Genomic DNA, 60,948 nt, shown 5'->3' on the forward strand with positions numbered 1-60,948 from the left:
TGCTGTGGTCAGAATCATATGTATAATTCTTCCACTATAATTAAGTTCCTCTAATGCCATGAAGAAACCCATTGAGCAGATTCACACTTCCTTTGGGCAAGCAAGTTGATTGGTGAAAAGTGTCACAGAGAACAGACTTTCCCAGAACAGATGACATTCTATTAACTACAGATATTTTTAGGTACTTATAGATTTTCTGAAATACCTTGTGATTTCAGCTGTAGAGAATAAGCCTACTGAGGAATGCTTGCCAGCTTCCTTCCTTTGAAAATCTGATCATCTCTCCCCATAGACTTTTACAGTGGCCTGAACAATATATACATTATTATTCCCAAATCCCTCTTGGTTTAACTTCACATTTTTATCAACATATAATTTATTGTTACCAAACTTAAGAATGTAAATAATTACATTTCAAAGTGAACTGCTTACTTACCTGACCATGTTTTTTTACAGTCAAGAAGCAAATTTCCCAAATGTTCTCACAAATCGGTGACTTTCTTTGGCTATAACTTGGCAATAATTTATAACTTAATCTATCTTAGTTTTAGTAAACTGCATCATTTTAAAAAATCCAGCCACCTTAACACTGTACTTAACAAAATTGCTGAAACATTAGGTACATTTAGTGTGGCAAAAAAAAAAATGCATTTCACATACTGATCAAATATATAAGGTAGTCTATCTCCATAAACTATTAACAGAACTTTAATTTTTATTTTAATTTTTTTAATTAGCTTTCAAAAAAACTCCCATTTATTTTTATGTTGCTTAAAAAGTGATACCAGAAATTCTAATAGTCAAACGTTGCTAGAAACATAGTAACATTCAAGAGTCAAGGGTAAAAAGTCCCTGGATATGAATACCAACATCACACTGAAATTCCTCTAGACCACGCTGCAACTCAAACCCCTGAATACTTATGCACCTATTTTTGTATGTGTGCGTTTCAATAAAACTTTATTTACAAAAACAAACAGCAGGCTGGATTTGTCTAGTAGGTCATGGTTTGTGGACCCCTGGGCTAGTCCAAAGTGACTGCTCCAGCTTCATTTCCCTCCATTCTTCTCCCCTCTGCTCTCTGGTTCTAACATTGCCATGCCCTCTCCTCCCATAGTGTTTTGCTCAAGCTGGCTCTCCTCTGCTTGCAATGCTTCTAATCTCTCACCCCTCACCTTCTTTACCAACTTATTCTTTTTTTATTGTTTTTCAATTACAGTTGCCCCCCTTTTTCTCCAATTACTTGCCCTACCCAATCCTCACTCCCACTGTCTTTCTCCACGGATCCTTAATAAATATTCTCTGACTTGACCTTTCCACTTCTCTCCTTGGATAGATTTATTCCTAGGCACTTTATTTTTCTTGTTGCTATAAAAAATGAGATTTTTTTTCCTAATTTCTGTTTCTGATATTTTGTTGTTGGTATACAAAAATGTCTTAGATTTCTGAATATTAACTGTGTATCCCGCTGCTTTGCCAAATTCACTTATTAGATCGAGTAGCTTTTTGCTGGAGTCTATAGGGTTTTCTATGTACACTATCATGCCATCTGCAAACAATGACAGTTTTACTTCCTCTTTTCCTGTTTGGGTGACTTTTATTTCTTTTTCTTATCTGATCACTGTGACTAGAATTTCCAATACTTATTGAATAGAAGTGGTGAAAGCAGACACCCTTGTTTTGTTCCTAATCTTGGTGGGAAAGCTTTTAGTTTTTGCCCATTGAGTATGAGGTTTGCTGTACATTTCTCATTGAGGGTTGCTCCCTCTACTCTCTCTTTGCTGAGTGTTTTTATCATAAATGGGTGCCATACCGTACCAAGTGCTTTTTCCCTACCTATTGATATGATCGTGTGAATTTTTTGTCTTTCTTTTTTTATGTGATGTATTATGTTTTTTGATTTTCAAATATTGTACCATGCTTGCATCCCCAGGATGAATTCCACTTGGTCATGGTGGATGATCTTTTTCATGTATTGCTCCATGCAGTTTGCCAATATTTTGTTAGGACTTTAGCATCTATGTTCATATTGGCCTGTAGTTTTCTTTCTTTGTTGTATTTTTATTTGGTTTGGGGATTAGAATGATGCTGGCCTCATAAAAAAAAGTTTGGGAGTCTTTTCTCTTCTTGTATTTCTTGGAATGGTTTGAGAATGATGGAGGTTAGATCTTCCTTAAATATTTCATAAAATTCTCATGTGAAACTTTCCAGTCCAGAGCTTTTGTATGCCAAGAGTTTTTTGATTCCTACTTCAATTTCACCAGCTGTCATCAGCCTGTTCAGTCTTTCTGCTTCTTCTTGATTCAGTTTTGGAAGATTATGTGTTTCTAGAAATTTGTCCATTTCACCCAGGTTGTCAAGTTTCTTAGCATATAGTTGTTCATAGTAATTTTCATACAATCCTTTGTTTCTTTGGTATCAGCCATAATTTCTCCTCTTTCATTTCTGATATTATTTATTTAGGTCCTCTCTTTTTTTTACTTGATGAGTCTGGTAAAAGGTTTGTCAATTTTATTTATCTTTTCAAAGAACCAGCTACTGGATTTATTGATCTTTTGAATTTTTGTTTTGTTTTGTTTTGTTTTGTTTTTGCCTCTATGTCATTAATTCTGCTCTGATCTTGATTATTTCCTTCCTTCTACTTGCTCTGGGCTTTGTTTGTTGTTATTCCTCCAGTTTTGTACATATAGTGACAGGCTGTTTATCTGAAATATTTCTATCTTTTGTAAGTAGGCCTGTATTGTTATGAACTTCCCTCTCAGGATTGCCTTGGCTGTGTCCCATAGGTCTTTGGGCTGTTGTGTGTGCATTTTCATTTGTTTACAGAAATTTTATTTCTTCCTTGATCTCATTATTAACCTGTTCATTGTTTAATAACATGCTATTCAGTCTCCATGAATTTAAACTGGTTTTGAGTTTTTCTTCCTCGAGGTTAGTTTCTAGTTTCAAGCCATTGTGATTTGAGAAAATGCTTGATATGATTTCAGTTTTTTTGAATTTGTTGAGGCTGTTTTATGTCCTATCATGTTGTCTATACTTGAAAATGATCAATGTGCATTTGAAAAGAATGTGTATTTTGCTCCTCTGGGATGAAATGTTCTATATATATGTCAGTTTAGTCCATTTGATCTAGTGCATCATTCAGTGCCACAATATCCTTATTGATATTTTGTTTGGAAGATTTATCCATTGTTCACAGTGGGATGTTAAAATCCCCTACTATAAGTATGCTGCTATATATACATCTTTCTTGAAGTCCTCCAAGATTTTCCTTACATATTTGGGTGTTCTTGTGTTGGCTGCATATATGTTTATAATGTTTATGTCTTCCTGATGGGTTCTTCTCTTGAGTAGTATGAAATGTCCTTCTGTGTCCCTTTTTATGGTCTTGTTTTGAAATCTACTTGGTCTAATATAAGTATTGCTGCCTTGGCATTTTTTCCTGTCAATTTGCTTGGAAAAATTTTTCCAACCCTTCACTTTCAGTCTGGGTAGGTCTTTTGTTCTGAGATGGGTCTCTTGTTGGCAGCATATGTGTGGGCCATGCTTTCTCATCCTTTCAGCTAACCCATGTCTTCGGATTGGAGCATTTAATCCATTAACATTTAAGGTTATTATTGATACATACTTATTCACTGCTATTTTTCTCTTTTGTACCTTTGTTTCTCTCTCTTTCACTCTTTTTCTTCACCTACCTAAAACAGACCCTTTAGCATATCTCGCAGTGCTGGTTTGGTGGAGGTGTATTCTTTTAGTCTTCTTCTGTCTGGAAAGTCCTTCCATTTTAAATGAGAGACTTGTTGGGTAGTATATTCTTGGTTGCAGGCCTTTGCTTTTAATTACTTGGAATATTTCTTGCCATTCCCTTCTTGCTTATAGTGTTTCTGTTGAGAATTCAGCTACTAGCCATATTGGAGTTCCCTTTGATGTCACTGTTTCTCCACTGCTCTTTTTAAGATTCTCTCTTTGTCTTTGAATTTTTCCATTTTAATTATGATGTGTCTTGGAGTGGGCCTCATTGGGTTCCTCTTGAATGGGACCCTCTGTGCTTCCTGGACTTGTATGACTTTTTCTTTCCTCCAGTTAGGGAAGTCATTCCATCATTACCTTTCCAAACAGGTTTTCTATCCCTTGCTCCTCTTCTTCTCCTTCTGGTATCCCTGTTACACAGATATTATTATGTTTCATGTTGTCCTGCATTTCCCTAAAGCCCTCTTCCTTCTTTTTGGGTCCTTTTTCCTTTCCTTGTTATTTCTGGGAGCTTTTTTCTACCTTATCCTCCAGCTCACTGATTCGATCCTCTACTTCATCTAGCCTGCTTTTGATTCCTTTTACTGTGCTCTTCTATTCAGAAATTGTATTTTTTTTATTTCTTCCTGGCTCTTGTTGATAGTTTCTATGTCGTTTCTCATGCTGATATAGTTTTCAGTAAGTTCCTTGTAGCTTCCCTGGGTTTTTTCAGTAATTTTCACTGAGCTCATTGAGCTTCCTTATAACCATTGCTTTGAACTCAATACCTGACAGTTTGCTTGCCTCTATTCCATTTAGCAGTCTTTCTGTGGATAGCTCCTTTCCTTTTGATTGGGCGTTGTTTTTCTGTCTTCCCATTTTTTTAGGAGACTTTTAGTTTGCTTCTCCTTCTTAAATTGATTGTTTTTGTGGTATGACTCCTTGTCTTTGTGGTATGAACTTCTACGGTATGAGACCTGTATGATTCAGTGGTGCACTCTCCTTGATCTCCTGAACTTGGTGCTCTTGTCATGCCTATTGTGCCATTTATATTGGCTCTTTGGATGTAATTGAGTTTTGGTTGCTGTTGGGTCATTCTTTGGTGGGCCATTCCCTCCAGCTGGTTCACTGAGGTCACTCTACCTTCCACGTCTTGTATGCTGTTGTGCAGGTGCTGCCAGAACAAAACCACAAATTTCAGGAAACAAAACCACACCCACAAAAATAACTCCTCCCACCAATCCCCTTATTAACAGCAAATGAATCAACATAAATAAGAGTATAAAGAGATTCAAACTTTATAAGAAAGGGGAATGAATATGAAATGACTTACTGAAAGAAAAATGATTTTGTGAAGGTAGAGGGAGGAGCACTGATAAGACTAAGGAATCAGAGCAATGCAAAGAGGAAAACTAAAATTTATATCATAAGTAAAAAAGGGAATTAAGAATGCAGACTGGAGTAAGAGAAGGGAGGCATACAGTATTAGTTTTAAACAGAAATTAAAATATGATAAAATAAAATAAAGTTAGAAAAAGAAAAAGAAAAAATAAATGAATGATAAAAAATATAGGAACCAAATTGGAGAGAAAGACCCACCACAGCACTATCAACAACAAATAAGCTAAAATTAATATAGGTGGTATGGGAATAAGAGGGGAAAAAGAAAGGAAGAAACACTTAAGAAGTGTCTAGAGGAAAGGGAAGTGATTCTGAGATGATGGAGACGGAATACTAAGAGTGAGGAATGAAAACCAGGCCAAGAAATGGAAAATTAAAATTTGAGACTAAAAGAAAAAGGAAAAAAAAGGCAGGATGAAAGAGAAAAAACAGGATAAGACTGGGAAAAATTAAAATTTGAGACAAAAGAAAAAGAGTAGGAAAACCTACTCTTTTATTTTTTTTGCTGGATGACATCTAACCAACTGAGCCACATGTGTCATGGTTGGTTCTATTTTTTTCTGATTAATTTGTGCCTATATCCAACTGAATTAAAAGTTTTAGTTTTATGAGGAATTTAATACACAGGTGCTGTATTGAGATGGCAATGTTAGAACCCTCCCACAACCAACGAGCAAAGATTGCTAAAGGTAAAGAGAGAACACGGGTATTTTAAGAGTGGGAAAAAGAATATGAGATGACCATTGACAAGGAAATTGGTATTGAGAGGTTGGATGGGGGAAAAAAGGTAAGAGTGCAGAACAGAAACAAGTTGTAGCAAGAGAGAAAACAAAATTTAAAACAAAAAATAATAAGAGGAGAAGAAGGTAAAATGGGGTAAGAGAAAGGAGGGGCAAAATATGTGAATTGAAATAAACTATAGTATAAAAATCTAGTGACTTAATATGAACAAACTTGAAAAACAAGAAGTGAATGTTAAAAAGCTATGCAGGAAAGAAAATATCACAAATCATGGGGAAGACCATGGTGGATTTCATCTCAGTAACATCTAGTATTTACCACTGTTTTTTTTTGTTCTGGATCCACCTCAGGTGATGTCAGATGGTAACCCTGTCTGAACTTAGGCAGCCTGTTCGAAACTACCAGAGATCTACTGTCTGTGGCTGGCTCCTTTATTCACCTATTTGACAAATGTTCATTAAACTGCAATATGCTCAGAACTAGTCTAGGTGCTGTGAACAAAAATGATGAAAAGCACACACTCAGGGAGCTTACATTTTAGTATGAGAGAAAGAAAGGAAAACAAATAAGTGACTTCATAATGTGATGTGTCACCATATGTGTCATGGTAATAAATAAAGCAGAGGATGATAGAGTGAGGGGTTGTTTTAAATCAAATGATCAGGCAATACATCTTTCATTAAAGAGCAGTTAATCAGAATACAACTTCAATATTACTTTTTTATTAAAATTTATTAAATTACACTAAAAATACAATGTAATAAAAGGGAAGAGAGGCAAGTGGTTCTAGAAGAAGAAACTGACAAACACGGACAAATACAGAAAGTGCCCAGGTAAGACTAACTTCTAAAAATCATCCAATATTTTTTGGCAGTTTGAGGTCATTAACAATTTTTGTGTGATGTTGAGACAAAAAATTAAATTGCGGTTCAGTAAGATGTATGTTGGAGGTGAGGATGAAAAAGCAACATAAAGTGTTGCTCCTAACAGTTGTGAGGCAGGATATAGATAGAGGTAATCTTTAGAAAGTATATTATGGAGTAAATATACATGTTGAGATAGGGAGACTTCAAAGGCAGGCAGTGAAAGACAAATACCATATGATCTCACCTACAAATGAAACCTAATCAACAAAACAAACAAATGAGCAAAATAGAACCAGATATATGGAAATAAAGAACAATCTGACAATGATCAGAGGTGTGGGAGAGGGGGTAAGTGGGGGAAATAAGGGGAATGAGCAAGTGAAGAAACATAAATAGAGGACTCATGGACACCAAAAATGGGATGGAGACTGACTGAGGGTGGGGCAGGGCAGGGGAGAGGAACAGGGCAAAAGGTGGGACAGCTATAACTTAACTACAATAATAAAATAAAATAAAAATAAAAAACAAAAAGAAATCTTCCTATAAGGAGAGGCAGTATTCATCAAAAAAGGGTGAGTTCATCCCTGAGGATGCTGGAGCAGTCTATCTGATGGGTTGCCCTGAAACTACAGTTCAATGGATCTGCTGCCAGATGTACTTAGCTAACCCTTAGGGATCCTCAGGCACTATTCCCACTGCATGAAAAAAAGACCCTGGAGGATGCTTGGAACAGAGCAAGGAGGGCCTAAAGAGCAGCACAGCGGGCATCTCAGGATTCCCTTTCATACAGAACCCCAGACTTGTGGGGTGGCCAGCTAGGACAGGAATCTATTCTGAACAAAAAAAACGCTGAACTCAGGCATCTGAATCCAAGAGAGCAGAAGCATCTACAAAACGCATTGCAGCCTGAGAGCCCCTTCAAAGCCCCTCCTGAAGTAGTAAGTAAACCAGACAATGATATGCATCTTGAGAGGTGAAGAGGTGGATGTGTCCCACATTCCCGAGATTCTGTCCATATCTCTGAATTTGATGATATGCCTTATCTTTGGCTTTCCAGGTTGACTTTCTTAGTTGACATTTATGAGCTCTCTTTTCTAGGCTCTTCACTTTTTCAGAGGCTAAAACCTGTGATTGGGAGACAGGAGAGAAACGAGACCGAGTTTTAAGATTGTCAGTCAATAAATTAATAAGCCAAGGGATCCAAAATAATAAGTTCTAGAAAAATACAATAAAAAATAAAATAAAATTTAAAAAATAATAAAATAAAATAATAAATTCTATATCCATGACTCTCAGAACAAAAAGCAACTGCAAACAAAAGACTACTTTTTTACATCTGGTAGGAAAAAAGACATTTAAAAAAGACATCATGTTTAATGTAACTTGTAACTGAAATCCTATTAAATTCAACCCCCAAAATAGAAAATACTTGCTATCATAATTATCTTACATTGATAGTACAAAGAAAAAGCATATTCACACAAAATATTATCTATCATAATAAGAACAGCACAGAGGTACAAAATTTTAATGAAATTTTATCTAGGATTGAAACAAAGGAATAGAGGATTCACATTTACAAATAAGAAACTTAAGAGTATAAATCTGCCCACTTTTTTTCAAATTTAATAACCAAATTTAACATATTCTCAATCAAAATGTAATTTTATAACAACATAGAAATTTTAAGGTTAATCTAAAAAATAAACACATAAAAGTGGGTTTAAAATTAAAGAGAATGAGAGGAATGTAAATATAAAAATATATAAAAGCCCTTATAAAAATTAAAACTTTTTAATTTGACATAAGCACAAAATTAATCAGAAAGAAATATAAACAGTAGATTGACCAAAAATAAAATATATGTATATAAAAATTCACTGTGTGACCATAAAAAGCATAATAGTCACTTGGTGAGATATATAGAAGCCAGTGTTTAATTATTTGAAATAAACTTATTTACATACCTCTCAGGAACAGCAAAATCAATTACATGTAAATCAATTGTGTCACAAAAACAAAAAGTCAACCATTAAAAATTAAAAGTAATATATAAGTGAATATTAATCCAAATTTTGAGTAAAGAATGATATTCTGTCAATACCTCTTGTATGGATAATGGAATGCTTTGAGAGTTTGATGATGGCTAAACAGATTCTCTCCCCAGAATGATGGAAATATAGACAAAATTTTTCCATGTAAATTTAGGAAGTTTACAGACTTCCATAGAGCCATTCATAAATTATTAGAGTTCTATTTAAGCTTAGAAGGCATAGAAAGCACATAAAAGAAAAATCATGTAAGTATGATTTTTAAAGGTAAAACATACATATATCCAAAATTATATATAAGCAGCTTGTAAACAAAACAAAAGTGGGGAAAATGTCATAAAACCATATGATAACATTTAGTGACTGTTGAAAAAAAGTTTAGCCCTGGCTGGTGTGGCTCAGTCGACTGAGTGCCAGCCTGTGAACCAGGGGGTCATGGGCTAAATTCCCAGTCAGAGCACATGCCTGCATTGCAGGCGAGGTCCCCAGTTGGGGGTGTTTGAGAGGCAACCACACATTGATGTTTCTCTCCCTCTCTTTCTCAATCTGTTCGCTTTTCTCTAAAAATAAATAAATAAAATCTTTTTTGAAAAAAGAAAATAAAGTTTATAAAAACTACAGGGGAGAGTAATGGCAGGTAAATGGAGACAAATGTATTGGAACAATTTTAAAAAACAAAATATATATCAAAGAGTTTCCCAATAAATTGCACTGTGTTAGAAAAAGTACAGGATAAAAGAATTCTACTGATTCCTAAATATTTAACAGAGAAAGGTATTTTTCGCAAACAAAGGTAACAAAAAGAATTCTCAGATGTTGAAGGATTCCAAAAGTAAAATGTTCATATACACTTTTCCCCCATACACTTTTTGATTCCAATACATGAAAATAATCTACAATAATTCAAGAATGAACAAAATCCAGAATGTAAGAATTTAAAAAAAGTATTAAAGGCCAAGAAATTGCTTAAGTAAAATGAGCTAAATGTGTATGATAAATGCCTGCTATATTTTCAACCTATACCCCAAAAAATCTGGAAGTAGTTGAAAGTTTGTAGGTAATTCTTTTCCTTATATCTCTTATTAATAAAATTGGCTATTTATAATTTAGCTTCAAGTATGTATTTATGATTACTTTTATAATCAGAACAGGGAGCAAATGATATTCCTAAAGGGAACTAACTGATTTGGGAGGCTCTTTTATGGAAAAAGTGCTAGTCTTAAATGCAAAAATTGTTTTCAATATGGTTCTTATCTAGACAAATCATTCAACCTCTGTATCCTTATGTCCATAATACCTGTTTGGGGAAGATTAAATGAGACAGGTTTTGTCAGAAACGATTTGCCTACTACAGGCACTGTTTAAAAGAAAAGCATGTTCAGGGTTGTCACTGTAGCTATTTATTGTCTTCCTGAAGGTACCCATTAGTGGAAAAAGTTTCTCTTCCCTTTAACTTTACCTCTTGAAAATTTGGGTTCTTTATAAGACACATGTTTTCTGCTTTATGTTTGTGTTTCTCTCTCTCTCTCTCACACACACACACACACACACACACACACACACACACACATACACAATCTACCCAGGATGTCAAAAAAGCCAGTAAATCACTTTTATTCTGCCAACATTGTTATCATGGAAATTATTTTGTCTTTTCTGTTGTTCTTTTTTTAATGAATTTTTTGGAATGATGTTGGTTAATAAAATTATATAGGTTTCAAATGTACAATTCTATAATACATCATCTGTATGTTGTATTGTGTGTTCACTACCCAAAGTCAGGTCTCCTTCAATCACCATTTATCCCCCATTTACTCTCTTTTACCTTCCCCTAGCTCCTATTCCCTCTAGTAATCACCATACTGTTATTTGTGTCTGCAAGTTTCTCTGTTTATATGTTTGTTTGTTTGGTTTTGGTTTTTGTTTTTAGAAAGGTTTTGGTTTTTGGTTTTTGGGGGAGTTGGTTTGTTTTTTTTTTTTTTGCTTAATCCCTTTTCTTTTTTCTGTTGCTCTTATCTGAACTTTTCTTACGGGTTCCAAGTAGGTTGAAGATATATTGTGTTAAAATGACTGAGTTGTTATGGATGAATCTTATACCTCTAACACAAATGTTGATCCTCAGCTGAGCAAACAAAAGCCTATTTTTGTTTCCCTTTAATTCTCAGGTATATTCTTCAGAAGAAGACATCACATGAGATGGATACCACCCTGAATATAATCAATAGTTCAAGGTTTTGTGTGTCTGAGTTCATCCTGATGGGGCTCCCAGGCATTCACGAGTGGCAGCACTGGCTCTCCCTGCCCCTGGCTCTGCTCTACCTCTTTGCTCTTGGTGTCAATCTCCTCATCATGATCACCATCCAACATGAGCCTTCTTTGCACCAGCCCATGTACTATTTCCTTGGTATTCTGGCTGCAGTGGACATTGGCCTGGCCACCACCATCATGCCCAAGATCCTGGCCATCTTCTGGTTTGACGCTAAAATCATCAGCTTCCCTGAGTGTTTTGCTCAGATTTGTGCTATCAACTCTTTCATGGGCATGGAGTCAGGCATTTTTCTCTGCATGGCTGTGGATAGATATGTAGCTATTTGTCATCCCCTACAGTACCCCTCCATAGTCACTGAGGTTTTTGTGATCAAAGTCACAATATTTATGATACAGAGATATGTTCTGTTGACCATTCCACTGCCTGTACTGGCTGCCCAGTGACACTACTGCTCCAAAAATGAGATTGATCATTGCCTGTGCTCTAATTTGGGCGTCACCAGTCTTGCCTGTGATGACATTACTATTAATAGTTTTTACCAGTTGGTCTTGGCCTGGATTATGGTTGGGAGTGACATGGGTTTGGTCTTTACTTCTTATGCTTTGATTATTCGCTCAGAGATGATGTTGAACTCTGCTGAAGCAACATCTAAGGCCCTGAATACCTGCAGCTCCCACCTCATCCTCATTCTTTTTTTCTACACAGCCATTGTTGTAGTGTCTGTCAGCCATCTGGCTAGAGGAAGGTTTGTCTTTATCCCTGTTCTCCTCAATGTGCTGCACAGTGTCATCCCCCCAGCCTTAAACCCTATGGTATATGCTCTTAGGACCTGGGAGCTGAGAGTGGGCTTCCAGAGGCTGCAGGGTTTGGATGAGAATGTATCCAGGAAGTGAGCCAGCTTTAAATGATAGAATTCTATAACTGGTATTACAGAAAAAGCACAGGCTTTGGAACACAAGAGGCTGGAGGTAAAATTTCACATCTCCTAATTGCTAGGATCATTGAGTCAAATCAATTCATCTATGTTGTAGAGCATACTTGCAAGACACTGTTGTAAATTCAACTAATTACCATAATAGCCTTATGAAACTACAATTGTTACTTATATATTTTACACAAGAGGCAGGAAAGTTGAGAGACTTGCCCTAAGCCAAGTGGGAAGGAAGTTGCAGAGTGAGGTTAGAACCCAACTAAGCAGGCTCCAGGGTCCCTGCCCTTAACCCTTTCTCTCTATTCCAACTCACTACTAATTTTTTTAAATGTAAATTAAGATGACAATAAAAAGGAATTATATCTAAGTGAAATTATATATTACTTCTCTATTAATACAAGAAAATTTCATTTAAAATTGCCAGCAATTTTCCTGTTTAATGATAAATACAGCAGATTTAAAATCCTCAGAAAGAACCACTGTAGAGGAGTCTCTTGGTTATATAAATCAAGAATTAGACAGGAATTGTTTTGTCGTTTTACAAACTCTTGCCAGTTTATGGGGAAATTTGTATTAAACACTAAGAAGAGTATTTCAACTACTCTTTTTACATTCAACATTACTTGTATTTCTCTAATAACTTAATAAAATTCCGATGAGATCCTATGGTTCGTTGGCAGTATAAAGGACATCAAAATTCTCTGACGTGGAACTTTCCCTGTAAGAGAAATGACATAAGTGCATAGGAAAAAGGGAAGTAGGTAAAAAAAATTTTATTTATTTCAATGCCAAAATATAATTAGCAAGGGTAAAATGTTGGCTCCAGGATATGTGAATTAGTTTACAAGGCTCTCCTGACCCAAACACGTGACATTATGGCAAAGTTTGGGAAGAAAAGCCTAACTGTGCCGATAAGCTTGGAAGCCCAACAGTGAGGGCCATTAAAATTTAAGGAAATGAATCATCTTTCCTTTGGCAGAGTAAGCTAAATAGCAGAGGCCCTATTACATCTATTGATAAGGCAGAACTGGACTGTGTGCTTTCACCTTTTTTGGCAGGCATCCCAAGAACCAAGAACAGAAACATTGACAGGTGATAAAGAGTAGTGCATTAATGGGTGGGTCAAGTTGCTTGTTTCCCTTTCCATATGCTGTTTGGATAAAGTCCCTGAGATTCTTTGACATTTCAAGGAGAAAAAAAATAAGTCTTAAAAGAAAGATACTAGATTTTTTCCTAATCTGGCTATCGAAGAGATTGGATTTCCAATTCTGCTAATAGCAGAGGATAAATCAGATAAAACCTCCCAGTGAGACAAGTAAAAATGATGGACAAAAAAGCTCTATTTTTTGCATTTTTTAATTTTTAAATATAATTTATTGATTATGCTATTACAGTTGTCCCCATTTTTTCTCCCCTTTATCTCCCTCCACCCTGCATCTTCCATCCCTCCAGCATCCCTCCCCCTTAGTTCATGTCCATGGGTCATACATATAAGTTCTTTGGCTTCTCCATTTTTTATACTATTCTCAACTTCCTCCTGTCTATTTTGTACCTACCAACTTTGGCTTTAAATTTGTATAGAATGACTGAGAAAATAACAAATAAGTAAAAAATTATGTGGCTAAAATCTGAGTACAAAAAAAAAATCTCAGGCTTTCAGCTCCAACATGTAAAGAGCTTAGAAGTTACTCCTATCCTTACATTAAGAAAAGGCATAAAACACTGAAAATAAACCACTTTTCTTAGACCCATCAGAGAACTGAGGTCACAAGGCTAACTGACAGCCTGGAGTCAGAAAAATATCATTCCTCTGAATAAGATATGGCTCTAATAATGTAAAAATAAGGTTTCTCCTCCCACTACAAAGCTCAGCAACACTAGCGTATTCAATAATAATAAGTCCACCAATAACATGATACAAAACAAATGGGGAGCCATTCATGAAGCAGAAGAAAATTGGGGAAACTCCAAAGGTGAAAGGTAGCTCTGATGGAATTAGGGAAGACTAGAAGCCCAAAAGTAGAGGGGAAAGGACTGTCATAAAATAATGTAGATTCAGACTTAGGAATGTCTATTACTAAGAAGCAGAGGACTATTAGAAAAACAAGGTGGTGATTAATAGGTAGTTAGGCATGTCTAGCCTCCTGAACACACACTTTTGGACCAAGAAGTGGGCTAAAAGTCAAGTAGTATTGGTGGTTATTCCCAGAATATTGGATATTGGTACAGAAAACAGGGCAGTGACCAACATGGATATAAACAACCATGACCCATGGGGCATGGCAAACAAGCTTCAACCATAAATCAAACTATTAGCACACCTCACATCTCCCCTACAACAGGTTGCATCAAAAAAAATACAGCAGCTTTCCAATATTACCTACCAGAAAAGAAATCGATTAACCAATGACCAAAATGGCTTGATCTAAGACAGGTTTCTTTCTGAGTATAGGCCCCTGGGCTCTTTTTTCTTATAATATTTGTTTAAGAAAACTTATAATTGTAAATTCTTTCTCTGTCCCGTTCTAGTGTATATGAATCATCTTCTAACCTTTTGCCAGTTATACAACCCAGGAAATGTCTTTCTCAAGGACCTGGAAGCTATCTTCTGAAATTCAAACATTGAAGGAGATACCCCATCTCTCAGTCTCTGTGGAGAGTAGGATCCTAACTTCCTTGGGCGCCAATTAGCAAACACAGATGGCCTCATCAGAAACAAACACGCACAACCTCAGGGATAACTCAATGTGCTTGACACATCTCATTGATCAACCTCTCGCTAAACTCTTTCAGGACTTTTCCACTAGCTTACCCCCAGGCTTAAACCCATTGCATCTGACACCTTATCTCATCCCAGTCTGGACTTTTAATTTAGCAGAACTGAGTATCCAGACTTGGTCTGTGTTCTTTTCCCCATTTTAGGCAATAATATCAGAATAAAATCAACTTCCATTTGCTCATCCAGTTTAGTATATTTTCATTAATTCTAAATACAACCATCTATTTGAGCAAAACCAAGACAAAGAGTGACACTGAAGTTAATAAGCACAACTCACACCCAAGGAGACGGAATAAATTATAAAAGCTCTTCTCAGGGTAATCTTCTCTATGCCAGCTCTCTACCTCAGGATCTCAAAGTCACTCAGCCTCTCAAATCTAGAGGTGACAATTAGTATTATTATTAGCCTTAGATAACTTCACTATCACTTTAGATCTCTTACTGACCATATCCTTATAAATAGGTGCTTTGTAAGTTATTTCTTCTCAAATTAGAATAATTTGACAAGGATGTAGAAAAAGGGAACTCTCATGCACTGTTGGTGGAAATGTAAATTGGTGCAGCCACTATGAAAAACAATATGAAGGCTCCTAAAAAAAATTCAAAATATAACTACCATATGACCAACTGATTCCACTTCTGAGTATTTATCCAAAGAAAACAAAACACTAATTTGAAAAAATATATGTACCCCCATGTTCATTGCAGTATTATTTAAAATGGCCAAGAAATGGAAACAACCTAAATGTCTATCAAAAGGTGAATGAATTTTTAAAAAGTGAGATTATATAGTTTATATAATAAAAGTGAGATTATATTTGTATAATAATGGAATACTATTCAACCATAAAAAAGAATAAAATCTATATAGTTTATATAATAATAAACTATATAGTTTATATAATAAAAGTGAGATTATATTTATATAATAATGGAATACTATTCAACCATAAAAAAGAATAAAATCTTGCCATTTGTGACAATATGGGTGGACCTTGAGGGCATTGTGCCAAGTAAAATAAGTCAGACACATGAAAACAAATACCATATGATCTTACTTATATGTGGAATTTTTTAAAAACATGTTTCTGATAAAACATGTTTATCAGAAAACAGATTGGTGGTTGTCTGAGGCAAGGGCAGGAGTGGAAATAAGTAAAGGGAGTCAAAAGGTACAGATTTCCAGTTATAAAATAAATAAGTCATGAGATGTACAGCACAGTGGCTATAACTAAGAATACAGTTCATCCTTAGACAACACGGTATTTGAAATGTGCAGGTCCACTTTTGTGTGGCTTTGTTTCAATAAATATATAGTATGTTCTTTGTATTCAACCAACTTGCAGATGCAGAGGGTTGACTATACACATTGTTTTATTCCATTTTCCATAAGGCACTTGAGCAGCCACAGAGTTTTGGTATTGGACCAGGAATGGGGAGGTCCTAAAACCAGTCCCCCATGGATACTAAAGAACGATTGTAGTTAAATTTGAGGGGAGTCAAAAGTTACACACAGACTTTCAACTTCACAGGAGTTAGCATCCTTAACCCCCACATTGTTCAATGCTCAACTGTGCTGTTTTGCATATTTGAAAGTTGCTGAGAGAGGGTAACACTTAATAGTTGTCATCACATACAAAAAATAATTTATAACTGAATGGTGGTGGATGTTAACTAGACTTACTGTGGTGATCATTTTGCAATATGTACAAATATTAAATCATTATGTTGTACACCTGAAACTAATATAACATTACATGCCACTTATACCTCAATAAAAAAAAAACTTTTTAAGTTATTCTAATTTGAATGGGCCATCTGCTATTGGTCCTCTAGCTATTACAAAGTTCATTCGATTATGCAGTATAGAAGTCATTAGCAAGAGCAATTTCAACATCCTTATAAAACAGATTTTTAGATGATCATAGATTAAAAAGTGAGGAATTAAAGATAACGTTGAAAGATAACTCTTACAAGAGGATGGGTCAATGAAAAGCAGAGACTGAGGATATAGGAATGAAACTGGGAAGAGCTGTGGCAAGACTTAGGCAGAAGTATATGGAGTACAGATATGTTTTTTTATTATTTTTTTATTGTTTAAGTACAGTTTTCTCCATTTTCCCCCCACCGCTCTCCCCTACCCCACCCATCCCCACCTCCCACCCTTTACCCTACCTCCTTTTGGCTTTGCCCATGTGTCCTTTATACATGTTCCTTGATGAACCTTCCCCCTTTTCCCCCTGTTATCCCCTCCCCGCTCTCTCTGGTTACTGTCAGTTTATTCATGTCAATGTTTCTGGTTATATTTTACTTGCTTGTTTGTTTTGTTGATTAGATTCCACTTATAGGTGAAATAAAATGCTAATTGACTTTCACCGCCTGGCTTATTTAACTTAGCATAATACTCTCCAGTTCCATCCATGCTGTCAAGAAGGGTAAATCTCCTTCTTTCTTTCTGCTGCATAGTATTCCATCGTGTAAATGTACTATAGTTTTTTGATCCTCTCATTTACTGATGGGCACTTGGGTTGCTTCCAACACTTGGCTATTGTAAGAAAGTTTTTGAAGTTGATGGTCCTTGGAATCCTGATATATTGAGGAGAATTATAACATGGAGAAGAAGACTATTGACATAAGAAAAAAGTAGATAGTTCTTCCGTATTGCTTAGTTTGAACATAAGCATATTCCAACACCAGTGATATATTATGAAACAATTTGAGCACAACTGAATTTCACATTTGATTTTGTGCACTTTTGTCCAGTATAAACATTGGTTGAATGCAGAAAATTGCATCAGGCTCAAAACAAGTTGCATAGCAGTACACAAAAACACACACACACTTGAGACACCGATCAGCTAGCTTCCTTCACTTCACAACTTTCTGATTTCAGATAAAGCTCCTTCTACCACTGCACCATAATTCGTAAGCTGCAACCCCTCTGCATTTCCCCAGCAAACTACGTATCTTCTTCAAAGTGTTATATGCATTGCAGTATTTGTGTTTTTCTTAACCACTTAACATTGTAAAACTCTGCTACTATTTACACTAGTTTTCTATCTTTTTTATGTGTCACTGACAAAGTTGTTGAATTCTGTGCTTCTAACTCTATTTTTCCATTAATCCTGTGGTTTTACATATGGGATGTTGCATCGTACGGTGACTTTTAAGAATTCATGTGTCGCATTATACCAGAACTGATTATACTTGCTAGAGTGAGTAGGGAGAAAATCAAGCTTAAATAGAAGGGAGAATACACCTTCACCCAGTGTTTCAACCTGACAGAGCTGCCCAGCTGGTGGGCTGCCCCTGGGACTAGTTGTGATTAGAGCTGTTCCCAGAAGTGACTAAGACAAGCCTCCAAAGTCACTGGGGGCCTTTTCTGCTGGAGTGAAACAACCTGCCCTAGAGGTAATTGGAGGAGAGAGAAGTGACATGGGATGAGCCCCCTGTCAGACCTCAACCACTACCAAAAGCAGTGGAGGAGAGGCAGGAAGATATCTAGATCAAGATCAAGAACTAAAGGCCAAGCACAGGGAGCAAGAGCCAGGAGAAGAGAAGCATCCCAGAAGGAAGCACCAGCCTCATGGCCCCTCCCGCAGTAGTGAGTAAACCAGCCAACATGGCGGACACTGGGGAGAATCAGTGGAGGCAGTCCACCTTCTTGGACCCTGTCCCCACCTATGAATCTGGCTCACAATCTGTGTATTTCTCAACCTGCCTTTTCTTCACTTTCCATCAGGCTCTCTTCACCTGTGCAGGGGTTAAGAGCTGTACCTGGGAATGAAGCCAAAGAGATGAGGCTGAGTTCTGATATGGCCACGTTGGAAAAGATGGGGTTCTCCAGCAAAGGAACCCTCTTGACTCTCACAGTGACAGGCACACAGGAAGCTCTCAGTAAAAATTTGGTGACTAAGTGACCAAACTAAGTGATTTCCGCATAATAAATTAGAGAGCAAAGTTTCCAAAATAAGAGGACCTAATGAATCATAAAGTTGAATTCTTTCACAATTTAGAACTTTTATAGTGTATAAACTACATTGTTAATGTGTTTTATTTGTAAAACATAAAAGCCAACATTCTTCATGTAAAATTTAAGAGACTTTTATTAAATCAACCAACAGAGAAATTAGATGGGATGCTATCATTGTTTTACATTGTTCTGATAAAAATAAAACCTAAATTAGAGATATAATATTTGGAAAAGAGAGCTCCAAATTGTGATTTTTAAATTTCTGAGGTCATACTAGAAAATCAGAAAAAAAATGAACTGATAAATAATTATAACTGACAATAAAATACTGAAGTGAATCCAAAGCAAAATAACAGAAATCAGCAGGCTTCCTAGGTATTAGAAACCTCTAATTAGAAATTTTACCTAGAAAAAATTCCACTCAAAAAATTTCAAATATAGAAAAAAAATAGTGTGGAATGTTGACACATATAAATTATGTTCTTTAGCAATAGATGTAAAAGAAAATTTAAGTAATTGAAGACATGCATCATTTTGCAGAATAAGAAGGAAAAGCATTTTTAAGATGCTATTTTTATAAATTATTTTTTATATTTCATAAGACCCCAATTAAATTTAGATATTTTGGAAATTAATGAAATAAGATGATCTTGGCAGTCTAAACATTAACAAAAGCTTTAAAATTTAAAGTGTAAAATATTAAGTGGATAAAGATCTCTTATGTGTTAGTTAAACCTCTTGCAAATCTAGAAATGTTTCACTCACTATAGTACTCTAATCACAATGCACAGACAGAAAAATAAAACAACAAATTAGAGTTAGAGCATATAAGAATTTACAGCATATAAAAGGAAGCATCAACAGTCAATAGAAAAAGAAACTAAAACTATTATTTTACTATTTAAAAAAAGCAATGAAAATACATTCTCCCCTCTATAGGCCAAAGATAAATGAGTTATATTTTTGTAATTAACCATTAAAAAACAGGAAAAAAGTAATGAGAAATGAATATTAATCAAAACTTCACATTGAAAATGATTTTCTAATTCATTCAGGGTATATTGCCCATTTTCTTTTTCTGATAAAATAACTTGAAAATGTTCTACAGCCATGCAAGATATTTTTAATCCTTGCCTGAGGATATACTTATTGATCTTTTAGAAAGAGGAAGGGAGAGAGCAAGAAAAAAAAAATCAGTGTGAGAGAGGAACATCGATCAATTGCCTCCCATATACATCCCATCTGGGGATCAAACCACAACTAGGTATGTGTCCTCCCTGGGGGTAGAACCCGCAACCTTTTGGTGTATGCAGACAAAGCTTCAACAAACTGAGCCACCCAGCCAGGGAAGCATGCAAGATTTGAATCAAAGTAACGACTTCACAAATGGAGAAGGACTGTTATGAAAAGATATATGGTGAACATTGATTTCACCTAAGTATAAATATCTAAATATGTAAATGTCAAAATCTCTATGGCAATTATGGTAATTAAATCTAGTACATGTTAAAATTCCTTCTTAAAAAATGCAGTATTATGTATTTTTAAAATAATATCCTTAAGGAAGTCTTACTAAATTCTAAATGAAAAATCAATAAAATGAAAAAATATAGGTCTTAATATGTTTTCAACTTAATTTTGGTAATCAAAAGGGAGTGAAAGCTTAGACCTTAAAAGGACCACTTGTATTAAACCATCAGAAATAGTTTAACAGAAAATGCACAGTAACTAAACACAGAATACTAAGATTTTTAGCTCCAGTTCATTTATCATTTAAAACTCTAAGCTCAGATCAATCATTCAACTTCTAAGAATCTCAATTTCCTCAAATTTGAAAAAGACCTTTTAAACATGTTTTTGTGAAAACATTGAGATCCTATACAAAACAATGGCATTATGATAATTCTTGGTCTTCTGTTCTTCCTTAGAAGACCTCCAAAAAAGAATATATCTATTTTCCGTCTTTAATATTTACCTCCTGAGGATCAGTCTGCTCATGGTGATTGATCATGTCTCCTATTTTGTGTCCATGTCCCCTTACTTTTTGTATAAAAAGAGATTGAGTCACATGAAGCCAGTAAATGATTCTTCTCTCTCTTTGTTTCTGCTGTAATCTCTCTTTTAAGGCCTCTTTTGGCCACGATAGTGCTCTTTTCAGAACATTTTCCAGACAAAAGAGACATGGGGAATGTTATGATCAAATGGACTATAAGTGAATCTTATATCTTTAAATTAAATCTGAATCTCAGCTGAACACTTAACCAAGCTTCCTTCTTGCTTCCCTTTATCTACAGACATACACTAAGGATTAAGATGCCCCAAGATATGGATATCTCCCCGAGTATAACTAATAGCTCAAGACTTCATGGGTCTAAGTTCATCTTGATGGGACTCCCAGGCATTCACGAGTGGCAGCACTGGCTCTCCCTGCCCCTGGCTCTGATCTACCTCTTAGCTCTTGGTGCCAATCTCCTCATCGTGATCACCATCCACCATGAGCTTAACCTGCACCAGCCCATGTACCAATTCCTTAGTATGTTGGCTATAGTGGACATTGGCTTGGCTACCACCATCATGCCCAGGATTCTGGCCATCTTCTGGTTTGACGCCAAGGCTATCAGCCTTCCCGAGTGTTTTGCTCAAATCTATGCTGTTCACTGTTTCATTAGCATGGAGTCTGGAATTTTCCTTTGTATGGCTGTGGATAGATATGTAGCCATCTGCCACCCACTTCAATACTCCTCCATAGTTACTGAAGCTTGTGTAGTCAAAGCCATGGGATTCATGGTGCTTAGGAATGTCCTGTTGACCATCCCAGTGCCTGTACTGGCTGCCCAGAGACATTATTGCTCCAAGAATGAAATTGACCACTGCATGTGCTCTAACCCCGGGGTCACTGGCTTGGCTTGTGATGACACCACCATTAATAGGTTTTATCAGTTGGCTTTAGCCTGGATCATGGGTGGAAGTGACATGGCTCTCGTCCTTATTTCCTATGTTCTGATTTTTCGCTCTGTGATAAGGTTGAACTCTGCTGAGGCGATAGTCAAGGCTCTGAGCACCTGCAGTTCCCATCTCATCCTCATCTTCTTCTTCTACACAACCATTGTTGTAGTGTCTATAGCCCACCTGGCAGCAAAAGCAGTTCCCATCGTTCCTGTTCTTCTCAATATGCTTAATATTGCCATCCCCCCAGCCCTTAACCCCATGGTATATGCTCTTAGGGCCCAGGATCTCAGAGTGGGCTTCCAGAGGGTGCTTAGATTAAATGAGAATGTGTTCCAGAAGTGACACAAACTCAAAGAATGAGATATGTGGTGCTGCCAAAAAGCACAGGTTTTAAAACCAAATAGACCCCAGTTGGGATTTGATTTTCCTCTTTCATTAAGAAATATAATTTACTAGCTAACACACAAACAAAAATTTACACTCTCTAGAAATAAAAATAATGTAAATGAAAATAAATATGAAAAGTCATTCCTGCCTAAGTGGAACTATATACATTGTTTTTATGAGAGCAATGTATCAATGCATTTAAAAGTTTCAAGCATGGAAATAACTCAAACAGCCCTCAGCTGATGAATGGTTGAACAAAATGAGGGAGATCCATATACTGGGATATGATTCAGTGATAAAAAGGAATGAAGGACTAACATATGCTGTAACATGGGTGAACCTTAAAAACATTACGCTAATTTTTAAAAAGCCAGACAAGAAAGGTCATGTATAATTCCATCTATAGCAAGTGTGCATAATAGACAAATCTATAGAAACAGAGAGTAGACTAGTAGTGTTTGTCAGTGACTAGGGATGTTGAGCATGAGGGAACGATCACGACTGCTCACAGGTAACATTCATTTTGTGGTAATGAAAATATTCTGGAATTAGATCATTGTAATAATTGCATGACTCTATGAATATACTAAAAAGCATTGAATTGTACATTTTAAAAGGTTAAATATATAGTATGTAAATTAAGTTAATTTTTTCAATTGCAGTTGCCATTCAACACTGTATTAGTTTCAAGTTCTTAAAACATTGCAAAAGATTTGTTTAACAGTGAAGGCAGCGGATATCCTTTCTCCTAGTAGAATTAGCATAGTAAAAAATTGTGTATGACAAGAATGTAACATAAATTATTTTGTGGCCTGATAAAGGCTAATTTCTCTTATTATATATGTAGCTAATTTGTATTGGAGCCAAGAAGCCTTCTGGAAGAAAGGTAATGAGATCACTTGCCTCATAATCTCTTCATTCTGGAGTTTAATATAATATGACTTTTCCTGATGAGTAGATGAAGATGATTCTAACAGAGTCTAAACTTATCTGCATCAAAAATCATAAATCACTTAGGGAGAAATCTCACCATAGGTAAAGTGTGTGTCCTGCACTCAAAGGCATATATGGACAAGGGAGAATTGCCAGATTTAGCAAATAAAAACCCAAGATGTCAGTTATTTTAATTTCACATAAATAGCAAATTAGTAAAATTATGTGCCATGCAATATTTTATACCTACTTATATTAAAAATAATATTCATTGTTTATCTGGTATTCAAACTTAACTTGACATCCTATATTTCATTTGGAAAACACAGAGAATAGACTGCTTCATATGGCAGAAGTTAGAACTCCTCCAACTCTATGGGAATACTCTGGAAGAGTAGTTAAGGATGTAAGTCCAAGCTAAAGGCCTATAAACTTGGGAGCCCAAGCATGGAACATGTTTGACCAAATATAACATTGAGAAAATGTTATACCTCAAAAATAATTTTAGGCAATACAGTATGATATGACAGTGTAAAGAGGTCATAAATCTTCTTCACGGGAAACAACTGTTTAACTAGAAAAATTTATCAGAAATATTCGTTTCATGGCTCTGGAAACCAACCAGTGGAAAACCACAAATTGAGAGGCATTTATTCATGAACAGCTCTTAAACTTCAGGTAGGAGACATAGGACTCTGTTGTTCTTGCCTCGGCTGATCCCATCCAACCTCCCTCATCCCCAGTTTGGTCAGTGTAATAGTTTTACCAGGGAAATACTGGGTGTAAAATCAGTAGCCTCCCTTCCAGAAGGGGCTGACTTGATTTGGAGGAAAGAGTGGAAAAGCCATACCCAGTACCAAAGGGAAAGTCTTGCAGCTGGCCTAACCAGATGGTATTGTCCTGGTCAATGCAAGTAGAAGACTGTAGACTGACCAGAGGTTTTCAGATAGACATTACAAACAGATAAGCACAGAGTGTTTAATAAGCTCTCCACAGATGGCTGACTGACTGAAAGGTTGTACATACATTTGGAGAGAGCAGAGCCAAAACTCTCCACACATTCTAAGCTGTCCAGGAAACTGACCGCATATGCAGAAGAGATTCAAGGAGTCTGATGGAAAAAATAAAAGCTGAAAACTGCCTTAAGTTTGAAGGTGCTGCCCAAACCATACACAGACCCATTAGTAGAGGACAGAGGCATTCCTGGCTCAAGTTATTTGGAAGCAAAAACCTGATAAATCATTGATAGTCCACTAAGCTATGAAGACACAGTGCAACTCATAAAAATTAAAACTTAAGTTCTGGCCAATGGTTCAGTTGATTGAAGTGTTGTCCTGTACACCAAGCAGTTGTGGGTTCAATTCCCAGTCAGGGCACATACCTAGATTTCAGGTTCATTTGCTGAGCACATGAGAGGCAACCAATTGAACTTTCTCTTTAACATCAATTTTCCTTTCTCTCTCTCCTCCCTTCCTCCCTGTATCCCTCCCTTTCTCTCTAAAATCAATAAATATATCATCTGGTGAGGATTTTAAAAAATAAAAATATCTGAGCAGCACATTAGGTGAGCACTGTGGAAGAGACAGGTTCTATAAACTTCAGGAAAAGTGAAAAACAACAAAACAGCAATAACACTCTTGGTGGGGGGAGTTCTTTAAAATGCTTAGCTTAAAAAAAATTAAGTCTGAGACATGCAAAGGAAATTATGACGTATGGGAAATGGGGAAAAACAGTCATCAAAACTGTCACTCAGTGGGCCCAGATGTTGGGTTTATCAAACAGACTTCAGACCTGCTATGATAAATACGTTCAAAGAATTAAAGGGAACCATGTAAAGAATTAAAGGAAAATACAGAGAATCACAATAAATAAATAGAAACTTAACCAAAGAAAACAGGGCAAACACATGTAAAAAAAGAAACTGTTCCACCCTCTTACACTATATTCAAAAATAAACTGAAAATGGATTGAAGATTTAAATGTAAGACATGAAATCATAAAAATCATAGAATAAAACATAGGCAGTAAACTCTTTGACATCTGTCTTAGTAATATCTTTTTGCTTCTTGAGAAAGAGAAACAAAAGCAAAAATAAATAAATAAGACTACATCAAGCTGAAACCCTTCCATACAGTGAAGGAAATCATCAACAAAATGAAAAAAAAAAACCTACTGAATGGGAGAAGATATTCACATTGTATTTCCAATAAAGGGTAAATACCCAAAATATATAAAGGACTCATAACTCAATAACAAAAACAAACTGATCAAAAATGTGCAGAAGACATGGATAGTCATTTCTCCAAAAAAGACATGCAAATGCCCAACAGATATATGAAAAGATGCTTGACACCACTAATTATCAGACACATGCAAATCAAAACCACAATGAGATACCACCTCACACTTGGCTATAATTTTAAAAATGGCCATAATCAAAAAAAACCAACAAATAACAAGTCATATACTGTGGTAGGATTGTAAATTGGTGCTGCTGCTATGGAAAACAGTAAGAAGATTCCTCAAAAACTAAAAACAGGACCATCATACAACCCAACCATTTCACTTCTGGGTGTTTTGAACTAATTCAAAAAGATATATGATATGAATCCCTATGTTTATTTCAGCATTATTTACGAAAGCAAAGATATGGAAGCAACCTAGGTGTGCCTCAATAGATGAATGGACAAAGAAGATTTTGTATGTATACACAATTAAATATTACTCAGAAATAAAAAAGAATGAAATCTTGCCACTTGTAACAACATGGATGGACATAGAAGGTCCATGCTAAGTTAAATAAGTCTGAGAGAGAAAAACAAATATGGTATGATTTTATGTATATCTGGGATCTTTATTGTATGATTTATGTATATCTGGGATCTTTATGGTATGATTTATATATATTTTGGATCTTAAAAAATGAACAAACATAACAAAGCAAAAACAGACTCGAAGAAAGAAAGAACAAACTGATTGTTCCCAGAAGGCATGGGTGAAAAAGATGAAGGCGAATATAGTCAATAATATTATGATAACTTGCACAGTGAGAGATGGTTACTAAACTTAGTGTGAGGGTCACATTTTAAGGTCTATAAACATAAAATCACTATGTTATTCATGTGAAACTAATATAATATTGTATGCCAACTACTCTCCAATAAAAAATTTTAAGAAGAAACTATACAAAAGAATCAAATGAAATTTCTGGGGTTGAAAGATATAATAACTTAAAAGAAACTCACCAAAGAGGCTAAACAGCAGGTCTGAGATGGGAGAAGAAAGAATCAGTGGACTTGAAAGTAAATTAACAGAAAATATACAATCTGATAGGCAGTCGCTGAAGTAATGCCCTATAGAGGTACCTGGCAGCTTAAAAAATTGCCCTAAACACAATCTCACTTAATCTTCATAAAATCCTGTTAGTTAAATATGCTTCTTAATATTCAAAAATTCTGAGGCCCATGTGTTCATCAGTAGATGAATGGATAAAACCACTATGGGACATTTACACATTGGATCTACTCAGCCGTAAAAAAAGCAGAAAGAAACCTTTACCCTTTGCAACAGTATGGAGAACATTAGGCTAAGTGAAATAAGCCAGTCAGAGAAAGACAAGTACAATATGATATCACTCATATGTGAAATCTAATGAACAAACTGAACTAACAATCAAAATAGAGACAGACTCATAGATGGAGAGCAGATGACAGCTAGTGAGGGCGGTGGGGTGAGGAGGTGGAGGGATTGAGCAGGAAGGAAAAAGGACTCATGGACATGGACAACAGTGTGGGGATTGCTGGGGGAGGGGCATGAAGGAACTAAATGGTAATGGGAAAAATACAATAAAGACTCCTTAAAAATTCTGAGGATCAGACTAATTCAGTGACTGACTGCATTAGTAAGAATATAACTTCAAATTTTCAGTTAGTTAACACAATGAAATGTTATTTTCTATTCAAACTGAAGAAAAAACAATGTTGCATGTTAAATGACTTTATGGATGGCTCTCCTTCAAATGTTTATTTTCCCAGCTTTTTAAAGATATAATTGACATATAACATTGTGCAAGTTTAAGGTGTGCAACGTGTTGATTTTATATACTTACATATTACAATATGATAACCACCATATCATTAGATAGCACCTCCATTATGTCACATAATATTTCTTTTATGTAGTAAGAACACTTAAGATCTACTCTTTTAGCAACTTTCAAGTATCTAATACAGTAGTATAATCGCCATGCTTGCTACACATTAGTTCTCCAGAACTTATTTGTTTATAACTGAAAGTTTTTGCCCTTTGACCAACATCTCCCCATTTTCCCTTCCCCTCAATTCCTGGTAATCACCATTCTACTCTTTGTTTCTATGAGTTTGGCTTTTCTAGATTCCACATATAAGTGTCATACACTATTTCTTTCTCCATCTAACTTATTTCACTCTAACACTTTACTCTTCTGCCTCTTTCTTTCATTTATAAGGACTCTTGTGATTACCTTGGCCCCACCCACATAATTCAGAATAATGTCTGCTGATTAGCAATTTTAATTTTATCTTTAATCTTAATTTCCCTTTGCCATATATTCTAACATATTTACAGGTTTTGGGGATTAAGACATAGATATATTTGGGGGCCATTATTCTGCCTACCATAGAGTTTTAAAAAGACTCAGAACCTTAAGTAGATGGAAAAATGAACTGCTTCTAAACTTCAAACAGTAAAAACTGGTTTTCAAAAGCTTCAAGCAAAGTCTTCCTATAAAATTTTTCACTTAATTAAAGTGCCTAAAGATGAAGATCGTGTTATAAGTGTGCTAACCAGTAAACATCTCAGATGAATCAAACAACTGAGGGCAAAAGTACCTTCCCACTAAAACATTAGAGTCCCAAATTTAACCTTCATTTAGTTCAAAGAGATGTACGTAGAAGTGATAAGAGAAAAAATAGAGAACATTTGAGAATTATATATTTAAAAGATTTTAGGGTGTGTTTACTGGCACATAAGTGAAACCAAATAGATGAGAAGCCCAGTGAGTTTTTAATAAATATATATTGCCAAAGAAACCAAGAACTCAGCTAAGAAAGACTTTGTCTATTCAAGAGCTAACATAACTCTTGGGATCCAACTTTTCCGCACCAGAAAGTGGACTGAGAAAGCTGTGCTGCCCCCAACAAGGACATATTCCACAGGACCCATTTTAGATATGGCCTAAGATAGTAATGGAAAAGAAATAATTTTTCCAGAGAGAAATTTCCATGGGCCACAGAAAGGAATGGACAGAGAGTGCATACTAGAGAGTCTAATCAAGAAACTCCTCCCAGGCCCAGGGCTCGGAGTCTTCCCGATTCCTACCCAGTGCGGACTTCAAAATTGCTGTGAATTGATGACAGTTGTATGTCTCATATTCTTCATCTTTCCAAATAGGAGAAGTTATTATTTCTAAATGTCCCTGTTACATTATTATATATTTGATAAGAGGGTGATAAGTGAACAGATAAATTTCCTATTAAATCACAAGTCTCTAGACCAAGAAGAGCCCCAACCAAATATGATGGAGAAGTTCTTGTATATCACCTGAAATCCTACACTTTGAGCTGTGTGAAATGCCTGGGTGAAAATTTGGGGCCTGTCCTGTGGAGAGGATTTGAATGCGTTCTATACATGGGAAAAAGGTAATGAAGAAATATTACGTGCCCAAAACACAGATGGTGGCAGAGAAATTAGCATTCACTGCAAATTTGTGAAATCTGTGAACATTCCTACATCTCCCACTTTCCCTCACAGTTGAGTTGGGGCCATGCCAAGGCAACATAATCACCAATGAAAATGTGAATGAAAGTGATAAATCACTTCAAGACCAAGGCAATTAATAATTGGAGTGCCTCACCACCTCCTCCCCCCCTTTTTTTTTGTTTGGTAACTCTGAAAAATACATGTTGCTATGACTTCATGAGATGAGAGGATCCAGGATTTCTGAGTCACTAAATGGAGAATAAATTCTGTCAACATAGTCATACACTAAACCTTTAACAAAGAGAAATAAACTTTATTTTGTTAATTTGCTGAAATTAAGAATAGCTTAAGCAGATCTGATATAGACATTTTATTTTGACATGCCCACTAGCCATACAACTGGAAATGTCAAGAAACAGTTGTATGTATGGATATGAGCTCAAGGGAAAAATCTAGGCTAAACATATCAGTTTAGAAGTCACCCTAATTTAGAAAAGGAATTTTAAAGCCATACAATTATCTCTAATTAGGAAAAATTAGAAATAGAGAAGAGAACATAGAATCATAGAGTATTGCTTTATTTTTTTAACAGCCAGATATTTCTGTAATATATTATAATTTTTTATTGTAAATGTATCCCAACAACTTGTCCTTTGTCCATGTGTCCCCTTAAACAACCAGCTCTCTAAGGGCAATGCTTGTGTCTGTGTCACTCAACCCATTTCCTGAATGAGCAAAGAGGTTTTTTTAATATTTTAATGGTGATAGCTCCTTACATATAAAATATAATCAGTATCAACGTTAGTCTTTTTCAACTGTTTAATCCTTTTAAAAGCAATCTTTCATATTCACTACCTAATTTGACTTGTACAGCAAACTTGTTGTCATGATGGCACTGTTGTTGGAGGTGATGATACCCATCATACAATCTTGGAAGGAAAGCAGGAGTAGGCATAGGAGCCTCTCAAAATATTGGAAATCTCATATACATCAAATATAAAACAACTTCTTCAGGCATGAACTTCAAATTAGAATTATGGCTAACACTGAGAGTCCACTAAATGCTAACCAATGTAGCAAGCAATTTACATGTTTAATTTAATCTTTACATAAACCTTAGAGCCTAGGAAAAAGTGGTTTCATTTTATAGGTTAGGACTTAATTTCCAAAAAATGGGAAACTGTTCATGGTCAAAAATCAGAAAGTAAAGAAGTCAGGATTCGAATCCATATGCATTTTATTTCAAAGCCCATGTGCTTTCTGCTGCAACACACTATAGTGCTTAAGTTTGGGCACTTGATCGGTGAATTTTCTTTTCTCCTGCTGGTGAGAGAAAACAGTGAAGGAACTAGGAGCTTTCTCAGTACTTTCCCACAGTAGATAACACGTGAGCCATACTGTCCCTGATTTGCTTTGTCTTTGCTCCATAGATGATGGGATTAAGCATGGGGGGAATTAACACATAGAGATTTGCCAGAAGGATGTGGACATGGTGGGGGATATTCTTGCCAAAGCGATGGGTCAGAAAAGTGAAAAACGATGGGATGAAGAAAAGGAGAATGACTCCAATGTGGGAACCACAAGTATTCAAAGCCTTGTGCCGGGCATCCTGGGAAGGAAGTCTAAACACAGCTTGGAGGATCAAAGTGTAGGAAATACCAATGAGTGCAACATCTACCAAAACTGATGCCATTGGCACTGAGAAACCATACCAGATATTGACAGTGATGTCAGCGCAGGCCAATCGAGCCACCCCAATGTGCTCACAGTATGAGTGGGGGATGATATTGGTCCGACAGTATGGCAGCCTCTTCAGCAGGAATATGATAGGGAAAATGGTCCCAATGCTCCGGCCCCAGATTGCCAGAGTCATTTTTCCGATTGCCATGGGAGTTAAGATAGCTGTGTATCTCAAGGGAGTACAAATGGCCACATAGCGGTCAAATGCCATGGCCAGCAGGATTCCTGACTCAGCCACAAAGGCAACATGGATGAAAAACATCTGAGTAATGCAGGTGTCAAAGGCAATCTCCCCAGCATGGAACCAGAAGATAGCCAGGGCCTTGGGCACAGTGGTGGTGGACAGCAAGATGTCAGTGCCAGCAAGCATGGAGAGGAAGACATACATGGGTTCATGGAGGGTGCGATCATTGAGGACAACAAGGATGAGGGCTCCATTTCCCAAGACCGCAGTGATGTACATGAGGCAGAAGGGGATGGAAAGCCAAGCATGGTAGTTCTCCAGTCCTGGGATGCCGAGAAGGATGAACACAGTGGGGTGGAAGGTGGTGAGGTTAGCACCAAACATGCCTGCTTTTGGAGTCTCTGGGCAGAACCAGCTATAGGTTTCACTAAAAGATGAACGTTAGATAATGGAATCAATCGCTAATTCCTTGACTTAGAGAATATAATGGTATGCCTTGACTTCTTAAATTATCATTGCAAACGTAAATATAAACAAAAGTTCCTGATCACACCTCAGCAATGTCTAGGGTCCATTCGTGCCTCCTCATTCCCACTTCCATGCTCCTACTCAGGTTTTGGTCATCCTTCCCTCGTTCTACTGTAATAGCATCCTAACTAATCCTATCTTTCCATGCCCAGGTTCGTATTCTCAACCCCTCCATATCCAACCCAGCTATGTTGAAATGTCCAAAGCAACAATCTGTGTTTTTTCTTACAACTTTTTTTATAGTGATTTATCTATTACAAAGTAAAGCCTGAGTTTCTCAAACATACAAATACTTCCACAAACCCACTGTTACTCTCTTCTCTAGCTTTGATTGCCTTTAGGAACTCTGGCAAAGCTAAATTAAATTATGATCCATTTCTCATACAGTTTTTAAATATTCATGACTTTTCTAACATTTTCTCTTAATTTGGAATGTACTTTTCTACCTTTGGTATTCATTAAACCTACTGTTCTTCTAATTTGTAGCTTAAACGTTTATCATGTGGAAGCCTTCTCCAGGTTCACACTCTGGGCCTCCAACTTTCTGATTATTAACAAAAAGCAAGTTTTTCACATCTCAGAAATTTAGCCTGGTCTATGAAAATGAATTCTTCAGATTCATCTTGCAAGAATTAAATTTAATACTTTCTTTAAACTGCCTAGTATAGTGCCTGGTATAAAAACACTAAATAAATGCTAATTTTTGTTTTTCAATGAATCAGCACAACTTAATAGAGAGCCTAGAAACTAATGTAAGTATATTTGAAATTAAAGTGTGATCAAGTAACATTTCAGTTTAGTGGGGAAAGGAAGCCAATTCAATTAATGACAATGGGATATTGGACAACGTTGTTTTTGTAAAAGAATAAAATTAGTTCTCACTTCACTCAGTACAGAAATATAAATTCCAGATGAATTACATATGTATATTTTAAAAAACAAAACCACAAAAATATTTAAAATTTAAAAGAAGTTCTTAGGAGAAAACATAGAAAATATTTCTGTGATTGAAAGATACTCTTAAGATAACAATATTTCATGGACAGTAATAATTAAATGATGTGATTACATAAAAATGTAGATAAGAATAAATAAAAATTTTAGGAAACAAAACTTACAAAACATGTAATAAACAAAAAGGTTATCTTTAAATACTAAAAGCTGGTAGAAACGAATGAGGAAAATTAAAGAATGTGCAAAAAAATCAAAATAGACAATTCATGCTACAAAAAAAAATGGCCAATATACATGCCATATGAATACATGCTCACAATTTGAAGAAATAAAAATCAGTGTCATATGGAAATATTGTACTTTTCTTATCAGATTGAAAAACATAAGAAAACAATTAGCCCTCCCCCTTGCTGGTGGCACAGCATGGAACATATAAACATATCTGTAGGAATATTCATTGCTAATTGTTGCAATAATAAAAAAATCATTACTACATCCATATCTGTCAATAGGGCAATAAATATAGTACATATATTAAAATGGAATGTTTTGTTTCCATTTTTAAAAAGAGTATTAACCATAGCATATAATTATATGAAAAAAATTAAAGATTAAAATGCATAGATAGCTTTATTATTGTTCTCTCAATGGGTGTATCAGAACAATTTACATTATCAGTAACAGAAAATTCAACCCCGTTTTGGCTTGTACACAAAGGGAAATATCCTTGCTCCTGAAACTGAAAACTATGTTTCTACTATCAGGTTCATCTAAAGATTCAAGATATCATCAGGGATTCCATTTCTCTGTGACTCTCTGTTCTGCCCACCAGGTGTTGACTCTTCTGGGGCCAGGCCAGGACTAAGGTGAGAAGAGTGAGGCACTTAGCTCAGGTGCAAATTTAAGTGAGTACCAAAACACTTAGTAAACAACATAGATAACATTTTAAGGCAATCTTTTTAAAATTAAAATTTATGCAAAATACCCACAATGAACAAAACATCAACATTTTAAATAAAGCTAGGATTGACAGTACTATATTGAGCCATACTGGAGCCAGAGGCAAAAGAAAAAGAAGCAGCCCTTGTGTATATAGTTTTATGTGTCTTTAAAGGTTAAATTTTTTCATAATTTTATTTTGAAAATATCATTTAGAGTTTCTTTCATTAAAGCCAGTAAATTATAATAAATTCTAATTTTCACATAATATATTTAAACTTAAACTAATGTCATGAGTTTTAATACCTACTCTTCAATGTTATATTTTAAGCCACTTTAATATTCTTCAAAAAAGTTAATCCTAGTCCCAGTCCTGCATAGCAAAAAATGTCTTTATCAGTTCAAGATGTCAAGGTGTACACTCTGGACAGTGGCTACTTACACTACATCACCCAGAAGAAACGAGATCTCATTTGTATCAACAGTTTATTGGGTTTATTCCAAGAAAACCTAACAATCCCAGGAAACAAACATTCATTTTGTTTCCAGAAACTTACCCCAACTCAAAAGAAAGATTTTTCCAACATGTGATAAAAAGCTGTCAGATGCACACTTTGGAAAAATTAGGACAGTATTTATACCTCATCTGCAGAAACCCCTTGGGTAAGGAGAGACCTTCTACCGCACTAGGTCTTTAGGGGGCATCTGGTTTAATTAGAAGCAGACCTCAGCAGGACAAGTCTCCAGAGGTCACTGACTCAGAAACCAAAGAGGGTTGGTAATCTAACTATGTCCTATCTACAGCAGTCCATACATGCTGTTTCTGCTATGACTCCACATCTAGAGTAGATTTGGATTGTTGCTAGTCGATAAGTAGAGTATTAAAACCCTGCATATGTACCTGCTAGACTTCAATGTACATAGAAACCTGTGGAGATATAAAAGAAATAGTAGATCAGAGGCAGCTAAGTGTATATTATGTGTGTATGTGGTGTGTGTCCATATGATTTTTCAATCATAAAATTAGATCATATTTAACTGCAAAGGGTCCAGAGATCAACCACATCACCAACATTTCAAATTAGTCCATTCGTAAGTATATACGTTGAACTCTATGCTAGATGCTGGAACTGTAATGATATATGAGACATACTCTCTGCCCTCACAGAGCTCAAGCTCTGGTGGTTTCATAGACTAATGATAATCTGTAGAATCCATAAAGGTCATTGCTATGGAGACCCAGAGAAAAAGGTGATCACCTCTGACTTGGGGGGATTGGCAAAGGCTTCAAAGAGGGGTTGACATCAGCGCTCTACTCTTTGCTGCTCTGTGGCTCTGATTAGCTATTCTCTCTGAGCCTTGGGTGCCCCCCATGTATAAAACAGAGATAGCAAGGGTACAATTTCATGAGGCTGTATGGCAATTAAATAAGCTAATGTGGCAAGGCTCCTGACGTGGTTCCCAGCATAAGCTCTTAATAAACAATAACTATTGTCATAATTATTATTATCATTAATATTATTATATTACATTACTATATGGTGATGTGTTTTGAGATAATGATGGAAAAGTAAGTTAGGACCAGATTATTAAATTAATGCTCAGCTTACTCTGTAGCCTTATGATATCTAGACTGTGGCTAATAGAACACCAGGTTATTTTAGAAATGGGAGTTAATATGCTATCAAAAAAATTTATACAAATATCTATGATAGAATAAGTATAGGAAACACCACAAACTCTAGCCTTCTTTTGGACAGTTGTGTGTGACTCACAGAGTGTCAGCATTTTTCATGTTTATTTGACCATGAAACTTTTTTTAATAAAACATCCATTATGATAGCTGCTTTTTATTTCTACAGAATGTCCTGTGGTAAACACTTCTATAAGTAATAAAGAATGCTCAAAAGTATTTGACAGAAAGCAGTATGATCAGCTTTTTGTTTTAGAATGCTGAACATCAAGTCAATTTATAGTTTAAATTACAATGTAAAAGATTGAAACCATTGAAATCAACTAAGAAACTAATGCAATGTCTGAGGTGAAAGATAATAAGGGACATAAGTAATTAGAGAGGCAATGTTAATAAAATTAACAATAGCAGCAACTTAGCATTAAATATGTTTAGATACTTATTTTGAGCTAAGGATTGTGTTAAGTGCTCTGTATATGGTTTATTTCCTCAAATAATCTCAACAACCCTATGAGATACTATTGCTATCCTCCATTTTACAGGTGAGGATAAAAACACTAAATTTCACAAGCTTCCCAAGCAGGAAACAATGGGGACAGGACTTGAATCTCAATATGACTCCAAATACTATCCAGATTTAGTGGTACAATCAGTATGAGTAACAACCAATAACGTATTGAGGAGCAGGCCAAAAAGGAAGAAGTTGAGAGACTCCCCAGGGTTTCCAGCTCAGTGAAGTTGATGGAATCCTCATGATCTAGTTTCCAAGGAAAGGAACAGGAACAGGAAGAAATGCTAGAATGAATAGTTCTATATTCTGGAGGAGATTTTCAGTAGACATGGGGGTTTATGCATTTAAACCTCAAAAGAGCTCTAAGATGGAAAGAGAGACATGGGACTCCTTAGTTATAGGTGGTGGTTGAGGAAATGAGTGTACATGACATTTTCTAAAAAAGCATGAAAGAATGATGGTCAAGACTGTAAACTCTAAGAGCCCTGCTCCAATTTTGCTAATCTGGCCAGGAACAACATACCATAATTCCTAATAATGTGGATGTGCGGAGGCCAAGTAGAAGAGAAAATCAAGAATACCCTGTGTTCCTCCCACTCTTGTCTATTCCCTAGAGTAAAACACACTAAAATCAGCAGTGTGTTTGCCTCCACCATACAATACTGCCTTTGTGAAGAATTGCTTTACTAATCACTAGGTTTATGGACAAATTTAGCTGATTATTTCAGTGCATGATAGAGATTCATGTTCTAACTTCAAGGACATCATTGTGCTCTCATTCACTTCTCAAATATTTATGATGTACCAGGTATTTTATAACACACTAACAGTACAAATATGAATGACACACACTATTCTGGTTTCAAAGAGTTTATAGTCAATTGGAGGTACAAATAAATAAACAACCCATTATAACTCATTACATATATTTGAAGATTGCACAAGATGCAGTAGACAAGGATAGGAGACATGGATTTCCTAGAAAAAAATAGGAAAAACTTCTCAGGGAAGGCAATTCTTCAACTGAAATTTGAAGAAAGAACAGGACTTTTTCGCATCGCTAAATGGCATACACACTTGGCTGTTTTTCAAAAACACCTGCTATTGTAGAAATGGACAGAGAGCTACTTGATTCTGTGCAAATAATAAATGCATATTTGGTGATAAAAAAAAACTGGAACCCCTTCAGATGTTAAATATGCAATATTTTAATCCATTTGTGCATAATTTACTTTATGTACTGTTCAGCTCCTTGTGTTTCAGAGTACATCTGGCCTACTGAGTATACTACATATTCATATCAGAGGTATGAACGCCTAGTTGTTATTTGTGAATTGTAGGGGAGGGATATGAGAAGGGAAGAGGATAGAGAACACACAGAAACAGGGAAAAAAGGCAAAGTGGAAGAGCCAAAAGAGAAAAAAAAGAGAGAGCTGGAGGAGGAGGAAGGTGAAGAAGAAGGTAGAGAATGAGGAAGAGAAGGAAAAGCTCTCTCAGTTCAGGAAATCTCTATATTTCACATCAGTTTCCTTGGTAAAGCTGGGAGGGGGGATTCGTGGAGAGCCATCATCCCAGAGGTGAAGCACAACACCATGCCTTGATTCCAAAAAACTGGTGAGCTACACCCTCCCGAATCTGCTTAGTCCTTACACCATAGACAATGGGGTTGAGCATTGGTGGCACCACCACATAAAGATTGGCCAGCAGGATATGCACATGTCGAGGAATGTTATGTCCAAAGCGGTGGGTCAGTAAGGTAAAAAAGGATGGAACATAAAACATGAGGATAACACAGAGATGGGAGCCACAAGTGCTGAGAGCCTTGTGCTGGGCATCCTGGGAGGGTAAGCGAAACACTGCTCGGAGGATCAGTGAGTAAGACACAGTGATGAGGATTACATCCAAGATGACTATGACAATGGGCACTGAGAAGCCATACCAGATATTAACAGTGATGTCAGCACAGGCTAAGCGGGCCACTCCAATATGCTCACAGTAGGAATGGGGGATGATGTTGGTCCGGCAGAAGGGCAGCCGCTTCAGCAAGAAAATCACTGGGAAGATGATGCAGAAGCTTCGGGTCACAATGGCCAGGGAAATTCTTTCCACAACAGGCCATGTTAGCACTGTTGAATAATGCAGAGGAGCACAGATGGCCACAAAGCGGTCAAAGGCCATAGCTAATAGGATGGCTGACTCCCCCACAAACATCACATGGACAAAAAAAACTTGAGTAACACAGGCATCAAAGGCAATGTCATGGTCATGGAGCCAAAAGATGGCGAGGGCTTTGGGTACAGTCGTGGTGGACAGCATGATGTCTGTGATAGCCAGCATGGAAAGAAAAAAATACATGGGCTCATGAAGGTTAATGTTCTTGATGATGACCACTATCAGGATGCTGTTTCCCAGGACTGCAGTGATATACATGAGGCAGAGGGGTATAGACAGCCAGTTGTGATACACCTCCAACCCAGGAATGCCAAGTAGGACAAAAAATGTAGGGTGGAAGATGGTAAGGTTGGTGTGAGTCATGAGGATCTTTAGAGTCCTCTCTATAATGACTTAGAAGTTGATGAGTCTGCTGAAAATTATAGGAACAAAAAAACATCTCTTGATTATGTCCTGAGATCACAAAAGGCAGCATGAATTTCTAAATTGCAGAATTCTCCAGGGGGAAGTCCTTCCAGAGAATGCTCACTTGGGAGTAGGAATGACCTCTGGCCCTTCATGCTTATTTGCACATTGAGCTTCTGCATCAACCATGCTTCCCTCCACCCCCTCAATCACTCTACCCCCAAAGTTTGGCCCCACCCTACATTTCTGACCTCATTCTACCATTTCCACACAAACAGCATTTGCCCCCCTACCTATGTTGTACATTTCCCACCCTCCAAGACTTTGTTCCTTTTGTGTTTATATGAATTTCCCTTCTCTTCCTTTTCTGCTTATTCAAATTTTAATTTTAAAATACCTCCTTAAGACAAACAACTTTGTAATAGCCTGTGTCTGTAACAATATATCTCCCTCTTGAAGACCTATTACTAAATTATATTTTAACTTGATTATATCTAATCACATTAAATTTATCTGGCTATTACCTTGAACATTTCACATGAGATTTGCCGAAAACTTGGCACTTATGGCTCCCTGTGCATGGAAGTGGACCAACAAGTAGAAATCCAGAAGGAGCCTAAGAGATGTGTTCCTTCACACTGATCCAGATTCAGATCTTCTCTAAAGGCAGTGAGGAATGGGGCAGCTGCAGAAATGGAGAAGGACCATATTCATTGCCTGCTCTTCCTGAACTTCTCATGCTCCTCCCAAAACAGTTCTGAAAAGTTTGTATTTATATCTCCTTACTCGTAAAATCCACCAGGAAAACTATTCTGAGTATAGGAAATCAATAAAATCAGGACATTCCCCTCTGATTTCATTAATATAACCCCCCTCTCCTCTTCATTTGTTCTTTAACCCTCAAAAATCTTTATGTTTCCCTGCTGCTATGAAGAATTAACCCTAGAGACCATCTGGCCTTGGCTCTTCCCACCACTCAGGTAAGATCCGTCTGCTTCTGAAGCTCTAGAACATCTGTCAGCTATCAGAACTAGGAAAAGAATGAGTGATTAAGAATCTGGAAGGGGGCATGGAGACAAGGGACCAAGGAGAGAATAAGGAGAGAATTGGGAGTGTAAAGATACCAAATAAATACTAGATGAATCTACTGATAATGGCGTTCAGAGGGCCCCATGGAGGAAAGCATCCAAAGGAATGAAACCCCCAATTTATGAGTCCATTCTTCTTCCTCAATGCTGATGTACTTGCTCAGAGCATCCTGGGCTGGGAGGAGGGAGCAATGGGTCTCCAGGTGGTTATAGAGAAGGGGACAGGGCCAGGTGCAGACAAGTAAGGGACCCAGGTGGACTAATAATTTGGCAACCTTCCAGACAGTATATTTTAAATATTCATTTATCTTCTATTTATAGAAGAAACTGGACTTTACTGGGATAAGCACCAAGAAGAAGGGCCACAGGTAGTATTGTTCTGCCCCAAATTTATATAAACAAAACTCTATCAGAAAACAAATTCATTTTCCTTTTACATAACACTTTTCAATACAAAACACATAATGTAAGTCCTCATAAAAACTCCAACTCTTCTTACAATTCTAATGATATTTTATAACCTCCAAAATGAAGACACCAAAGGCACGATGGGAAAAGGAGCAGCAAGACCTTGATGGCTGTTAATGATGTTCTGGAAAGGAGGTTACTATCTGTGTGAAGAAGGACTTCCACTTCATTCAGTGGCTTCTGAAGGCTCCATCTCAGCTCTGCTGAGGGTTCTCAGCAGAAGGGTTCTAAACTCACTTAGAGTCAAGGATGAGAAGGGAATAAAGTCAGAGATACAGGAGTTAAATCCAGAGTCTCACAGAAAGTACCTCCCACACCTCTGATAGGCTATCCAGATGAGTGAGAAAAAAGAGCTAGAACAGTAGAAAAGGAGCAAGGATCCACACGAAGCAGAAGAGGATACACACAGTTGGTGAGGACACAGTTCTGGAGACAGGCTCCCTGGATGAATTCCCCAGTTCTTCCCTGATTAGTTGCATGATCTTGAGCAAGTTACCTCCTCCTGCATGACCCCCTCTTTTAATTTGTAAATGTGGGTAACAGTAAACTCTACAAGGTAATTAGGAGGACTAAATGTGTCAATTCATATAAATTGCTATTTTTAGAAGAGTAGATTATTACTATTGTTGTTGTTACTATTTATAAACCTGTTTGGCCATCATCCTATTGTATTTTTCCCAATAGACAAAACGCCTCAATGAATATTCAGCAACATTTAAGTATTCCCCTTCATCCAAATATGATCAAAGGAAATTTCTTTCCTAGGGATAAAGAAGAGAAAAAGGGATGGGAGAAGTACCCAAAAAGACAAAAATACCTTAAGAACAGATGTCTCAGATGGACCTAGTGTCCCAGAACCAAGACCTAAGGACTTTGGGTGGTGCACCAGGCAAGTCCACCAGGGATGAACTTAGCCTGGGTCAGAACTACCTGGAAGGCTTCCCTCAGACGCTTTGAAAACACCCATCTGTCTCAGCAGAAACAAGAAGAAAGTATTTCCATTATTTACAGACTCCCCAGGGACACAGTGAAGTGATAGGAGTCATCGCTTCAGCTCTAAAACCAGGGAGAGCTGGGAATCATAGGGAAGATTTTGTCCAAGCTAAGGAGAAATGGAATCACTTCTTCAATTTTCTGTTTTCTCTTTTTCTTCCTAGTGCCTTTTCCTCCTGTGAGTTCCAACCCTATTTTTTGGTATGGTTATTCCTCTTTAGGGTAATGCACTTTATGTCTTTGTACAACCTTAATTTTGGAAGACTCTCCTGGCATCATAACAACACATCAAAGTGTAACCATGACCCACATCTAATACAATTGTGAGATAACTATATAGAAGTGGAGTCAGTTACATTTTGTATAATTGTATTATTTAGACACTTATTTTAACAAGTATTATTTTCGTTTTGCCATTTTCCTTGTGCATGTGCTTGTGATCTCATTTTTCACTACTCTTAGGTTCTACAAATACACAGGCTCTTTACACTGAAGCCATGTCCCTAATTGGTAAAATAGCCTGCCCCCCGTCACCAACCTCAGGCTGTAAGGGTGTCCTCTGTTTGCAGCACAATATATATGGAAGTCTTGGTTGTGAAATGTATCACAAGAAATTTTATGTTATTTCTAATAACATAAAAGTTACCAAAATTTGTAAATGATTAACCCTTTTATTAAATTGGAGCAAATTCAAATTTATATCTCTAATAACCTTACTCTTGCCCACATACATTTAAAGCCAGCATGTAAAATGGCTTCATAATCTAAAACCACTCTGTTCTACACTGCAGAAGCACTGAGATACCCTTAATTCACTGACACACCCTTAATAGAGATTTACTTTTTTAATAAATAATGTCTCAAGAAAAATTTCCACCCACTCATTTGTTTCACCCCCGATAAACATTTTGGGGATTTTGTCAAAATTTGAGTAAGCATATGGTGGTGTGTCATGTGTGAATATCATTTGCATATTTTTATGGTTTTATGGCAAAACGTGAGAGAGAACCCCAGCTTCGAGGCACAACCTCTCCTTCTCTCAATAGCAGTTATACAAAATGCAGGATGGAAGACAGCACAAGAAGGATTTCTCCAGTTTAAACACACCTGAGAGTCAGATTACTGAGAAAAGTTTCCTCAACAGCCCCCACTATGGGACTGGGGAGTTCACAGCACTAAGCACAGAGTCTGTCCCACTGTAGGTACCTAGGAAATATTTAAACAAATAAACCATGGAATTAGTAAATTAACCTTTTACTAGTAGATTTGTTTGTTGCACAAAGGTGGTAATCAAAACTTGAGACATTTTCATGAATAGCCCCCACAGATAGCTCCTGTCCTGGTACAGTCAGATTTTGTCTGCTCTTTGAACTACGCTCAAACATTTTATTAAAAAGTCTCTCTTCCCCCACATTTTCCTGGTGCTTTGCCTGACCCACCTCTGCATTTTCATTTCTACTTCTAACCAGCGTCATCCTCCTAGTCCTACTGATATCTCCCCCTGGCCCACACTCCTCACCCTGTTCTCTGTCACACTGCAATCCCTCTCTCCTTCATCTCGCTGACCCCTTGTCTTTCACCCACATATCCATTTCCTCTCTCCCAGCTCTAGTCTTTGTCATTTACACAGACTTCTAAACACACACACACACACACACACACACACACACACACACACACACGCAGTCCTGCCATTCCCTCCCCCTGCCACTATCAAGGCTCTTAAACTCACCTAATACATTACAGGATCAGCTGAATGATTGAGGAAGTGGTAGAGAAGGGCTGAAAATTTTTGCTTGTTCTGAGAGAAGAGGAATGAGAAGAAAGAAGAATGGACTAATCATATGGGCATGAGGCATGCCTGTCCCATACAGGGTGCTTATATTTAGAGACAGACAAGCTAACATGCTTTCTTCTTCTGGAGGCAGGTGCTAGGGTTACCCCTGGGATCACTGAGCGTTGAACCAAAGGAGAAATGAAAACCCTCCCTCTAATGCCAAGAGGGAGCACTAACTCTAGAGGTAATCAGGAGCTCCAGACAAAATGCACATAAAGTATTTGAAAACACAGCATAAGTGCAGTGCCGGAAATCTTAGCAGTAAAATAATAACATAATAACAGATAACAGTTGTTGAGCCTTTACTACATCTCTGTCACTGTGTTAGGGTTTAACATAAATTCTCTCATTTAATTCTCAGACAAAACCAATGAGATAAGGCACCAGTAATCTTTTCATGTGGCAGATGAGAAAATAAAGGTTTAGAGAGACTAAGGAGCTGATAAGGAGAGAAGACAAAAGCCCTCAGGTGAACATGTCAAAGTGTTCAGATTCAGTCCAGAAACACTGATTAAGGGAGATGAGAGGGATCATTCTGAAGCAGCCCTGCAGGCTCAATCACTCAACATTAAGTTCAAGAACAAAAAAAGGGACTGAGTAAATGAAGGGTTGATTAAAATTTTTACACCATTAAAAACAAATTTTACTTTGTATGAGCACTTAATTAAAGTATTCTAACACTGTTGGGAGGACAGTAATTCTTCCCAACTCATCGTGTAACTTTTAAAGCAAAGAAGGTGTTGGGAACCCAAGAAAGATGGCGGGGGAGGGGGTGGTGGAAAGACATTAACCCTGTAATTTCACTCTTAGTTTACAGCAGTTAAATTTATAGTGGCCAAAAACTGGAGCCAACCCATATGTCCATCAAAAGAAGAATGTATAAACAAATTGTGATATATTCATACAATGGAATACTATTCAGCAATTAAAATGAACAATCTACTAAAACATGCAACAACACAGATGAAACTCAAGATAATTATGTGTGTGAAAGAGGCCAGATACAAAAGGCTACAGACTGTATGACTCTATTTATAAAAAGGTCTAAGACAGACAAAAACTAGTCTGGCATAGGCGGAGGCAGAAGAGACTTTCTTTGATGGAAGTATTTTATATATTGAAAGGAGTGTGAGTTACATGAGTGTCTGCATTTGTAAAAAAAATTTTTGGACTTACCCTGAGGGATACCGCTCCCCTGCCTCTAGAAATCCCCTCTCCATAACCTCTGAAAACTTGTTTGTTCAACTCTGCACCTTTTTTTTTTTTTTTTTTTTTTTTTTTTTTGGCCAATGTTGCCCTTTCAGTTTTGCTCTGTCTTGGTGTTCTGTTTTGTTTGGTGCTGGGGTTTTCTTCCCTGCCTTCTCTCCCATCTTGCATCTTAACCCTTGCTGATGAGAAAACAACATAAAGAGACTCAGGGTTGTCAGAGACTGGCAGCAGGGTGCAGCCAATCCATACATTATTCTGGGAAGCAGACCAGTGCTCCCCCTTCATAGGGGAGCCACAGAAACACCCTCCTGGGGATCCAGCAGACCCAAAATCTGGGCTCAGGAAGGCTAATGGGGCCCAGCCCTGCCAAGTAAGGGAGATAAACCTGCACAGACTCAGCTAGTTGTCCAGGGATGGGGAACAAATACACCATCTTCCCTGAAGTCTGAAAGGCATCTGCCATGGGAGACCCAGGAATCACAGTCCCTTGTTTGCACCAGAAGCCCTCCCAGAAATAGTTTGGTCTGAGACTAGTCTAAGATTAACAGCAGGCCAGCAGGCAGAAACTGGCAGAAGTGGATCCTGTGATGACTTGGGACATTTGCTAACACACCCCTGGACCCAGTGTTGATAAAAGCCAGTTTTGAAGAGCAGCTTGGCCGAACCTGGAAGCAGCCAAGCCTGGAGGAATCAACCGTGGATCACCTGCAGCTTTGAAAAGGCAGCCAAGGACCAGACTTGGACAGCACCTGACATGGTGTATACTGGCTCAGACATCAGAGCAGTATCCAAAGGGAGAAACTGGAAGGCAAGATCTAAACTGTGCTGAGACAAATCCACATGGTTCTTTTTCAATATCTTAGCTATTTTTTTCTTTTTCATAGCCTTTTATTTATTTTTATCTATTGTTTCTTTTTATTTTATTTTTGGTGCTCTAGTTTTTCTTTCATATCTTTTATTCTACTCTTACCTTAGAATACTTGACTGTTCTCTTCTTCTCTCCATTTATTATTTTTGTTACCTTTACTGTGTTTCTTTTCCCTATTTTCCTATTTCAATTCATTAAGAATAGTAGTTCTCTTTCCCTTTCTCCTCTCACAATCATTTTTCTTTCCTTTGGTCTGCTCATATTCTTTTTTCCCTTTCCCCTTTCTCTACTATTCCATTTCTCTTTTTGCTTTCATTGTTCTTTGCTCTCTTGTTGTTGATATTGCTGAGGTGGACAGGGGAGTTTTCTTGTTTTGTTGTTGTTTTGCTTTGTTCATCTAGAACCTATACAAAAGCATACAACACATGGAGGAGATTGAGCCTCCTAGCAGCCAGATGGAGGGGAGCTCTGAACAATGAACAGGCCAGTAATAATAAGGACCCAAATACAATAGGAGAGCCTACAAAACCCACAGAGAGCTCATTCCTACAGCACCCAGATCAGGGGACCAAGAAGCCTATACCACTGGGTCCCAAAGGACTCCTAACATACAAGGCAACTCCACAAGACAGAGAGTCAAAGAATATCAATCTAATACATAGAAACAAACACAAAGAGACAGTTAAAGTGGGGAGACAAAGAAACAACCCCCAACTGAAAGAAAAGGAGAAATCTCCAGAAAAAAAAAGAAAACTAAGTAAAACTGAGGCAAGCAACTCATCAGACACAGATTTCAAAGTAATGATTATAAGGATATTCAAGTAACTTAGTAATAACTATATTATAAGAAACTTACTGAGACCTACATCAGAATTAAAAATGAAATAGAAACCTTGAACAAGAACCAGCCAGAATTGAAAAAATACAATATCTGAAATAAAGAACACACTAAAAGGAATTAGCAAGCTAGGTGAAGCAGAAGATCAAATCAGTGAGCTGGAAGATGAGGTAGAAAAAAAAACACAGTCAGAGCAACAAAATGAAAAAGGACTCAAAAAGGATGAGGATAGTCTAAGGGAGCTTTGGGACAACATAAAATGCAATAAGATTCACATAATTGGGGTAATAGAAGGAGAAGAAAAGGAGCAAAGGATAGGAAATGTGTATGAAGAAATAATGACAGAAAATTTGCCTAACTAGATGAGGGAAAAACTCATTCAATTCTCAGAAGCGCAGATGGTCTCCATCAATATCAACCCAAAGAGGCCCACTCTAAGACACATTATAATCAAAATGGAAAAATTTAAAGACAAAGAGAGAATCTTAAAGACAGCAAGGGAGGAACAGATAGTAAGTAACATACAAGGGAGCTCCAATAAGTTTACAAGTGGATTTCTCAATGGAAACACTACAAGCCAAAAAAGAGTGGCAAGAAATATTCCAAGTAATGAAAAGCAAGGACCTGCAAACAAGACTACCCTATTTAGCAAGGTTCTCATTTAAAATGGAAGGCATAATAAAGAACTTCACAGGCAAAAGAAGGCTAAAAGAGTACATCTCCACCCATCCAACAATGCAAGAGATGCTAAAGGAACTGCTTTAAGAAGAAAAAGAAAGAGAGAGAGGAACACAAGTACAATGGGAAAAATGGCAATGAATAAGTCCCTATCAATAATAACCTTTAGTGTAAATGGATTAAATGCTCCAATCAAAAGACAAGGTAGCTGAATGGATAAGAAAACATAACTGGCACATAGCCACCAACAAGAGACCCACCTGAGAACAAAATATATACACAGGCTGAAGTGAAGGGATGGAAAGAAATACTCCACACAAGTGGACAAGAAAAGAAAGCTGGCGTAACAATACTTATATGAGACAAAATAGACTTCAAAATAAAGACTATAGCAAGGCCACTTCATAATACTTAAGGGAATAGTCCAACAAGAGGATATAACTCTCGTAAACATATATGCACCAAATATAGATGCTCCTAATATATAAAGAAAACATTGGAGACTTTAAGGAAGTGATAGACATAAATACAGTCATTGTAGAAATTTAAACACCCTACTGTCAACAATGCATAGATCTTCCAGAAAAATCAACAAAAATATTGCAGAATTGAACAAGACTCTAGGTCAAAATGACTTAATTGATATTTATGGAAAATTTCACCCCAAAGGAGCAAAATACAAATTCTTCTCAAAAGCACATGGGTCATTCTCAAAGATAGACCACATGGTAGGACACAAAACAAGCCTCAACAAATTCAATAAAATTGAAATTATATCAAGCACCATCTCAGATCAACAATGGCTTGAAACTAGAAACCAACCTCAAGGGAAAAAGTTAAAAACATTCATATACATGGAGGCTGAATAACATGTTATTAAATAATGAATGGGTTAACAATGTGATCAAGGAAGAAATCAAAAAGTATCTGGAAACAAAAGAAAATGAACACACAACAACCAAAAACCTATGTGACACAGCGAAGGCAGTACTGAGAAGGATGTTCACAGCAATACAGGTCTACGTAAAGAAGATAGAAAAATCTCAAATAACAACCTAAACCTGCATCTAAAAGAACTAGGGAACAACAAAACACAAAGCCCAGAGCAAGCAGAGGAAGGAAACAATCAAGACTGGAGAAGAATAAAATGAATCCAGGATAAATGAATCAAGGAGCTGCTTCTTTGAAAAGAAAAACAAAATTGATAAACCATTAACCAGACTCATCAAGAAAAAAAGAGAGGATCCAAATAAACAAAATCAAAAACAAAAGGGAAGAAATAATAACTGATATCACAGAAATACAAAGGATTGTAAGAAATTACTATGAACAACCACATACCAAGAAATCAGACAACACGAGCGAAATGGATGTTTCTAGAAACATACAACTTTCCTAAACTAAATCAGGAATAAGTAGAAAGCCTGAACAGACTGATAACAAGTAGCAAAATTAAAGTAGTAATCAAAAAACTCCTAGCACACAAAAGCCCTGGACCAGATGGTTTCATGAGCAAATTTTGCCAAACATTCAAAGAAGAACTAAACCAATCCTTTGTAAAACTATTCCAAAAAATTCAAGAAGCAGGAAGACTGCCAAAATCTTTTTTTTTTAAAGAAAGCACATAAAAGCTTTTATTTTGCAACAATTATTTTGGGTCTTTTTGTTATTGCATTGAAAGTAAAACTTAATATACAAAAATATGGTTTAGATCCCATTTTCAGGGGAGTCTCCATATTACAAAAAGCAATATGTTCTTGTAACTTTTCAACTAGACAGTGAGTTTCCTTTTTAAGATATGACTTAGCAAGGGAATTTGACAATAATTCATTTAGCACCTCCTTGTGCCAACTTCTGTTCTCATGTTTGTACAGTAATTATCATTTCATCCTTACCACAAGTGGGGTAATGATATGAATAGATTACAGTACATACCCATTTTATAAATGAGGAAGTTGAAGCTCAAAAAGGTGTTGTAAGTTGCATAGTAAAATAAGCTCTGAAAAGCCAGAAACTATATCCAGTTATATCTGGATCTGAAGCCCATGCTCTTTCCTTTATAATATCCTGTCTCTTGGGTACAAGATACAGCTGTGTTTGCCAGTTAGTCCTATCCATACAGTTTACCAGTGAAGCCCAGGATGGGCATGTATCACACGTCCAGTCCTGTGCTAACATTGCAAGAATGGTAGTTAAATTCAGCAAATCTGTGTGGGGCCAGTGCCAGGTACAGAGAGTGCAGAGCAAATGATACATAGTTTCTGCCTTCCAAGAGCCGATAATCTGGCTAAGGACATTAGCAACTACACAGGTAAAGAATGACATATGAAGCAGAATGCTCTGAGGGGCAAAAGTTAATAAAATGTATGGTGTTTATGGGGTTGAGAAACAGAGAAATCAGATATGGCTAAGAAATCAGAACTTGTTAGATTGAATAGGATTTCAGAAAGTTGTGAATGAAATTCCAAGTGAATACAAAATCTTTTTATGAGGCCCATATTATCTTAATTCCAAAACCAGATAAAAACACTTTTACAAAGAAAGAAAATGATACGCCAATATCACTGATGAACATAGACGCCAAAATTCTCAACAACATATTGGCAAATCAGAACCAAAGACAATTAAAAAGATCATACACCACGATCAAGTGGGATTCATCCCATGGATGCAAGCATGGTACACTATTTGCAAATCAATATATGTAATAAATCACATAAACAACAGGAAAGACAAAAATCACACTATCATGTCAATAGATGATGGAAAAGCATTTGATAAAGTTCAGCACTAATTTATGATAAAAACACTCAGCAAAGAGAGAGTAGAGGGAGCATTCCTCAACATAATAAAGGTCATATATGAGAAACGTACAGCTAACATCATACTCAATGGGCAAAAACTAAAAGCTTTCCCACTAAGATCAGCAACAAAAGAAGGGTGTCCACTTTTACTGCTTCTATTCAACATAGTATTGGAAATTCTAGCAACGGTGGCCAGATAAGAAAAAGAAATAAAATGCATGAAAATTGGAAAGGATGAAGTAAAACTCTCATTGTTTTCAGAAGACATGATAGTGTACATAGAAAACCCTATAGTCTCCACCAAAAACCAACTCGACCTAATATGTGAATTCGGCCAAACATCAGGATACAAAGTCATAATTCAAAAATTGAAGGCATTTCTGTACACCAACAATGAAATATCAGAAACAGTAACTAAGAACAGTAAAAACAAAATCCCATTTACTATAGAAACCAGAAAAATAAAAACCTAGGAATAAACCTAAGCAAGGAGATAAAAGACATATACTCAGAAAACTGCAGAACACTGAAGAAAGAAATTAAGGAAGACACTAATAAATGGCAGTACACACCGTGTTCATGGATTAGAAGACTTAATATCATTAAAATGTCTGCACTACCCAAAGCAATCTATAGATGCAACACAACCTTTATAAATATACCAATCACATATTTCACAGATATCGAACAAATATTTCAAAAATTTATATGTAACCACCAACAACCCTGAAAAACCTCAGCAATTTTGGGAAAATAAAATGAAGTAGTATGGACCACAGTATCTTATATTAAACTATATTACAAATCCACTGTAATCAAAACAGTCTGGTACTGGCATTAGAACAGACACATAGATCAATGGAACAACCCATGCCTCTATGGTCAATTAATCTTTGACAAAGGGAAAAAGAGAATAAAATGGAGTGAAAACAGCCTCTTCAAAAAAAATAGCCTCTTTAATAAATGCTGTAGGGTGATCTGGACAAGTACACACAGAAAAATGAAACTAGACCACCAACTTACACCATACACAAAAATAAACTCAACATGGATAAAAGACTGAAATATAAGTCATGACACCATAAAAGTCCCAGAGAAGAATATAGGCAAGAAAATTTCAGATACCCCAAGCAGCAATAATTTCACCAATACATCCCCTAGGGCAAAGATATAAAGGAAAGAATAAACAAATGGGACTGCATCATATTAAAAAGCTTCTGCACAGCTAAAGAAAACATCAACAAAATGAAAAGGAAACCAACTGAATGGGAAAACATATTTGCAAATGATAAGCCAGACAAGGGTCTGATCTCCAAAATAAATAAAGAACTCATATGACTCTGCACCAGGAAGACAAACAATTTAATTAAAAACAATGGGCAAAGGACCTGAACAGATACTTCTCCAAGGAGGACATACACAGGGCCTGGAGACACATGAAAGAATGCTCAACATCACTAGCCATCAGAGAAATGCTGATTAAAATCACAATGAGATACCACCCCACATCTGTCAGAATGGCCATCATCAACAAATTAACAAACAAGTGCTGGTGAGGTTGAATAGTAGGGATCCCTAGAACACTGTTGGTGGGAATACAGACTGGTGCAGCTTCTGTGGAAAACAGTATGGAGTTTCCTCAAAAACCTAAAGATTGAACTGCCTTTTGATCCAGTGATTCCACTGCTGGGATTATACCCTCAGAATCCTGAAAATACCAATTCGAAAGAACCTATGTACCCCAATGTTCATAGCAGCATTATTTACAATAGCCAAGTGTTAGAAACAGTCTGTGTCCTTCAGTAAATGACTGGATCAAAAAAAAAGAGAGAGAGAGAAACTGGTAGTACATTTACACAATGGAGTACTACACAGCAGGAAAAAAAAAAGCTCCTACCCTTCAGTGACGGCATGGGTAGAACTGGAGAGCATTATGCTAAGTGAAATAAGCCAGGCAGCAAAAGACAAATACCATATGATCTCACCTGTAAGTGGAACCTAATCAACAAAACAAACAAGCAAACAAAATAGAACCAGAGACATGGAAATAAAGAACAAACTGACAGTGGCCAGAGGGGTGGGAGGAGGGGGATAGGGGAAAGAAGGAGAAGGGGCCAGTCAAGGAACATGTAAAAGGACCCATGGGCCTGGACGATGGGGTGGGGGTTGACTGTGGGAGCTAGGGGTGGGCAGGGCAGGGGAGAGCCACGGTGTAAAATTGGGACAACTGGAATGAACAACAATGAAAATAGGCATTAGTGGCTACATTAATATCAGCTAAAGTAGGCTTCAAAGCAAACAAAATTACTAGTAACAAAAAGATATTACATACTGATAAAAGGATCACTGCATCAGGAACATATAATCATCTTCATTATGTACACCTCAAACAACAGAGCCTCAAAACACATGAAGCAAAAACTGAAAGAACTGAAAAGAAAAACAGACAAATCAAAATTATGATCTAGGAGTTCAACGGCCTGTTCAGTGTTCCAGTTCTAGCTAAGCAACTGATAGAACTACTAGACAGAATATCAACAAGAACAGAGAAGCATTGCCCAACATCATTAACGAGCAGGATCTGGTTAACGTACAGAAGACTCCACCCAACGGCAGAATATACATATTTTTCCAAGCACACATGAACAACTACCAAGATAGATCTTATCCTGGGCTATAAAACAAACCTCAGCAAAAAAAAAAAATTTTTAAGATTGCATTTATTTATTTAGTTAGTTTTTTAGAGACAGGGGAAGGGAGAGAGAGAAAGAGGAACAGAAACATCAGTGTGTGGTTGCCTCTTGCATGCCCCCAGCAGGAGACCTGGCCCACAACAGAGGCATGTGCCCTGACTGGGAATTGAACCAGCAATGTTTCAGTTTGCAGCACAATATTCCACCCACTGAGGTGCACTAGTCAAGGCCAAAAAATATTGTTTTTAAAGCAGAGATCTAATATATATCATTTTCAATTCATATATAATTATATACATATAGTTAGGACAAATGGTTGAAAAAACAAAGTATACAGTTTGGTCTTTTTTCTATGTAGCTGACATATAGTGAAAACATAGAACTATGCATACCAAAATGTTAACAGTGAGTAGCTCTCTTAGAGGTGATATTAAAATTGCTGTTTACTTTTCCCTTTTCCTTATTTCTACGGTGTAATTCTTTCTACAAGAGTACATGATTTGTATTACAAAAATTTTGAAGTTTATATTTTAGAATCACAAGTACATTCAACTGAATTTTATTGTTAATCCAGGCAATTTTTTAGAAGTTTTCTTTAATGTATGTGGTGAACCATTTAAGTCAAATTATGATAGCATATTTATATTGACTACTGACTCGTTCACATTATGTTAATTACTTTTATTACTTCATACTACTATGCTATCAAAATGGACATTTATCCACCTTAATATTGTTATTTATTATAGAAACTGGAAAATGTTCCCTAGGTCACAAACATGAAAAGTATTGAAGACAGAAGTTTAAAAACACAAAACATTTTGCAGAACTCAATTTTATTTTTTAAGGAACATAACACATCACAATGCCATTAATATTTTAATTAAGCACCATGTAACAGCAACATTACCATGTTTGAATGCAAAAATACATTCTTATATCATTGAAATGTATTGGTTTACATAGGAAAAAGTGGGGAAGACAAAATACTGTATGTCAGTAATGGTTGTGACTTTTGGGGATTACAGTGGTTCTGTTTTCATCTTATTTAATTTTTCTATTTTTCTAAGCATTCCCTTAAAAACTTAAAATATGCATTTCTAAGATAATGTAAAAACTTATTTAAATGTGTGGTGTTTAACTTTACATATCACTGTGACTGGGCAAAGGGATACCCAGATACCGCTAAAAACATTATTTTGGGGTGTGTCTATGAGGAATCTCCTAAAGAGATTAAAATTTGAATCAGTAAGCAATAAAAAAAGTTCCCTCAGCAACACAGGTGGGCCTCATCCAATGCAGTCAAAGGCCTAAATAAAACAATAAGGCAGAGGAAGGGCAAATTCACTCTCTCTCTTTTAGTTATAACATCCATCTTTGCCTACCCTCAGACATCAGCACTCTTAGTTCTCAGGCTTTCAGACTTTTGGCAGCACCTACAACACCAGCCCCTGGATTCTCAGGCCTTTGGACTCAGAGTGAATTATACCACCGTCTTTCCGGGTTCTCCACAGATCATGGGACTTCTTTACCTCCAGAACCATGTGAGTCAATTTCTATAATAAATCTCATCATAATGGATGCTAGAGATAGGTAGACAGATGAGAGAGAGAGAGAGAGAGAGATAATAGATATATGATTGATAGATGATAGATGATAGATATTTTCAATAATGTTAGGAAAATGTTACTTACATGGAAAAGAATAAGTTTGGACTCTTAGCTTACATAATATATAAAATCAAATCAAAGTAGATTAAAGACTTAAACATAAGACCTGAAATCATAAATTCCTAGAAGAAAACACAGGGGAAAAGGCCCTTGACATTGATCTTGGCAATGAATTTCTGGGTATGACATCAAAAGCACAGGTTACATATGCAAAAATTAACAAGTTGGATTATATCAAACTAAAAGGCTTCTGCATGATGAAGCAATCAACACAATGAAAAGGTGACCTATGGAGAAAATATTTGCGAACCACGTATCTGATAAAGGGTTTATATCAAAATATACAAGGAAATCATACAACTCAATAACAACAAAAGAATCAGCTCAATTTAAAAATGACCTATTCAGACATTTTTCCAGGGACGACATACAAATAGCCAAAAGGTACATGAAAAGATGTTCAACATCACTAATCATTAGAGAAGTGCAAATCATACCCATGATGAGATACCACCTCACACCTGTTAAGATAGCTATTATTTTAAAAACAAAAAATAACAAGTGTTGGCAATTATGTGAAAAAAGGGAACCCTGGTATACTGTTAGTAGGAATGTAAATTGGTACAGTCATTATGAAAACTTTATGGAGGTTCCCCATAAAATTAAAATTAGAACTACGATGTGATCTAGCAATCCCACTTCCAGATATTATTCCAAAGAAATGGAAATCAGTATCTCAAAGCAATATCTACATTCCCATATTTGTTGCAGCATTAGTCGTGATAGCCAAGATGTGAAACAACCTAAATGTTCATCAATAGATGGAAGAATAAAGAAAATGTGTTATATACATACAAGGAAATATTAATGAGTCTTAAAAAGGAATACTTACATTTGCAATAACATACATGGTCAATATGCTAAGTGAAATAATCAGACACAGAAAGACAAAAAATGTATGATCTCACTTATATGTGGAATCTAAAGTAATCAAATTCATCCCTGAGTTGTGTGGCTCATTGGTTGTGCTTTGTCCTGCAAAGTGAAAGATCACCAGTTCAATTCCAGGTCAGGGCATATGGCTGGGTAGTAGGATCGTTCCCTGGTTGGGGCACATGCAAGAGGCAACTGATCAATGTTTCTGCCTCACATCGATGTTTCTCTCCTTTTCCCCTCCCTTCCTCTCTCTCTAAAAATAAATAAATAAAATATTTTTAAAATAAAATAATCAAACTCATAGAAACAGAGTGTAAAAGAGTGGTTGCCAATGGCTGGGGGAGAGATAAATGGGGAGAAGACAGTCAGAGGATACAAAGTTTCAGTTATGCAAACTAAATAATCCTGGAGATCTACTATTCAGCATATAAAATATATACAAGACAGTGCCTATAGCTACTGTCTGTATATTTAAAATTTGCTAAGTGTGTCAATCTTCTGTGAAATGTTGTTATCACTAAAAACAATAATAACAATAATATTAATAATAAAGAGGATAAGAGAAAAGTTTTGGAAAAGATTGATATGTTCATGACCTTGATGGTGGTGATGGTTTCATAAGTATATACTTATACCCAAACTCAGTGAGTTGTATACATTAAATATGCTTTTTATTATGTCAACCACACCTCAATAAAGTAGTAATAAAAAAGCAATTTACAATCACATCCAAATAATGAAATACTTACATAAACTTAAAACTAACATAGAATCCATATGTTGATTATTACAAATGCTAGTTAAAAAGAAAAAGAAAACCTAAACAAATGGAGATACATACTGTGTCTATGGACTGAAAAATAGAACACATTAAAGATAACAATTCTCCCCAAATTGATCTATAAATATAAAGCAATCCTATCAAAATCCCAACAAGACTAAGTATGGTCAAAGTTGGAGTCAGTTCAAAGAACTGACCCATATGCAGAGGAAGTAGAAAAGGATAAGAGCAGGCAACATTATGAAGAGTTGATAAAAACTAGATCTAACCTACTTCATACAACCACCAGAACCTGACTGCTACTAGATCCTATTATAATAGAGAGGGAAAACAGTCTGTCTCCCAACTCTACCACCTCAGTGCCAGAACATCCATTATCCTAGCGACTGGGGACTCCCAATACCCCAGAGCATTATGGAACATTAAGGGCATTCTGGGGACCCTCAGATGGAGGGGGAGTGAAGCCAGAAGACCTAGACAGAAAGGAGTGGCGGGTTCCACGACTTCCACATCTCCAAAGGACAGTGTTGCCTGATTTCACCCTGGGATTATTGAGTGTCTCTACTCCTCCAGAAACAGGGGAGGTGAAGCCTGTTCTGCTGTGGTGCTATTGTTCACACACAGGTCTCATACTGACCTGAGAATTGAGACCTGACAGTTGAGCGTTTGCCTTAGATATTTCTAGAAGAGGATTCAGTGTCAAGTGGCACTGCTAGGACCCAAGATTCCCTGATTTGTAATCTATTGTATAAATGGATAATCTACTCTTACATGTTGTTGCTCACTGGTCATTGGAAGCAGAAAACCATACCAGGGGTGTCCAACCCACGGCTCACAGGCCACATGCAGCCCAGGATAACTATGAATGCAGCCCAACACACAATCGTAAATTTACTTAAAACCTTTTTTTTGCTCACCAATTTTTGCTAGTGTTTGTGTATTTAATGTGTGGCCCAAGACAACTCTTCTTCTTCCAGTGTGGCCTAGAGATGCCAAGAGGTTGGATACCCCTGCCAGACCCACATAAACATAAGCTGGTATCTCGGAACCCTATTCTATGGCAGGTGCTGGTCATAGCTGGATTAGTCAAAGCAGGGAGAAAATCAGGGTCAGTTCCCAGACAGAGCCCTCTCCTATGCTATTTCCCATGCTGGTCCAGGAGCAACTGAGAGGTCCAGTGAGCCTCCCCTCCTCCTCCCACTCCATTTCCACTCCCCACAGAGGGCCAGCACCTACCTCTGGGGAGCAGGCTCTGGCATAAAGACCCCAAAGGTCATAGGTGTATTGTCAGATACTCTTCTAATGGCCAATGTCACAGGGAAAGACAAGGTGACCCCAAATGTGTGTTCAGAAATCTATAACATTGGGCTGGGGCCTGGGAGACCAACAAAGGAACTTTCCTAGAAACAAAGTCAGTGATATTCCCCAATACATGCTGGATTACTAGAGTGGGAAACAGAACACAACAGATTTGCAGGAACTTAATGAATTCAGTTTTGTCATGCTTTAAGGGGTCTATGACTTATCTTATGAACAATCTTTGTACAAATAGTGCCCACATGTCAGCCAAAATCCTATTAGTGTTCTCCTCAGGCTATTTGAATGTAATGGCATTTGAGGACACTTCCCACCCCTCTTCTTCATGGCTTTCCACCTACTGCTCCCACCTCCCAGAAGCTCTTCTCCTCCCTCAGTGGATGAGAGCTCATCATCTACCGACAAATAATTGCAGCTCTTTCTACATCTCCCCATTCAGCAATCCTAGAGCCATCTGCTAATCTGTCTCCTGAACTCCTCCTGCTAGAAAACTACTCATGTGCTAAGTCTCCGTGGAAATGTGGGAAGTGGTGGCTAAGTGCAGGGATGTTAGAGCCAGACTGAGCTATTATCCTAACTGCTAATTACTAGCTGTGTGACCTTGGATGTGTTACTTCATTTCTTTGTGCCTTAGTTCTTTGTCTGTGCAAAGATGGGGAAATAATTGTACTACTGCAAATGTGTGTTGTGAGGATAGGATTTAGAGCAGTGCCTGCACACAGGACACCCCCGAGGACTGTAGGCACTACTGTAATTCAAAGACTTCCCAGACTCCCCCAGGAAGAGGGAGAGGCTTTCTCTGCACTCCCACAACATCCGCTACTGACCTGAGTTAACGCAGCTACTTTAATAATTATCTGACAACTGTGGGGGTCACTGTGTCCACTAGACTATGAGCTCCTGGAGGGCAACAGAGTCTTGTTATTGCCATTGTATGCTCACCACATGGCACAGGGCCAGGCACAAAAGAGACTAATCAGTCCTGCTATAAAGCTGGTTTTGAAATGCAGATTTGTTCCAACCAATTGATATGTTAGAGAGCTGAGCAGAGTGTGAATTTCCTGTTCGCTTATGTGTGATTTCATCTGTGAGAAACTAAGTGAACTTGGAAAACTGCACCCACCTGAACCAAACTGCTTAGGAAAATGCAACAAGCACCCATGCCCACATGCAAACATTCATAAGCTGCCTCAGTTTACCATTTGTTATGAGCCACACCCACCCACACCTGATGTTACTGCATTCCACTTGATTTCAGATTAGTCTCTCTACCTTTTCACAATAATTTACAAGCTACTTCCAATGCTCACTTCCAAAGGAAAATCTCCAGGTCTTTTTCAAGGCAAAGTGTCATATTTATTGGTACATTTATGTACGTTCTAATCATTTAACATGTGCTACCATTTTTATTAGTTTCCTATCCTTTTTAAAAATGTCATTGACAAAGTGTTTGAATGTTGTGCCCCTTCTCCCACTTTTCCTGTAAGCCCTGTATTTTTATTGCATTGTGTTGCATAGTGTGGTAATTTTTAGAATATATTTTGTTATAGCAGAAAGAGTCATACTCAATAGACTTGTGGTTGATGGCTACTAATTCTTTCTCATCTCCATGGATACCTAAGTGCCTGAAACTGTAGAATCCCCTGTTGATCAGCAAACTCTGTTTGAGCCAGGACTTCTGTCCCATAATTGAAAACAATAAATATTTATTCATAGATAACTGCATGCCAGGCATTGTGATGAGCAGTGGAGATACTGAGGCTAATAAGCACTGCCTCTAACTCATTCAGTCTAGTGGGGAAGAGAAAGACAAGAAATTACAATAGAGGGGACGTTATTAAAGAATGAAGCAAAGACCTCCCAGAGGAAGCGTTCCTCTTTCCCAGATCTTTCCAACCCCCTAAGTCAGCCTCTTTCCTTGTTGCCCCATCTCTGCCTCCTTATTTTACATCCTGGGTTACCAGGCCTGTCAGCACTAAGCAGACAGAACAAGGAAGGGTTAATATGGCACAGGTGGGAGGGGTAAGGGCCCTGAGGGAAGCAGGTAGAACAGCCACATAAAGGGCTCTATAGGCACAGGTCAAAGCAAAGAAAAGCTGCCAGCACACCATACTCAGGACCTTTTCCCAGTCAAGTCTTCTGCTAGTGTTTTCTTCCTGCATTTATTCATTCAACAGTTAATAGCTTCTGCTGTGGGCTAGAATCTGAGAGGAAACGGTTTGCCTCGCCCTGACTCCTCCAGCAGGAGAGATGCTTCTTCGTGTGGCTGCTACTCCGGGTTGAGTGCCATTTCCTCCCCATCTGTTACCACTCCCTCTGCCTCACCAGGAAAGAGACCCTAGTGCGCAGGAAAGAGTGCCTGCGCCCTTCTGGATCACAAAGAAGGAAAAGAGAGAAGTCCCTTTCCTGCTACTACCTCTTTCTACATTGCTTCTGAGGCCCACCTTGAACTCTCCAGCTGGTGGCCAAGTTCACTTTTTCAGCATCGAGTTAAAGAAAACGTAAGCACCCCACACCCTGAAAACTTACCAGTTTTCTCCTGCCACATCAGGCTTCCAGCTTCACTCCAGGTTCCACCTACCTCCTCTTCCTTTTCTCCCTTTCCCTCCACTCTCTCCCTTTCTTCTTGGAGGGTTAGTGCCCAAAGTGTTAAAGCTAAGCAACACTTAAGCATCCTGCCCATTGTGGAGATGAGCTGATGCCCAGAAGTTGTGCCTAAGGATACAGTCAGGGACAAGACCAGCCTGAAGCCTGATCCCCACCCAGCACTGGCTTTCTCCCCATCTCCTGAGACTGAGACTCTTTTTGGACCCTGAGGAAGAAAAATTCTCCACTCCCCTCTCGGCTGACCTCTAACTAAAGGGCTCTGGCTTCATCAGCGACTACAGCACCGACTCCCCCACCCCAACCCCGCCCCACCAACCTCCTCAGTACAACTCTCCTGTTTTTCCCCCCTACACTCATGGGCTTTCAAGTGTAAAGTGCTTTCCCATCCAGCTAGGGTTATGACCTTGATTATCCATTCGAAACCCCAACTAAAGATTATAACCCTGTGATCCTCTCAGCTCCGTACTACCCCTCACATACTCGATGGGTAGGTCTACGCCACTGTGACATCCCCAAAATCCCTCGCTTTGTCCTTCCTCTGTCAGGAGTCATGCCCCCATGAGCCCTAAAGATTTGACCCCCACAGGATGGCAGAAGCTCCACAACCCAACTCCACCTTCCCGCGCCCAGCCTTTTTCCTACTGACCGGCATCCCAGGGCTAGGGGCTGCCCAGGCCTGGCTGACACTGGTCTTTGGGCCCATGTACCTGCTGGCCCTGCTGGGCAATGGAGCAATGCTGGCGGTGGTGCAGGTAGATTCCACACTGCACCAGCCCATGTTTCTACTCCTGGCCACACTGGCAGCCACAGACATGGGCTTAGCCACATCAATATCCCCAGGGTTGCTGGCTGTGCTATGGCTCGGGCCCCGCTCTGTGCCATATGCTGCCTGTCTGGTCCAGATGTTCTTTGTTCATGCACTGACTGCTGTGGAATCTGGTGTCCTGCTGGCCATGGCCTGCGATCGCGCTGTGGCAGTAGGGCGTCCACTGCACTACCCTATCCTGGTTACCAAAGCTCGCGTGGGCTATGCAGCCCTGGCACTGGCACTGAAAGCTGTGGCTATTGTCGTGCCTTTCCCTCTGCTGGTGGCACGATTTGAACACTTCCGAGCCAAGACCATAGGCCATGCCTACTGTGCACACATGGCGGTGGTGGAGCTGGTGGTGGGTAACACGCGGGCCAACAACTTGTATGGGTTGGCGCTCTCACTGGCTGTGTCAGGTATAGATATTCTGGGCATCACTGGCTCTTATGGGCTCATTGCCTGCACTGTGCTGCGGCTGCCTACCAAGGAGGCCCGCGCTAAGGCCTTCGGTACGTGTAGTTCCCATATCTGTGTCATCCTGGCTTTCTACATACCTGGTCTCTTCTCCTACCTCACACACCGCTTTGGTCGTCACACTGTCCCAAAGTCCATGCACATCCTTCTCTCTAACATCTATTTGTTGCTGCCACCTGCCCTCAACCCTCTCATCTACGGGGCCCGCACCAAGCAGATCAGGGACCGGCTCCTGGAAACCTTCACATTCAGAAAATCCAAATTCTAATGGGCAGTGAGAACAATGGAGCCTGGAGGTGGAGCTGGGGAGACATCGAGAGAATCTGGAGTCTGCAGGTATGGATTATGTCATTGGTCCCATTACCTGCTTATGACGGAATTTGCTGTGAAGCCCCTGCCCTGTGTACCACTAGAACGTGTCGTTTGGCCTAGCCACAGGTCCTGCTTGCGGGGAGGCAGGAGACAGTGGGCTGTGTGTTGCCAAGCAGAGAAAATAAGATCAGGAACTATCATGGGATCGGAGTACACAAGGTTTAACTTAGAGGATACTCTCCTCCATGTCTCTCCCCATCATTTTAACTAAGTGTGCCCATGTTCCCTCACGAAAGCTATTCTGCAGACCCTGAACCTAGGGGTCTGGGAAGGGGGACATTGCCTCTGGAAACGAGTAATTACCTGGGATCACAGTCCACTCTATTCCTGGAGCCAGATTCTGTTTCAGCCAGTCTTTAGGGAAGGAGTCATACAGACTTATCCCTGACCCTCTGAGAATTTAGATAATGTGTCCTGGGGTCTCAGTTTCAACAGAACACTGATCTTTAAGACATTCCTCTTAAAGAGGAATTCCAGTTCAGAGAATCCTCTGAATGTCTTGGTCTCATGTGTAATCACTATCTCCCCTACTTCCCACTCCACTGCCTAAGTCTCAAGAGTTAATGCCTAGAAGTTCCCTCCCTGGGCTTATTGATTCAGGGGTCAGGAGTCCAACTGAAATAAATTCTGATA

The 60,948-nt window shown here is 37.6% G+C and overlaps 5 protein-coding genes across 5 annotated transcripts; 3 read left to right on the forward strand and 2 right to left on the reverse strand.

Annotated features, from left to right (window-relative positions):
* Window positions 1–10,984: 10,984 nt before the first annotated feature.
* LOC129076529 (olfactory receptor 688-like) lies at window positions 10,985–11,950 on the forward strand. The gene is given in 1 exon segment (XM_054580690.1): window positions 10,985–11,950. A coding segment is annotated over 1 exon segment (966 nt).
* A 9,115-nt stretch (window positions 11,951–21,065) lies between these two features.
* On the forward strand, window positions 21,066–22,031 carry LOC129076530 (olfactory receptor 688-like). The gene has a single exon (XM_054580691.1). The coding sequence runs from the start codon at window positions 21,066–21,068 to the stop codon at window positions 22,029–22,031; it is 966 nt and encodes a 321-aa protein (XP_054436666.1).
* Window positions 22,032–30,108: 8,077 nt separating this feature from the next.
* LOC129076531 (olfactory receptor 52B2-like) lies at window positions 30,109–31,056 on the reverse strand. The gene has a single exon (XM_054580692.1). The coding sequence runs from the start codon at window positions 31,054–31,056 to the stop codon at window positions 30,109–30,111; it is 948 nt and encodes a 315-aa protein (XP_054436667.1).
* A 5,807-nt stretch (window positions 31,057–36,863) lies between these two features.
* On the reverse strand, window positions 36,864–37,841 carry LOC129076532 (olfactory receptor 52B2). The gene has a single exon (XM_054580693.1). It carries the CDS (start codon window positions 37,830–37,832, stop codon window positions 36,864–36,866), a length of 969 nt encoding a protein of 322 aa, XP_054436668.1. The 5' UTR covers window positions 37,833–37,841.
* Window positions 37,842–59,248: 21,407 nt separating this feature from the next.
* LOC129076533 (olfactory receptor 52W1) lies at window positions 59,249–60,211 on the forward strand. The gene has a single exon (XM_054580694.1). The coding sequence runs from the start codon at window positions 59,249–59,251 to the stop codon at window positions 60,209–60,211; it is 963 nt and encodes a 320-aa protein (XP_054436669.1).
* Window positions 60,212–60,948: the final 737 nt, after the last annotated feature.

Source organism: Pteronotus mesoamericanus, unplaced genomic scaffold, assembly GCF_021234165.1.
Source record: "Pteronotus mesoamericanus isolate MK-2021 breed Mesoamerican mustached bat unplaced genomic scaffold, CSHL_Meso_final contig_591, whole genome shotgun sequence".
In the NCBI taxonomy this organism is placed as follows: Eukaryota; Metazoa; Chordata; class Mammalia; order Chiroptera; family Mormoopidae; genus Pteronotus; species Pteronotus mesoamericanus.

Coding starts and splice junctions, on each gene's coding strand:
- LOC129076530 (XM_054580691.1), top strand. CDS start 21,066: ATGGATATCTCCCCGAGTATAACTAATAGCTCAAGACTTCATGGGTCT.
- LOC129076531 (XM_054580692.1), bottom strand. CDS start 31,056: ATGTTTGGTGCTAACCTCACCACCTTCCACCCCACTGTGTTCATCCTT.
- LOC129076532 (XM_054580693.1), bottom strand. CDS start 37,832: ATGACTCACACCAACCTTACCATCTTCCACCCTACATTTTTTGTCCTA.
- LOC129076533 (XM_054580694.1), top strand. CDS start 59,249: ATGGCAGAAGCTCCACAACCCAACTCCACCTTCCCGCGCCCAGCCTTT.